The 50,874-nt window shown below is 42.9% G+C and overlaps 1 long non-coding RNA gene across 1 annotated transcript; it reads left to right on the top strand.

Moving 5' to 3' along the window:
- Nucleotides 1-11,385: 11,385 nt before the first annotated feature.
- LOC112934479 (uncharacterized) lies at nt 11,386-21,789 on the top strand. The gene is made up of 3 exons (XR_003237958.2): nt 11,386-12,511; nt 14,026-14,184; nt 19,803-21,789. It is a non-coding gene; the product is annotated as an uncharacterized lncRNA (long non-coding RNA).
- The last annotated feature ends 29,085 nt before the right edge of the window (nt 21,790-50,874 follow it).

Genomic DNA, 50,874 nt, shown 5'->3' with positions numbered 1-50,874 from the left:
TGTATTTTTTTTCCTCTGAAGGATTGTCCTTTCTTTCCTATTGATTGAAATAAGATCCTCTGAAATACTTCCTGAAACTGTGTATACAAAAGCTTTCCTATTAGGAAAACTTCTTCAAAAAGCAATAGTTATCATCTTTGGAATTACCAAGAAGCAGTTAATTCTTAGGTTACACCTTTTCAATGTGGAGCAGTGCCGCAGTCCGATCCAAAATAGTAGGTGGTTGCTGACAGCAGAGCAGTAGCAATAACGACTTACATTGAGCTTCTGAAATGTGCACAATTCTGCAGTTGGTGCTAATGCACAAAGAGGTGTGAAGCCTGGTTCCTATTGGGATAATCAGAAGAAGACACAAGGTGCCCTAATAACACACCCACTAAGTGTCGCGTGGGTGCTTATGCAGAAGCACACATCCCGAATGATTGACATGTCCTGACTCAGGTAAATAATTATCAGGAACAGGATGGAAACTCTAGAATGAGGCCCAAGCATTTTTCGTGATATCCTGCCGCCATCTGGGGCTGCTGCTGCTGAAGATTTTTCTGGTATGCCAAGGCCTTGAGTGACTCTGGAGGAGAGTTGGATGCAAACCACATGGATGCAAAGAATGAAGAGCATTCTAGGCGAGGACAAAACACATGCGAATAGCTTTGGGGGGTTATATACATGATGGATTCCCAAACAGATTTCTAGTTTGTCGGAAGACATTTTACAACATTTTTTTGAGCATGGACCCAGATTTGGGGATCCTACTGTGCGTTTGTGTTCACTGACTGTGGATTCTTTGATTACGGGGAGCGTCGTTCCAACTGTGCCCTGCCCGAAGGGAAGGTGCTACATGCACTGTGTGCTCGGTGAAGGACTTGGGGATGAGAGTAGCCTGTCATGACCCCATGCCAGCCGTCCCTCCTGGAATGCCACAGGGAGCCACCCCTGGAGAAGACCCCTAGTCCCATCAGAAATGCACGCAGTGTGCTCATCCTCAATTGTGAACCGTGTTAGAAACTGAGTAGCCCTTGTGCACTATGTCAGAAAATGACTACAACTGCCAGTTTCTCTCGCGATGCCTTTGCTCTCCCTGCCTGCCCTCGCTTTATGTATAAATGCACCTGATCAAACGGACCTGACCTATCCAGAGGGGTGAAGGGTCCTCTGCGACTGCTGTCGGTGTTCTCCATCTCTAACACGGGCCTCTGTGCTGTAAGATCTGCTTTTCTCTAAGCAGACGGTGGTCCACGTTAAATCATGAGGATATGGAGAGCATTTTATTCTGAAATCTCAAAGAAAGCTGAAGTGGAGAACTTGGCAGGGGTTTGCTAATTGTCCTGAGAACGGTGCTCCCGTGAAGCTGGGCTTTCAGCGGGCTGTGAGGGGAGGGCGCCCGGGGCCCGGGGCCTACTAGCAATCTGTGCAGCCAGCAAAGCTACCTCTCATCCGTCTCTCATCCAGGGTTGTCGGTTCAGATACCCGACTAAAGAAAGTGCTGAGTGAGATTGAATTTCTGAGAGAGGAAAACAATACAAAGATGGATCTTCATAGCCAGGACTGCTGTGTGGTAGAAATGAGATAGCACCACTCTGCATCTCTCCGGGGAGCTGACCCGGGAGCTGGGGAGGACCAAACCCTTTGTTTGCACGTAGGACGCTGCCTTGTTCTGTGGAAATGCAGAGGATCCAGCAATGGCTTTGACGCTCCGGGGACATTTGCGTTGGATCTTTGGATGAAGACATAGGAGATGTGGTCTCTCTCAGGCTGTTCTCGCCTTCGGTGTGGGTGGAAGGCCTGCTCTTCTGCGTTAACGTGTTAACCAGGGCAGCAGAGAGTGACCCTTCAGTCAGAATGCATGTCCTTAAATGACCTCATCACATCATTCAGTTGAAGCATTTCCCCCTTTGTGCAGACTCACCACTGGCACCTGGATGCCCCCCCGTCAATGGGCATTGGTAACGCTTCCCGAGCTCGTTAGGATGGTGGAGGCCAAGAACTAATGGGTAGTAACCTGGATGGGGTGCTACATCCACCTCTGGGAGTAGAAAGGGATTGTGTCATGAACAGGTCAGCTGTGTGTGGCAAGCTGTAGGATTCCCTAGGGCCTGGCCTGTTCTCAGGCACTCGAAGCACTTGAGCATTTGCCAATGCAGGACGGGTTCAGGTCCAGCTCTAGGGTGCTTGCAGAGCCCCAGACCCTGGCAAGGCCTGCGGAGTGCACACCGGGATCGTGCTGAAGCGTGTTCTGATAGGACGGCGTCCACAGGCCCTGAAGATGGGTATCATGTGGATCCCAATGCCGTAACCAGATGGCTCTCAAAGCCGCATCACCTTCGACAGTCAGGCCTTAAATTCGAGGTAGAAACTGGAATGTGTAGCTTGTGCCTCTGGCCTCATGCCAAAGGCGGGACAAAGTTCCACTTATCTCTTAAGGAATTTTTGTATCAGGCTACCCTACAGTTTGGAGAATTGATCGGAGCAAATTGTCACCAGAATCATTTTCAAGGATGCTTTTCTGCAGAAAGTCAGACTTTATCTCGGCCCTGATGGATGGATTCGCAGTTCCTCTCAGCTCTGTGAGGCTAACGCGGATCAGGGAGAGGAGCTCGATGCTGGGGGCGCTCAGGAAATTAACTGGATAACGGGATTCAAGGTGCACTCAGAAGTTGAGTTATAGGAACTACTACCGATGCCAGCCAGGCCCAGGTCCTCGATCTTGCAGCCCTGGCCAACAAGCCTTGGAGCCAGACCATAAGTAGAAACCCCCTAGTTTTAGCCAGGAGACACCCCCAGTTTCAACAGATGCTCTGGTGAGAGACAGTTCCACAAATCTGCCTCAAATTGCAGAAGTCTGTCCCCAGTCCTGATGAGTGTGACTATTCATGTCACTCTCTAGTACGAGACAGCGCATCCTAATTACTCTGGGCGGACGCAGGGGACAGAAGTGTATGTTCACGGATGCACACATGCATGGGCACACACGCATGCGCCCGTGAATGCATGCCTACACACTCGGGGTTACAAATGCCCAACTGCGTCTTTGCCAGCGGAAGGGCAAAATCTTTTGCCAGCTGCGTCTAAAGAGAGAATGCTCCTCTGAGCGTTTTCAGCAATTCGGGTGAGAAAAGACGGTGGGGTTAGGCTGATGGAATATTCCGGTAGCAGAGTGGGTGCTCTATCCTCCATCTGAGTAGAGACTCTGAAGGAGGGACCTTGGCTTTGACCCTGCTACCAGGTAGAGCTGGTGTCAGGGGAACGTAGTGGGGAAGAAGATGAAGGTGGACAGGCCTGGGCCCACCTGGACCATCGGTCTCCACCACCAGGCACGGAGATTTTGCAAAGTTACTTCATCTCGATGTAAATTCCTTCCACCCTAGATTGTTGATTCCCTTATCGTAACTAGGCCAATACCACCTGCCCTCTTCCCATGTAATTTTGAGAGCACAAGAAACACCATGTTGGAGGACACCGTGGAGATTTAGAAGGTCTGTAGCAACATGTGTTATTATCCTTGAGTTGGTCCAGTATCATTAACAGGAGATTTGGAAATTGTTCACAGGCATCTGTCCCTGCACACAAGGAGGTGTGAATTAGTCTAATGGACGTGACTATTATTGTGGCACTCAAGGGGACACTAGGGTGAAGCCTGTGTACAAATGGTGAAATGCTATGGACTCTTATTATTTTATTTTATTTTATTTTATTTTATTTTATTTTATTTTATTTTATTTTATTTTATTTTATTTATTTTATTTTATTTATTTTATTTTACTTATTTTATAATTTTATTTTATTTTATTATTTATTTTTATTTTTTTCTTTTTCTCTTTCTTTTTCTTTTATTTTTTTGACTGTCATTATTTCAAATGAGAAAAAATAATGCAACTAGAAGGGGGTCACTAGACTTCAAAGCGTACAATCCCTTCGCCGTACAGATGAGGAGACAACCAGGAGAGCCATTTCCCTGGGGTTTACCCAACAAACCTTGTGGGAGCTGTGCGGGTGCTGGGTATCCATCCAGGGCTGTGCACCTAACGGCCACTCACATTTGCATGGTCCCCTCTGCCCGGGTCGTGCTTCTGTGCACACGGCCTCACTCAGCCCTCACGATGGCCTTGGTCCCAGCTATGACAATCCTGACGGGTTGCAGCCCCTGGGGGTTAGTGGGCTGGGGAGTTTCCCAGGGTGCAGATTGCAAAGTGTGCGGGGTTCTAATGCTTTTAGTAGTATAAGCAAAAGACCAAGCAATTGCAATACAGCCTTGTGGACACCATTTTAAAATATCTTCCTTCAAAATATTGAAAATCCCTACTGTTTCGGAAAATCTTCCAGATGAGCAAGTTAAGTTGAGATTATAAATATTATAGAGAAAGAGATTTTTTTTTTTTTTTTGAGAAAGAGATTTTTAACCTGGCTCTATGCACCTGTTTTCAAGAGATTAGAGGATCTCTCAAATGATGTGTGTGTGTGTGCGTGCATGTGTGTGTGTGTTTGCAGAGAACGATCCGTGGCTGGTAAGATGTCAAACCATCCTGATACAAGGGATTTCTTAGGTTAGAAACAAAGCTAGTAGCGAAGATCGTCTAAGCTTCTTATAGAATGCCTAATTTTTGTTGCAAAAAAATAAAACCAGCAAAACCTTTGCAGAGGAGGTCCGCCTCTGTGAGGGAGGGAGCCGCCTGCGAGCCCCTCAGGACAACTGGTCTCCCCCTCCCGCCCCTGCAGGTGGTTGCATTCTGCCCTTTTCCTGCAGGGACAAGGTTTCCTTTATCACGGTTCTGGAGCCGGCGACCGGCGACAGTCTGGAGCTTGGAATGTCCAAGTGACTGAGCTTCATCACTTTCTTTAGCACTCGGTTCTCCTGCCTTGGGGTAGCACGCGGGGAGAGCGCTCGCCGGAGTCTGAGAGTTGCCTTCCTCAGGTTTAGCAACGGCTTGAAGAAGTCCCAGGGGGACTGTCACTCACCCCCCTTCCACAGTGGGTGGCTCTGAACCAGGATCACACGCGTGGGGACGTGTGTGGGTGCATGTGCTGAGGGACCCCGTGGCCACTACCAAGAAATAGCACCAGTGCCTAGTCAGTTTGCACTGCAGTAACAAAAACCCCAAACCCTGGGCAGCTTAGAAAACAACAGGAGTTTGCTTCCCGTGGTTCTGGCGCCTGCAAGTGTAGGTTCACGGTGCAGACAGACTCAGGGGCTGAGGAGACCCTTTCTCGCCAGGTCCTCACACGGCGGGAGGCAGAAGGGAGTCCCAGGGGTCTCTCTCTTATTTTTTTTAACATTTTATTGACTCATGAGAGACACAGAGAGAGAGAGAGAGAGAGAGGCAGAGACACAGGCAGAGAGAGACGCAGGGTCCACGCAGGGAGCCCGGCGTGGGACTCCATCCCGGGACCCCAGGGTCACGCCCCGGGCCTAAGGCAGGCACTTAACCACTGAGCCACCCAGGGATCCCCAGGGGTCTCTTTTATAAAAGCACCAACCTCGTTCATGAGGCCTTCACCCCTGTGACCTGTTCACTCCCCAAAGCCCCCACCTCCTGCTCCCATCCCCTTGGGAATCACCATTTCACCAGATGAACTTGGGCGAGGGAGTAGGGGGCACAACCATTCAGTCCGCAGCAGCCACCAGGAGAGCATCGAGGCCAAGGAAGAACAAGAGGCCAGCCGGGGGGAACACCAACCCCGGCTTCCCCCACCTCAAAGCCCACTTACAACATGGACACATACTTACAAGAGGGTCGGTTTTTATTTTTGGGTGTCTTCCCCTCTTCCTGTGATTCTTTCCCCTCTCTGTGCACAGCTTACCAGGCTCCGCTGTCCCCCCAAGCTCACTACGTCTCGGTCATTTTGCTGTAAGTCCCTTGCATCTGCTGGTCCCAGCGTCCCCGCAGCACCTGCAGGGTCTCCCCGCCACTCGGGGCACCTGCCACCCCTGGGGCCCTGGCCCATACGCCCCTCTGCACAGGCGCAGCCCGAGCCCACGATGTCGAGACCCTCGCAGGCCCTGAGGCCGGGATGCCCTTCCCGCGGCTCTGGCCTCTTGGGTACAGTCTCTGGTTATGGGTCTGGAGTCGGAAGGCGGAGTCCCAGCCAGTGGCTCCCAGGCTCTGTGAGGTTAGATCCCCCCTGAGAAGGACACTAAGCTGGTTCTCTTTGCAGTATTGCCGCTCTTCCCTGAGACCTGTTTTATTTTTGGAAATGTGAGCCTGCATCACCTGTTCTCCCCAGGACGTTACTCTAATCGCTTTCAGGTCGGTTCATTTTTAGATTTTTTTCTTTCCTCCCCTGTTAATAGTAAGTGCTCTTGTGACTATTGCAGGAGTTTCTGTCTGCGTCTGTGCTTCTCTGCCTTTTGCCCGAATGGGATTTTGCCAAAATTTCTCCAACATGCCGTTCACTCAACAGTTTATGAAAATTTTCACTAAGCAGATAATAATTATGCAAAATTGCAAAAAACGAAGTTTCTGGACAACTCCCTCAGCAGAATATTTCTAAAGCTAACTCCCATCCACAGATGTATTGATCATTTTTTTTCTTTTTTCTTTTTAAAGGTTTTATTTATTTATTCATAGAGAAACAGAGAGAGAGAGGCAGAGGTAGAAGCAGGCTCCATGCAGGGAGCCCAACATGGGACTCGATCCCGGGACCAGGTGCTAAACGGCTGCACCACCGGGGCTGCCCTGATCACTTTTTTCTTCCATGAGTCTTAGAATCCTGAAATGGTATTTAAACCACATTATTTAGACGAGTCATATAATTTTATAAAACTCACCAGCTTGGCCTTACAAACGTTTGTACTTAAAATTTTGCATGGAGTTATCTGCAGATTCAGGTGCCGCCGTAAGACATGGCCTAGAGACGGGCCCTCTGTACCTGCCTCAGCTTTTGGCATCAGTAACAATTTGCAAGCTGTGGTGCAACATCACAAAGTGGGTGTTGACGTGGGTGCCCTCCCTGACCTTGCAGGGACTTCTCAAGTTTTCTTTGCTCTCATCTGTGTGTGTTGATGAAGTTCCCTGTGAACGCACTGTGTGTCGCAGGTGAGAAACAGCGATTCCAACACCACAGACATCCCCGGCATTGCCCGTCGACGCCACACTCACCTACTGTTTTAAGAAGCACCGAGCCTTGTTTTCATCAGGTACGGTGAGGCTTACAGACATGGAAATGATGGTCGTGATGGAAGACGTGCATCCTCCCAGATGTCTGAAAACAGGAGGCCCACCGAGGGCCATGCTGGGTGGCCCCGGGCTCAGTCAGCAGGCAGAGGGAGCAGGAGTGTGAGCAAGGGCCTTTACTGCGGTTTCCACGGGAAGGAACAGGTGAGGAAGGGGAAGCAGGTATAGGACGGGCTAGTTAGAATAATGCCAGTGGGGATCCCTGGGTAGCGCAGCGGTTTAGTGCCTCTCTTTGGCCCAGGGCTCGATCTTGGAGACCCGGGATCGAATCCCACATCGGGCTCCCCATGCATGGAGCCTGCTTCTCCCTCTGCCTGTGTCTCTGCCTCTCTCTCTCTCTCTCTCTCTCTCTCTCTCTCTCTCTCTCTGTGACTATCATAAATAAATTAAAAAAAAAAAAAAAAGAATAATGCCAGTGGGCTCGAGGGGATGGCATGGCGATTGGAGCCGGTGGAGGGTGGCCCAGAGCTTGAGACCCCTATTAGGGAAGTAGCTGGGGCTGTGGGGCCCTGGATTGGTTGTCTTGCTTTCAAGCAAGATGTTTGGTAGCAATTTGCTTGTCCTGGGAGAGGCAATCTCTCCGGGGTCAGCAAGGCCTCCACATGTCAAAACATCAGAAAATATAGAAAATAAAGAGTCATAGTTAACAACCAGCTCCTTTCTTGTCTCTCTCCCCTTAAACTCTGGCAACCACTAAGCTATCATACTTTTCTGAAACTCGGCCTTTCAAAATGTTACATAAACGGTACCACACAGTATGGTACACACCAAAAGTATCCCAAAGGTATTGGGATTGGCTTTTCTGAGCATTTCTCCGGAGATGCATCCGAGTTGCTGTGGGTATCAACAGGGCATTTGTTTGTATCGCTAAGTCGTCGCCCAGGTTAGGGACGCATCACAGTGTACTTAGCCTGTTGAAGGACAGCGGGGTGGGTTCCAGTTTGGAGCTCTGACACATAAAGCTGCCGTAGACGTCCGTGCACAGGTTTTGCGCAGACCTATTTTTCATTCATCAAAATCCCAGCAAAGGCTTGTCATGACCATCAGATGGGACCTTGATTCCTGTTTCAGTGATCAAATCTTGCTTATAAGGGGAGCACACACCCACGTGTCCGCTGTGTCGTTCCTTCTTCCTTCTGGATGCTCCTCCTTCTTTTATTATTTCCTTTCTGTTTGAAGAACTTCCTTTGGCCAGTTTCTACTGAAAGGTTTGCTGGTGACACATTCTTCTACTTTTCCCTTATCCAGGAACATTTGCACTGCCCTTCCTCATTCCTGAGGGATAACTTCACCAGATATTGAGTTTGCAATGTGCATTTTTCTTTCTGGACGTGAAAAACAAGGTGCCACCTGCTTCTGACTTCCGTGGTTCTAGACAGGACATCTGTCCTTCCTACAGGAATGCATCCTTTCTCCTGCTGTCTTCAAGATTTTTTTTTTTTTGTCTTCGGTGTTTAAATGTTTTAATTAGGGTGTGTGTCCCTGCATTTGTGTGTGTGTGTGTATGTGGGTGTATATCCTATTTGAGGTTTACTCAGCTTCCTGAAGGAAACAAATGCTGGATATCCCCTTACTGTCCCACAGGCAGGAAGCTCTGTTCATTGTTTTTCCATCTTCTTCATCTCTGGGGTTCAGATCGGGTGAATCCTGTTCTTCTCAATTCACTGGCTTCCTCCTCCATCCTTCCTCTCCCATGAGATCCGTCTCTTGAGTTTGTTTTTACTGTCATCTTTTCCATATTCATCTGTCTGTTTTATGCCTTCCAGATCTTCGCCAAAATTTTCTATTTTCTCGCCATTTACTTCAAGAGTTGAAAATTGAGGTTAAATTGGTAAGAGTGGGAATTAATAAAGAGCTTACAGAGGCTCAGAAAGAAGCAGCGGCACAATGAACAGAAGATGCAAAAGAGAGAAGTGGACGAGGGGGAAATACCAGAGAGAAATAGCGTGGCGGAGAGGAGGACACAGGTGCCAAGGAAGATGGTGACAACAGGTGACAGCAGACCAACGGCCTTGACGGCATTCGGAGAATGCCTCCTCTTTTCTTTTACACACTTAGTATGCAACAAGTCATGAAAGGAACACCTTGAACATCTGCCCCTCCTGGGCCTCTGTGTGTCCCGATGTCTTCTGCGGGAGCACGGGGTTGGCCGGGGAAGGAAGGCTGCAGATCACCCAGCAGATCCGGGTTCCCTCCCAGTCTTAGTTTGCCCACCTATTTCTTCAGGGACCTGAGTTTTCTCCCTAGGATGAATAAGTCCTGGTCCATAGGATTTTAGGAAAACCAAGACATGATTAAGTGCAGCAAGTGGTAGTAAAGTATCAGGTGATTCTTAATGCTTCTGGTCCAAGTGAGACTTGCTGGAGAGCTTCTACCTCCTTAGGTTTGCTTTCCCCTTCCAGACAGAACTAGGGATTGGGGCATCCAGATCCAGGGCATTACCTGCCTCCACTGAGGCCCCACCCCATAGATTCCTGGTTTCTGCCTCCCTTGTTTCCTGATGGAGTCAACAGCTATTGGCCAAATAGAAACGTAATTTCTCCCTTTTGACCCACAACTAACGTTGCTACGGTTGTTTGAATCATGCTGCTCCTTAGGGTCGGTGGCGAGAGGAGTGGCTTTCCTGATGCTATTTAAGGGACTTATTTAGGTCATAGGGACTCACTTCATGAGTGCTTATACCAGGTGCCAGGAGCCATCTACATAGGGGCCTCTTCTAACCCTCACAGAAATCCTTTGGGGTAAATATTTTCATTTTTCCTACATGTCGTATATTTGCCTTACTCTTCACCTCCTATCAATCTGGGGACAGATGAAGCAGGTAGAGGTCTTACAAGCAGCAGGGGCGAAGCCAAGCTCCCAACACCATTGTTCTAGTTCCAGACCTTACACTGCCTCTCGCCCTCCTGCTGACAGCAACGTACTCAATCAGAGGAAGAATCGATGGGGAGAAATATAAAGAGAAAACGACTTCTTGAGGTTTCTAAAGATTTGAAATTATACATAAATGAAAATTTTCGCTGCCTGACAAAAAAAATGTAAATGATGGAACCGTTTTATCCTTTATGATGTTCCCATCAATTTAGAACTGAAGTTGAGGTTTTGTTTCAATGGAGAAATTGTCATTACTTGTTATCTCATGGGTTTAACTCTTTCTTGCGGGTGATAGGATTTAGAGTTTCCACTGAGGAAACTTCCTACATTCCCATTAATCTCTATACATTTTGGGGAGAAAATCCCAAAGTTCAATAGCCACCATGTGCGCTCAAGTTTTACTTTATTTCAAGTCCTTGATAGTTTAAAGGTTATTTTCAGACCTCAGTACTGTGATATCATGTTTAAAGCTCACACTTACTTGGATTGTTTCAAATGGACCTAAATCTCTTTTCCCTTCTTATCCTACTACTTATATGAAATCTTATTTTATTTTCAGCAACCCCTCTGCACAGAGTTAGTAACCACCTGTACAACAGGATTTAGTTTTCAGGGTTTTTTTTCGGTAATGAGCCGACATTTAACACCAATAATCCCACATGAAATTATTCGTATTATGTGTCCCAGCTATTAATTTGTTAATCTTTAATGCATAGAATATTTACATATGTATACATCCGCTGGGCTAAATATTTTGTGAGCTGTACATACGGAACGCAGACTGGGTCACCATCCGTGACCCCATGAGAACCCACTTGGACATACATATTAGAAGGGGGTGCTGTGGAAGGCGTAGCTAGAACATGCTCCAAGGAAGGAAGGAAGGATCCAAGGAAGGAAGATTATGTTAATATTCCTTTCTGTTCCAGTCCTGTTGCCGGTGATAGGCTATCAGTGGACTGAAATGGAAGAAAGTTTGAGAGGGATGGCAGTCCTAGCAGAGAACAAAGCGGAGGATGAACACGGCGTGTTCTGGAACAATCTACAGGAGACATGTCCTCAGCTCCCCTATGAACAGAGTTTGTCTTGAAAAAATAACAAAGAAATGGAATTTACAGGAAATGACACGGGGTCTTGAATCCTAACTTGAATCCTAACTTAAACTTAGGTCTAAGTTTTAGACCTAGATTCTAAAATGAGGACCCCATGCCATTTCAGATTCTTTTTTAGAAAAGAAAGCAGTACAGTCCTCTAGATGATGGATGGGGAAGTAGAAGGATTGAAAGGGCAGATGCCTGAGCTGACTTTTCAGAACTCAGGATGAAAGATGAGCGAGAGGACGGGGGAGGCACTTCCATGGGGAATTTCAGGCAGGGCAGGTGGAGAAGCTAGGTGAGAGGAAAGGGGTGGGAGTGTCAGCCTAAGGCTGTCTTCTGTGGTCCATGCTGAACGGAGCCGTGGCAGGTGGCACTGCCCTCTGCCTCAGTCCACGGGGGCTGCCATCGCAGAGGGCCACTGCCTGGGGGCTTGTCAACCACGCACACTGGTCTCTCACAGTTCTGGAGGCTAGACGTCCACGCTCAAGGCACCAGCCTAGTTGGATCCAGGCCAGAGCCCTCTTCTGGGTGTAGATGGTGGACTTGCGGGTCTTCTTGTGGTGGGAGGAGCAGGAACCTGTCTGGGGCCTGTGCCATGAGGGTACCGATTCCATTCACGAGGGCTCCACCCTCAGGATGTAGCACCTCCCTAAAGCCCCACCTCCCAATACTCATGTTGAGGGTCAGAATTTCAAGATGTGAATTGGGGGGCACCCACATTCAGCCCATAGCGCCTCCCCCTTCTGCCCCCTAGTTGATGCTGAGGTAACATCCCAAACAACACACAGGATCAACTCTCATGGCCACTCAGCCCTGGGGCCTCCTGTCCTTCAGGTCCTTCCTACTCCCCCCTCTATTCTCAGCAACCCTCAGGGGCTCTTTCACATATTGGCCTGGCTGGAATTAAAAGGGATTATGCTTATTCTGGAAACTCTTCCTTAGCAGTTCAAAAGGTTTAAGTATGTCTTGCCACTTGAATCATGTAAGAACTCCTTCATTTGGAATTCAACGTCTTTCTTCACAGTTGAGTGCCTGTCTTTGCTCTCATGAAGCCTCTGCTCCAATCACAAAGCAATCCTCGTCTCCTACCAAAGAGAGGAAGCTGCCCAGGGTGCAGTGGGCACAGAGCCGGGGTAGGAGGACCATCGCTCTTTCCAGGTGTAGATGGAACTTACAGGAAAGAATGGGTCGCGCCGGTGTGTACAGCCTGAGCAGGTACAAAATCTAAAGGAAGGTGGGGAAGAAGGAAGCAAGATCGTTCACATTTGAAGAAGCAGAGAGAGAGTCACTGACTAAAGAAGCACGATTGCAGGTGTGTGTGTGCGAATTTCTGGGACGATGGGCTTCATGAAGCCTGGCCCTCTTCATGAGGTAATCGGCGGTCTCTGTTCTTTATTTTTCTTTCGTATCATAACCCTATGTTGTTTCTCTGATTTAAATTCGTTCGTATACACAGGAAAAGAATATTAGCTTGTATAGACCCCATTGGTTCATATCCAGTTTCCCCTAGCAAGTTAATAACATGAAGGGATTATGGTCAGGTAACAGCAGGATTACAGATAAAGACATCAGCAATATAGAAAGACCATAAGGGAACAAAACAGCACTTCAGGGTAAGGAACCTGTGCCTTGGTCTCTGTTTTTCCATTATAAGATATCCCAGGAAACTCAAGGATGGACAGAGGAGCAGCCAGGCAATTTCTCCCCGTGTTCAAATACTGATGGAGAGGGCTGCCCCTGAGTGATAGTTTCCATGTTGATGGAATGGTCTCTATTAGAAGTAAATGTCTTCGAAGCCCTGCAAGTCTGAGGACCTGCGAAGACGCACAGGTGGTGGCTCTACGTGGTGATGCCCAAAGACGGGGCTAGACCTCACTTAGGATCATTGCTGCTTTAATCAGGGCTCTGGAGCTGAAGTTACCATCGGCTTAAAAGAGTTGGTGCTGACCTTCTTTTCCTCATAAGCCCTGTGTTTTCTCGTCCATGATTTTGCAGAATATGACATTTTTCAGAATGCATGTAGTTTTATAACAGGAGTACCTTACATTATTTTATGATGCTACAGGTAAACATTATTCCAACTCCCAGGGGTCTCTACTGACAGCCGTAACTTTAAATGGTTTTAATAATCTGAATTCTGAGTTAAAATTGTGGATCCCTCTGAGATGTTGTGAGGTTATATGGTGGGCATCCCTCGACTCACTTTTTTTGCCTGTAGGAAAAAGGTCAGGCCTGGGGTCAGTGAATGTGATCTCCCAGATTCACTGAGCAAAGCAGATGGGAAGGAGCCAGGAAGGGGTCAAAGTGAATGCCTGAGGTTTTGGAGTATCCAGCTGATTGCATAGACTTGGGCACATTAGAGCCTTCTCACAAAACACAGGAAAACATCTAGTCTCTTACCTTGACTCAAATGTTGCAGAGGAAGTTTTATATTTTTCTTTTATTAATAGCTTATTTTTAAAAATCGATAATCATCTCTAGTTCATTACTGCTTTGCTGAAGTTCAAAGTAACCTTGAATGATCTCTCAGGACACCAAACACCCAGCAATCCCAACAGGCCACTTGATCTCAGGATATACAAATCTATCACTCTATTACAGCTGGAGATGCAGATGCCAAAGCCATAGGAAGATGGAGATAACGAGGCCAGGAGTCACGGACTGAGTGATTATGACCCTCTCCCCAGTGCCTACGCTGGAGCTGCTACCGCCAGCACAGCTGCATTTGGCAATGGGGTCTCTAAGGAAGTAATCAGGGTTACTCAAGTTTAAATGAGGTTCTAAGGGTGGGCTGTGATCTCATAGGTTTAGTCTCCTTATAAAAAGGGACCAGAACCTGCTCCTTAGCTCTCTCTCTCTCTCTCTCTGTACGTCCTGCCGACAAGCTAAGAGTCCTCACCAACAACTGAAACCAGGCCTTGATCTGGGACTACCAGTCTCTAGGACTATGAGAAAACAATTTTATACTGTTTAAGCCAGAGAGTCTGCAGCCGAAGTAGATGAGCACCCATATGGGCCAGGGAGCAACTCAGCCTGTGACGCTGGTGAGTTGCCCAAACTATATCCCTGACTCTGGTGCTAATACCTACCTTCCTTGTAGATATTCTAATTGCAAGGCATTTGGATGATGAAATGCTACTTCAGATTCCGAAGTAGAAATGCATACTCACTAAAAATATAAATAGTGTGTTAGTTTATAATCCTGCATTGCAAAATTTCCAACCTAAGGGTTTCTTTTGAAAATTAGCCTTTTAATGGGTATAATTCAGGAGTCTGTCTTTGACCATCTACAAATCAAAGTGCGATGCCATTTCCAGATGAATATGCTGCCATGGAAACATATGTGAGGTCACCACAAGAGCTCCATTGCCATGCGATATAGGGGGTATGGGTTTACATTTCTTGAATGATAGGTAACAGCCGAACATGCTTTGAATGGAAAGAGATAATGTTGTATACATAAAATGTGAGTAGCAGGTATTCATTGTTAATTATCTCATTTTTATTTACTGATTCCTAACTTTCTGAATGGAGAAAATATCTGGACATATGGCTATTGAGCTAATGGCTTTAAAACACTAATGTAATATTGATTTAATGCAGGTTTCTCAGAGGTTAAATATCCTGTGGCTTCTGCATAAACAGCATGAAACAGAACAAAATGCAAAATGCCACTTGATAAGAATCTTAATGTCTAATTACTTAAATTCAGAGACTTTGGAAGAAGTATACACACATTTGTTAACCAGTTGTGGCAAAATGCCTTTAATACCAACTACACAAATGCAGCCGTTCTACATCCTTTATCGGCCGCCGTAGTCCCTGTATATCGGATTTCCATGCCTCAGTTGCAAACATGGCAGGTTTTTCCTCCTTTTGTTCCAATGAATTCAGAACTTTGATATTCCACATCTTGACATTTGGCCCACTGAGAAAATGTACAAAACCTCAAGACATCCACAGCCCTCACTTCAGGAGCTATTTGTATGGGCAGATGCCTAAAATGGTTGTACTAGTTGCTGTCTTAATTATCACATAGAAAAATCCTAAAACGCAAAGGAGACATTACATCGAGCTCCTGAGTGCCCCGGGGGGTGCGGTGAAGCCTGAATCACCTTAAAAGCTTAAGTCACAGTCTGCCTCTGGTGTCTGGGGCCATGAGCAAGGCCCTTTGCTCTAAAGGAATTTATTCCCTGGATGAGCGTTTAGACACAAGACAAGAACATCAGCACGATTGATCTCACCCAGGATCATTCAGGAATCAACAGAAATCTGAAGAACACTTATGTCATGTATATGCCCTTTCAAGTCACATTTTTGAAATATTCTCAAGACAATTTAATTTCCTTAAAAAGCAGTCCCTTGCTTCTTTCTATCTTTTATTTATGATTGTATCTGACAGACAGAAGCTCAGATATCAGATTATTATGTTGCAGCTTAGTTATTTGTCAAAATATATTCTTTCTTACCCTTCATATTACCTTCAAGCTGTCTTGCATGGGTTACAAGCAAAATTAAAATATGGTGGTTCAAGAAAAGTTATAAAGACAAACATTCTCCATGAAACAAAATAATTCAATAACACATTTGGATGTGTGTGTGTGTGTGTGTGTGTGTGTGTGTGTGTGTGTCTGTATACATCTATTTACTGACAGTATGTAGATCTATTTATGGACAGATCTACATGTCCTCAACTTGTAGAAAGCTGTGGCAGGAAGAGACAGAAATGGTGAGACCATTTTCTTTTTATTGCATGTTTAAAAAAAAAGGAATATTAATATAGATGTTACCTAGAACTTGTGGTGGTGATTTCAAAATATTACAAGTATAAAAATCATTATGTTGTACACCCAAAACTAATACAATGATATATTGTCAATTACATTTCAGAAAAAAAGCCAACAAAAAATGATTCAGATTATCTCCATACTGGAAACCATGTCAGATTGGTGAAAACAAGCCTAAGTGTATATTTTACTGCCAAATACCTGATGTATACTTCAAAAATACCAGCAATTTTCTAGGAAGATAGACGTTGCTTAACCATATGGTTTAATAAATATTCTGTTATTGTGAAGCAACGTTCTCCATGTTAGCTTTTGTTATTTGATCAGTCTGTTTATATACACAAAAAAGCATGGGAAAGTGGAGAAAAAAATCCAGGAAATTCATAGAAACTCAAAAAGAGGTGAAGTCAACAGAGTAACTTTGGCAAAACGGTAGACTGGGCAGCTCCAAACTCCCCTCCCCCACAGAGAAAAGGAGAAGCAAGCCGAAACCCAACCCACTGTGTCAGGGCTCTGGAAAACAGCCAACTGTTTACTGCAATCAGGCAAATGTTGAATCAAAGACGAGGCAACTTGAAAATGGTGGGAAGCTTTGTGCCATTTTCAGTTGCCCTAGGTGCACCTCCCTCCCTGGCTCGCAGGAAGTCTTGAGGTGCAGCGTGCATTCTTCACGTGGGATCCTGGTCTCTGGCGTCAGAGGGAGCAGAGCCTCTGCACAATGCATCATGCTTGTCTGTCCTAATCTGTCTGGGGTTACCTGAAGGATTGATGCAAGCCTTTCATTTCTGCTTCACCTAACACAGAACCCACTCGGGGCAGAAAAGTGACAGACGTTGCTCAGAAACACTGCATGGTAAAGCAAGACCTGGACCCACATGGGGGCAAAAGATAATGGTTGAGACATACAGTTGACCTCAGAGGCCTGGAGAGAGTTTCTTGGGGGGAAATTTGGCCATCCAAAAGCACCCATGTGTACTGGGGGAATTTAGAAAGCCACAGACAAATACCAGGGACAGGATGAGTGCTCACAAAAGAGCTGAGCAGATCCCCTGCTGATCTATAGGCTCAGCACCAGTGACAAAGTCAATCTACAAAAAGAGAGAGAATTCTTCTGTTTGTTTTGGTTTTGTTTTGCTTAGCTTTTTGCTCTTGGAATTGAAGGTAGTTTTTATCTTAACATTGCATTAGTTGAGCAAAGGGACAGCTTTCAACCGTCAGGAAGAGAAACAGCTAGGAAGAGAGTAAATTTGATTTACAGAGTCACCAGAGAATAATATTCTAGTGTCTAGTTTTCAACAACACAAAATTACAAAGCGTACGATGAAATAAGAAAATATGGCCCATGCCAAAGAGAAAGAAATGGGCAGAAACCATCCCTGAAAAAGCCTAGACATTGGAGTTACTGGGCTAAGACTTTAACTCAACTCTATTAAATATTTTCAAGAATTTAAAGAGAGCCATAGGCAAAGAAGTAAAGTAAACCAGTAAGAATGATGGATGAAAAATGGGAATATCAATAAAGAGGTAAAAATCATGAAGAGGAACCAGGTAAGAATTCAGGCACTGAAATGTACAATAATGAAAATGAACAATTTATAAGAAAATGTCAACAATTGATTTGATTAGGCTGAAGAAAGGATCAGTGAACTCAAACATTGGAAAATGGGAATTATCAAGCCCGAAAAGCAGAATGAAGAAAGAACGAAGAAAGCTGAATGAACCCCAAGGGTTTTGTGGGTCGCCATCCAGAAGCCCAACCTGTGGGGGTCCCGGGAGAAGGGACAGAGAAAGAAGTAGAGAAATCATTTGAAAAAAAAATAATGCAATTTTCCAAACTTGTTGAAGGAAATGAATCACACGTCCAAGGAGCTCAAATGAACTCCAAGCAGGATCTAAATCAAGACACCTACACCAAGACATGTTGTAGACGAACTGTTGAGAGACGATGACCAAGAAAGGGTCCTGATTGTATGTCGGAAACTATTTTATGCCGTATGTCAACTCACTGGAATGTAAAGATTTCATTTATTTATTCATGAGACACACACACACACAGAGACAGAGAGACAGAGAGACAGAGACACAGGCAGAGGGAGAAGCAGGCTCGATGCAGACAGCCTGATGTGGGATTTGATCCCGTGTCTCCAGGATCACATCCTGGGCCCAAAGGCCGGCGCTAAACCCTTGAGCCACCCAGGCGTCCCAACTACTTGGAATTTAAATAAACACTTACAAAGAGAAGGATCTTGAATCCCACAAGACCAAAGTGACTAGTCCCAATGATCCTCAATGATATTAATAGTTTATTTTTCATAACAAACCACGAGGCAATGGAAGTACTGACAGGGGAAAGATAAACCTGTCGACCAAGGATTGCAAATAAAAACTGCCTTTCAGAAATTAAAGAGAAATGATGACATTCTCAAATAAGCAAAAGCTGAGTGAGTCTTACCTTTAGAGCTACCCCACAAGCAATGCTAACAGGAGCCCCTCGAGCTGGAAGGAAAGAAGGCTGAACAGTAATTAAATATGAGCAGTAGGGCTAAATAAAGAATATTGGTGAAGGTCACCACCTAGGTAAATATAAAAAGTATAAAAAAGCTAATATTATGGCATTTTTGGTTTATAACTCCTCTTCTTCTCTGATTTAGAAGGCAAACACACGAACCAATATACTGTTTGTTTCGATGTTAGTGGGCGCCCAACGCAGAAAGATGTAACCAGTGAAAATACTAATTTAAAGGGGAAGGAACAGAGATGTTTGAAAGTGCAGTTATATAACTTTGACAAAAAGTTGGCATTATTCAAACTAGGCTGCTATAAGGGGATCGTATGAATTGCATCCTCAAGATAACCGCAGGAAAAAGGAAAAGGAAAAGAAGAGATTAAAATATACACCACACACACACACACACACACACACACACACAGGCATCAACTACATATGGAGAAAGGCAATAATAGAAGATAGAAAAAGAGGGAAAAGAAAAAATTAAGACACAGGAAAAAAATAGCTAAATGGTACAAGTGAATTTTTCTTACAAATTATTACTTTAAAAGTAAATAAACTAAACTCTCCAAATAAGGCAGAAGTTGGAAGAGTAAGTAAAAATATCAACATATCTCTTCTCTTATTCCTGAGGATATTTAGATGCAAAGGCACAATGAATCTGAAAATAAAAGGATGGAGAGAGACACGCTGTGCAGACAGTAACCCACCCCCACATGCACACACAGAGGGGTTATATTATCAGAAGGAACAGATTTCAAGTAAAATAAATCAATACAGACATACAGAATTACGTAAATAAGTAAAAGTGTACAAGTCACAAGTGTGTTATATATCGTTAAAGGTTTCAATCCATCAAGAATAGGTAACAGTGAATTACATGTGGCGAACAAGGGAGTCCCAAAAATCGCAAAGGAAAAAAAAATCCGACAGCGTTGAAGAGAGAAACAAAGAGTTTATAATAATGGTTGGATGCATCAATAGCCCATTTTCCATATGAGTAGAGCAACCAGAGAGGTCGGTGAGGGAAGAGGACGTGAACAGCCCCAGAGCACACATCTATTTTTATTTTAAAGACTTTATTTATTCATGAGAGACCGAGAGAGAGAGAGAGAGAGAGAGAGAGAGAGAGAGAGACACACAGGCAGAGAGAGACGAAGGCTCCATGCAGGGAGCCCGACGCAGGACTCGATCCCAGGTCTCCAGGATCAGGCCCTGGGCCCAAGGCAGCGCTAACCTGCCGGGCCACCCGGGGATCCCCGAGCGCACACCTTTCTAAATGCACAGGGAACGTTCACCAGAATAGACTGGTTATTTGTTAGGCTGCAGAACAAGTGCTAATCAATATTTTGTTTCTTTTTTTAAGAAATCCTACCAGATCATACCAAGTACTCTTTCCACCCCCCGTGCAAGAACACCAGAAAGGAGCAACAGAAGGAAAACTTCGTTAACTCGGTGGAAATTAAACGGCACAGGAACAACCAATCGGTGGGAGGAGAAATCACAAGGGAAATCAGAAAATACCTCGAGATGCATAGAAACAGAAAGGCAAACTTTGTGATTCAGCAAAAGCAGCGCTCAGATATGTAAATAGTTGGCAAGCCCAGGAGAGAGGCTGGGCGGTGGATCAGCAGGGAAGCGATTCTGTGGATCAAAGCCACAAGCACACATCTCCATCCCTATTCGGGTGGAAGCAACAGGAAAGGGGGGGGACGTGTTTGTGAGGAGCAGGAGAAAGAAGGTCCTCGTACCTTGTAAGATGTGTGGCAGCGGCGGAACATGTCTCGGAAAGTCGAGCAGAGTCACCGCACTCCAGAGGCTGGGGCAGGGGCTTCCCAGGCGGTGGGCACCCAAGGCCCAGCAGCATCGCCGCCCGGGCCACACGGAGGCCAGCCTGGGGCCACTGAGGGCCAGCCTGGGGCCACCGAGGGGCCAGTCCAGGGACACAGAGGGGCCACCCCGGGGACACTGAGGGACCAGCCCAGGACCACTGAGGGACTAGCCTGGGGCCACCGAGGGGCCAGCCTGGGGCCACCAAGGGACCAGCCCGGGGCCACCGAGCGACTAGCCCAGGGTCACTGAGGGACAGTGGGACAAGGCTCGAAGGGCCCGCGGGACAGCAGAAAATCCGCACGGACGCAAAAGGAAGCGATGGGGCCCAAGGCACCTGCCGACGCGGCCTCCACCTGGTAAACCCGCCGCCCTCCCACCCCAAGCAAACACGGCGGGTCCCTTGCGGTGTTTACACGGGGGGTCGTCAGTGGATTTCAAGAAGTGAACCGACCCTGCCCCCATTTCTTGGGCCTGTCACACACTTCCTCAAGGGCTGCTGCTGCAGGGTTGGGTTTGACTGTGGTCTGTAAATCCGAGGAAGGGTGTCTAACACATGCCCCTGCACCTGCGCCTGCACCCATGCCTGCACCTGCACACTTAGTTGCACCAAGGTTGTAACTTCTCGTGCATCACAACAGATCAATGTCAACTGTGAACAAATAGTGACCAACGGTGACTTCATCAACAGTGGGCTTCCCAGTGCTAGGACAGTATCCTAACCCCTCTGGACATAACCGCCCCCGAGACCCAAGAGTTCCCCAATCCGTTGATCGGTTGCCTGGTGAAAACAGCCCAGCTGTGGGAAGGGAGGCCCGGAGCATTGTGGGCTGGTGAGGGATGAGCGTGCACGCAGCTGGGGGGCTCCTGGGCATGAGGTCCCACCTCGGGCCCCACCCCGGTCCTTGGGTAACTGCCCCAAGGTGGTTCCCTCCCTCTGGGTTCAGGCTTTGTGAGAGCACCTGAAGGCTTCACTCCCTCTTCCACCTTGACTTCGATATCTGGCTCCTCAGCGCCCTGCAGTGTGGTTGGGGAGGAGGAGCAGGAGCCAGCGGCCTCGCACCGCTTCCTAAAACCTCCTGAAACGTCACCGCTCAGCAGCTTGACGGGACACCGCACAACCTCCAAAGTCCTCCCTCCACAATTGTGATCACTTCCCCAGCCCTAATAGCTGACCTTGAAGACACATGATTTTGAGCCACTCCCACTGATGTTTGAAGGTGTTGACAGTTTGGAGCACCTGAGCATGAGTGTATCCAACGTGAGGCCCACACAGCAGGTGGTTTGGATACCTGGCGATGATCAGGGTCTGGGGCAGCCAAGTGGCCGTGAATCCGCAGAGAAAATGGTGTAGCAAGTGTATTTAAAGGTTCTCTGGTAAGTGCGTGATTGCCACTTAAGCTCTGACTATATCACAAAGGGGGTATTTGTGCCTACAAACAAGGGAAGGAGGGATCTCTTAAATGTGTTCACCTGTTTGTCAAATTTATGAAACAGTCTTTTGATTCCAGGATAAAATGACTGTAAGGGATACCTATTTTTACATACTATATATATATATATATATATATATATATATATATGCTTATATTTATGTATTATAACCATTATGTCAATGCATTACATATACTTAAATATGATATAGAAAATTATATATATTATTATATAATATAATTTTATATAATATATCTAATTTTATATATTATATAATAATATAATTTTATATAATATATCTAATTTTATATATTATATAATAATATAATTTTATATAATGTATCTAATTTTATATATATTATATAATAATATGATTTTATATGTCTAATTTTATATATATTATTATATAATGATTATAATATATAATTATATATTTATAGATATATATTTTTATAAATTGTATGATTGACACTAATGATCATAATTAATATGTCATGTCTCCACGGTTTACAATACATGATGGGCTGGTCCACGTTTTAGACAGTTCTTCAGTAAAGAGAGCTGTTTAACTTCGTTTAAGCCAGCATTTACCAAATTCCCTAACCACACATCTCTTTTTCGAACTAGCAGTTACTATTACATTCTGTGCAATACTTTCAGAGAGGATGGAAGCATGTTTTTCATTTTACATATTGAGCAGAGGATAAGATGAAAATGGTATTAATTTGTTTATGAAAAAGAAGACCTTGGGTGTCAAGTTGGCAAAAACTGTAATATGTTAAGAAAGCATTTTGGGAACCTCTCATTTTCAATGGCCTTAACAATAATAAGGGCAGGAGTCTGATGATATTGAGGTCTGACTTGGCATCATGAGATGTCTGGGGATTCTAATTTCTATCATGATGACGACTCAGAAGTCAGGAGAACCAGAAGACAATGCTAGTTGATAAGATGTTAAAAAGGGAAAAGGAAACTCAGGCCCATGGCTGTGATTCTTTAAAAAATAAAAATTTATTCATGAGAGATACAGAGAGAGGGAGGCAGAGACACAGGTAGAGGGAGAAGCAGGCTCCATGCAGGGAGCCCGACGTGGGACTCGATCCCGGGACCCCGGGGTCACACCCTGACCCAAAGGCAGATGCTCAACCAGTGAGCCATTCGGATGCTTTGGTAACTGTCATCCTGTAAACATAACTGGAGAGAGAATATGGTTTAATTTTTTATTTAATTTCAGTGTCATATGGGCACCAGAATTCTTACAATATCTCCAGGTAATTCTAGGTTGAGTCAAATTTGAGAAGCGCTGCATCAGCATCTCACAGACTGGGGGACCCCTCGGAGGCCCAGCTCCTTTTCCCCACAGCTGAAGCACAGGAACCAGTACCTGGAGCCTCACTATAATATGCATCACCGAGTCTCACTATGTCCAGCGCCAATTCCGGGAGTTTGGGTGGAAAGCATGTCCCCTTCTCTCTGTCATGCCTCCTCACTACTACTGGTTCTCCCCAATGTCTTAAGCACCTGACACTGTGAACCAGCACTTCACCTTTTATTTTTAGACTATCACCCATCTTTTCTGGTTTGGTAGCAGCAGGAAAATCAAAATTAAATACTAGTCAGACTTAACCTTAAAAGGCAGTGTCTTGGACTTCTGGTCTCTGGTCTGAAATTCGAGAGGCTTACAAAAAAGCCAACTGTGCCACCCAGGCGCCCTTATTTACCTGATTCTTAATTGATACAACAGATCATTTGTTCAAAATAATAATAGCAACAATGTAATTAGTAATTATAGCTTATGGATAAGTGAAAAGAGTGGCAGCGACGTTATAAGGGACAGAGGCAGGAATTAGGAATACTTGGTACACCCACACTACCTATGGGGTGGCATAGTGTTTTTTGAAGTTAGACATGGAACACTGGTAAATATATATTGCAAACTCTAGGGGAAAAGCAGTGCCAAGAGGGAAATGTATAGTATTGAATGTGTGTATTAGAAAAGAATAAAGACCTAAAATCAATAATTTAAGCTTCCCCTTTAGAAACCTAGAAAATAAAGAGTGTACTAAATCCAAAATAAGCACAAGAAAAGAAAGGCAGAAAACAATAACAGAAATCAATAAAATTGAAGACAGGATATCAATTGAGAAGATCAACAAGACTAAAAGATCAATAGTATTGTTAAACATCTAGTTGGGCTAATGAAGAAACAAGACAGCAAAGACAAAAATTGATAATCTCCAAGGTGAAGAAGGTCTACCGCTACTGATCCCATGACTGTTAAAAGGAGAGTAAAGGAAAATATGAATAACTCTCTGTCCAGAAATTTGAGAGCTTAGGAACCATGGACCAATGCCTTGAAATAAAATGTACTGAAATTTACACAAGGAGCAACATTTTTTTTTGACTTTGTGTTTATCTAAGTCATTTCCATCCACAATGTGGGGCTCAAACTCATGACCTTGAGATCAAGAGCTGAACACTCCTCTGAGCCAGCCAAGCGTCCCATCCATAGACAATTTTAATAAGCATATTTCGATTACAGAAAGTGAAGCCATAGTGAATAACCTTCCAAAACAGAAAGCACAAGCCCAGATGGTTTCAATGGTGAATTGTATCGAGCATTTAGGGAAGAAATGATAACAATTCTCTACAATTTCTTCCAGAAAGTAGGAAGAAATACTTCTTAACTCATTCTGTAAAATCAGCATTACCATAATGCTAAAACTGGACAAACATATGAGAAGAAAGAAAAATTAGAAACCAAAACCTGTCCTGAGCAGAGATGCAAAAATTCTCAAAAAAATATAAGCAAAAAAAAAAAAAAAAAAATTAGCAAATCAAATCTGTGTATAAAAAGGAATCATGAATAACAGAGTGAGTTTACCCCTAGTGTGCAGGACTAGTTCAACATTCAGAAATTTTTTTTTTAATTTATTTTTTTTAATTAATTTTTATTGGTGTTCAATTTACCAACATACAGAAAAACACCCAGTGCTCATCCCGTCAAGTGTCCACCTCAGTGCCCGTCACCCATTCCCCTCCAACACCCGCCCTCCTCCCCCCTTCCACCACCCCTAGTTCGTTTCCCCGAGTTAGGAGTCTTTATGTTCTGTCTCCCTTCCTGTTATTTCCCAACATTTCTTCTCCCTTCCTTTATATTCCCTTTCACTATTATTTATATTCCCCAAATGAATGAGAACATACACTGCTTGTCCTTCTCCGATTGACTTATTTCACTCAGCATAATACCCTCCAGTTCCATCCACGTTGAAGCAAATGGTGGGTATTTGTCGTTTCTAATCGCTGAGTAATATTCCATTGTATACATAAACCACATCTTCTTTATCCATTCATCTTTCGATGGACACCGAGGCTCCTTCCACAGTTTGGCTATTGTGGCCATTGCTGATAGAAACATCGGGGTGCAGGTGTCCCGACGTTTCGTTGCATCTGAATCTTTGGGGTAAATCCCCAACAGTGCAATTGCTGGGTCGTAGGGCAGGTCTATTTTTAACTCTTTGAGGAACCTCCACACAGTTTTCCAGAGTGGCTGCACCAGTTCACATTCCCACCAACAGTGTAAGAGGGTTCCCTTTTCTCCGCATCCTCTCCAACATTTGTTGTTTCCTGCCTTGTTAATTTTCCCCATTCTCACTGGTGTGAGGTGGTATCTCATTGTGGTTTTGATTTGTATTTCCCTGATGGCAAGTGATGCAGAGCATTTTCTCATGTGCATGTTGGCCATGTCCATGTCTTCCTCTGTGAGATTTCTCTTCATGTCTTTTGCCCATTTCATGATTGGATTGTTTGTTTCTTTGGTGTTGAGTTTAATAAGTTCTTTATAGATTTTGGAAACTAGCCCTTTATCTGATATGTCGTTTGCAAATATCCTCTCCCATTCTGTAGGTTGTCTTTTAGTTTTTTTGACTGTATCCTTTGCTGTGCAAAAGCTTCTTATCTTGATGAAGTCCCAATAGTTCATTTTTGCTTTTGTTTCTTTTGCCTTTGTGGATGTATCTTGCAAGAAGTTACTGTGGCCGAGTTCAAAAAGGGTGTTGCCTGTGTTCTCCTCTAGGATTTTGATGGACTCTTGTCTCACATTTAGATCTCTCATCCATTTTGAGTTTATCTTTGTGTATGGTGAAAGAGAGTGGTCCAGTTTCATTCTTCTGCATGTGGATGTCCAATTTTCCCAACACCATTTATTGAAGAGACTGTCTTTCTTCCAATGGATAGTCTTTCCTCCTTTATCGAATATTAGATGACCATACATTTCAGGGTCCACTTCTGGGTTCTCTATTCTGTTCCATTGATCTATGTGTCTATTTTTGTGCCAGTACCACACTGTCTTGATGACCACAGCTTTGTAGTACAACCTGAAATCTGGCATTGTGATGCCCCCAGCTATGGTTTTCTTTTTTAAAATTCCCCTGGCTATTCGGGGTCTTTTCTGATTCCACACAAATCTTAAAATAATTTGTTCTAACTCTCTGAAGAAAGTCCATGGTATTTTGATAGGGATTGCATTAAACGTGTAAATTGCCCTGGGTAACATGGACATTTTCACAATATTAATTCTGCCAATCCATGAGCATGGAATATTTTTCCATCTCTTTGTGTCTTCCTCAATTTCTTTCAGAAGTGTTCTATAGTTTTTAGGGTATAGATCCTTCACCTCCTTGGTAAGGTTTATTCCTAGGTATCTTATGCTTTTGGGTGCAATTGTAAATGGGATTGACTCCTTAATTTCTCTTTCTTCAGTCTCATTGTTAGTGTATAGAAATGCCATTGATTTCTGGGCATTGATTTTGTATCCTGCCACGCTACCAAATTGCTGTATGAGTTCTAGCAATCTTGGGGTGGAGGCTTTTGGGTTTTCTATGTAGAGTATCATGTCATCGGCGAAGAGGGAGAGTTTGACTTCTTCTTTGCCAATTTGAATGCCTTTAATGTCTTTTTGTTGTCTGATTGCTGAGGCGAGGACTTCCAGAACTATGTTGAACAGCAGTGGTGAGAGTGGACATCCCTGTCTTGTTCCTGATCTTAGGGGAAAGGCTCCCAGTGCTTCCCCATTGAGAATGATATTTGCTGTGGGCTTTTCGTAAATGGCTTTTAAGATGTCAAGGAAAGTTCCCTCTATCCCAACACTCTGAAGTGTTTTGATCAGGAATGGATGCTGTATTTTGTCAAATGCTTTCTCTGCATCCAATGAGAGGATCATATGGTTCTTGGTTTTTCTCTTGCTGATATGATGAATCACATTGATGGTTTTACGAGTGTTGAACCAGCCTTGTGTCCCAGGGATAAATCCTACTTGGTCATGGTGAATAATTTTCTTAATGTGTTGTTGGATCCTATTGGCTAGTATCTTGTTGAGAATTTTTGCATCCATGTTCATCAGGGATATTGGTCTGTAATTCTCCTTTTTGGTGGGGTCTTTGTCTGGTTTCGGAATTAAGGTGATGCTGGCCTCATAGAACGAATTTGGAAGTACTCCATCTCTTTCTATCTTTCCAAACAGCTTTAGTAGAATAGGTATGATTTCTTCTTTAAACGTTTGATAGAATTCCCCTGGGAAGCCATCTGGCCCTGGAGTCTTGTTTCTCGGGAGGTTTTTGATGACTGCTTCAATTTCCTCCCTGGTTATTGGCCTGTTCAGGTTTTCTATTTCTTCCTGCTCCAGTTTTGGTAGTTTGTGGCTTTCCAGGAATGCATCCATTTCTTCTAGATTTCCTAATTTATTGGCATACAGCTGTTCATAATATGTTTTTAGAATCGTTTGTATTTCCTTGGTGTTGGTAGTGATCTCTCCTTTCTCATTCATGATTTTATTAATTTGAGTCTTCTCTCTCTTCTTTTTAATAAGGTTCGCTAATGGTTTATCTATCTTATTAATTCTTTCAAAGAACCAACTCCTGGTTCTGTTGATCTGTTCCACAGTTCTTTTGGTCTCGATATCATTTAGTTCTGCTCGAATTTTAATTAACTGTCTTCTTCTGCTGGGGGTGGGGTCCATTTGTTGCTTTTTCTCTAGTTCCTTTATGTGTAAGGTGAGCTTTTGAATTTGAGTTCTTTCCAGTTTTTGAATGGATGCTTGTATTGCGATGTATTTCCCCCTCAGGACTGCTTTTGCTGCGTCCCAAAGATTTTGAACGGTTGTATCTTCATTCTCATTAGTTTCCATGAATCTTCTCAATTCTTCCTTAATTTCCTGGTTGACCTTTTCATCTTTTAGCAGGATGGTCCTTAACCTCCATGTGTTTGTGGTCCTTCCAAACTTCTTGTTGTGATTAAGTTCTAATTTCAAGGCATTATGGTCTGAGAATATACAGGGGACTATCCCGATCTTTTGGTATCGGTTCAGACCCAATTTGTGACCCAGTATGTGGTCTATTCTGGAGAAAGTTCCATGTGCACTTGAGAAGAATGTGTATTCAGTTGAGTTTGGATGTAAAGTTCTGTAGATATCTGTGAAATCCATCTGGTCCAGTGTATCATTTAAAGCTCTCGTTTCTTTGGATATGTTGTGCTTAGAAGACCTATCTAGTATAGAAAGAGCTAGATTGAAATCACCAAGTATAAGTGTATTATTATCAAAGTATTTCTTCAGTTTGGTTATTAATTGGTTTAAATATTTGGCAGCTCCCACATTTGGGGCATATATATTGAGAATTGTTAAGTCTTCTTGTTGGATAGATCCTTTGAGTATGAGATAGTGTCCCTCTTCATCTCTCACTATAGTCTTCAGGGTAAATTTTAATTTATCTGATATAAGGATGGCTACCCCTGCTTTCTTTTGAGGACCATTTGAATGGTAAATGGTTCTCCAACCTTTTATTTTCAGGTTGTAGGTGTCCTTCTGTCTAAAATGAGTCTCTTGTAGACAGCAAATAGATGGGTCCTGCTTTTTAATCCAGTCTGAAACCCTGCGCCTTTTGATGGGGTCATTAAGCCCATTCACGTTCAGAGTTACTATTGATAGATATGAGTTTAGTGTCATCATATCTATTCAGTCCTTGTTTTTGTGGATTGTTCCACTGAACTTCTTCTTAAAGGGGAGTTTTAAGAGTCCCCCTTAAAATTTCTTGCAGAGCTGGTTTGGAGGTTACATATTCTTTCAGTTCCTGCCTGTCTTGGAAGCTCTTTATCTCTCCTTCCATTTTGAATGAAAGCCTTGCTGGATAGAGTATTCTTGGTTGCATGTTCTTCTCATTTAGGACCCTGAATATATCCTGCCAGCCCTTTCTGGCCTGCCAGGTCTCTGTGGAGAGGTCTGCTGTTACCTGTTAATATTCCTCCCCATAAAAGTCAGGGACTTTTTTTCTCTTGCTGCTTTAAGGATCTTCTCCTTATCTTTGGAATTTGCAAGCTTCACTATTAAATGTCGAGGTGTTGATCGGGTTTTGTTGATTTTAGAGGGGGATCTCTCTATTTCCTGGATCTGAATGCCTCTTTCCCTTCCCAGATTCGGAAAGTTTTCAGCTAGGATTTGTTCAAATACATATTCTGGCCCTCTGTCCCTTTCGGCGCCCTCGGGAACCCCAATTAAACGTAGGTTTTTCTTCCTCAGGCTGTCATTTATTTCCCTTAATCTATCCTCATGGTCTTTTAATTGCCTGTCTCTTTTTTCCTCAGTTTCCCTCTTTGCCATCAGCTTGTCTTCTATGTCACTCACTCGTTCTTCCACCTCGTCAAGCCTCGTCGTTAGGACTTCTAGCTTGGATTGTATCTCATTTAATTGATTTTTAATTTCTGCCTGATTGGATCTCAATTCTGCAGTCATGAAGTCTCTTGAGTCCTTTATGGTTTTTTCTAGAGCCACCAGTAGCTGTATAATAGTGCTTCTGAATTGGCTTTCTGACATTGAATTGTAATCCAGATTTTGTAACTCTGTGGGAGAGAGGGCTGTTTCTGATTCTTTTTTTTGAGGTGAGGTTTTCCTTCTAGTCATTTTGCTCAGTGCAGAGTGGCCAAAACCAAGTTGTATTGGGAAAAGGAGAAAAAGAGAGAGAAGGAAAGAAAAGAGAAAAAGAAAAAAGAGAAAGAAGAAAAAAAAGGGGGGGAAAAGAGAAGAAAAAGAAAGAAAGGAGAAAAAAGAAAAAAAAAGGGGGGGTGGGGGACGCAATCAGAAATCAAGAAGAAAGAGAGAAAAGAAAAAAAAAAAAACACAAAACAAAACAAAACAAAAAACAAAACAAAAAAAAAAAAACACGGGGGAGTGTCTTCCAATTCTGTGTTCTTTAAGTCCCTTGACTTCCCTTGGAACTTGTCCCTCTAGCTGGTCTTCTGGGGGAGGGGCCTGCTGTGCTGATTCTCAGGTGTTAGCACTTGGGGGAGCTGCTCTGCCCCTGCCTGGTGCAGGGCTCAGTGGGGGTTGTTCACCCCGTGAGGCCCCGGGAGGAAGCCACAGTGGCGGGGGCAGCTCTGGGACCCTGAAGTCAGCCCCCGCAGTAGCTCCGGGGCTCTCCGTCTGCAGGGCCTGGAGGCTCCCAGGCGGGGCCGCTGATCTGCTCAGTTCCAGGCAGGAGCGTCCTCGCTGTCCTGGGCCCTCCCGGCCTCTGCCTGTCCCGGGGGGAGGCCGGATCCTGGGCTGTGTCCCGGCGCCCTGTGCTCCGGGGCCTGCGCTGTTGGATTCGCGCTCCCGGCGGTGCAACCCCCTCCGCGGAGCCGCCACCCGAGCCCCTCCGAGCTGTTCCCGGAGTCGCGCCGCCCCCTCCGGGCTGAGCTTCTTCCTCCGCCCGAGCCGCCGCTGCCGAGCTGTTCCCGGAGCCGCGCCGCCCCCTCCGCGGAGCTTCTTCCTCCGCCCGAGCCGCCGCCGCTGAGCTGTTCCCGGAGCCGCGCAGCCCCCTCCGCGGAGCCGCCGCCCGAGCCCCTCCGAGCTGCTCCGGGCCCCGCCGAGCGCTGCAGCCCTTAGGGAGCTCGGTGCACTCTCCGGGGCGCAGTTCCTCTGTTACTGCCCCAGGGAGCCCGAGGGCATCCCCGCCTTTCTGGGGATCCTGCTCCAATTCCCCAGGAGGCCTTTCCGCGGGAAGGTCGGTGCAGCTCCTGCTCCTCCGGGACGGGGCTCTCCTGTCCTGGGGACACTCGCCCCGGCCTCAGCCCGGCTCCTCGCGGGGCCCCTCCCCCTTGGAGGCCTTTTGTGTCTTTATTTCTTTTTCCCCGTCTTCCTACCTTGATAGAAGCGCAAACTCTTCTCACTGTAGCGTTCCAGCTGGTCTCTCTTTAAATCTCAGGCTGAATTCGTAGATTTTCAGGATGATTTGAATGTTTTCTAGGTAATTTGTTGAGGACAAGTGACTTGGAGACCCTACTCTGCCGCCGTCTTGCCCCTCCCCCCAACATTCAGAAATTAAGGCATATCCCATCAGATGAAGGCTGAAGTCGAAAAATCATATCATTTTAACAGATGAAGAAATTTTTTTTTTACAAAACTCAATCATGATTTTAAAAAAACATTTCAGAAAATGAGGAGAGGGGAATGTCTTTTCAACTTGACAAAAAACATACGAAAAACCCGTAGTTCATATTTTCTTTAATGCTGAGAAGCTAGATGTTTTCCCCTTAAGATTGGAAACATCACATTGGAATTCCTGTATAATTTAATAACATAAGAAAAGGAAATAAAAGTTAAACAGAATAAGAAGAAAGAAAGAAATCCTCTTCTTCAAAGATAACATGGTGGTCTATGTGGAAAATCCCTCCCCAGCCCCCCCAAAACGGTAAATACAACCCTCTTGGAACAAATAAATGATTAATGCAAGGTTATAGGATAGTAGATTAGTATGAAAAAGTCAATTAATTTCTTCTTTTTTAAAAAATTTTTTCAATTTTTTTTCAATTAATTTCTTCTATACTAGTAATGACACATTGGAACTTGAAATTAAAAACATAATACTACTTACACAGCACAAAATAAATGAAGTAATTCTGTGTAAATCTAACAAAATTTTCCCAAGATTAACGTAGTAAAGATTATAAAACTGTGATGACAGACAACAAATATGTTAATAAGGGGGGAGATAGTCTACGATAATGTGTGGGAAGGGTCGATACTGTCACGATGTCAGTTTTTCCCAGATTGATCCATAGACGGAATGCAATCCCAAACAAAATCCTAGTAAGTTGTTCTGTGGATATCAGCAAACCGATTTGTACTCTTTTTTAATGGAAAGACAAAGACTTAATAGTCACCATAATAGAAAGGAAGAAGAACGAAGTCAGAGGCCTAGCAATATCCAATTTCAAGAGTTACGATAAAGCTAGAATAAGCAAGAAAGTGTGGTGTTGGTGTGATAATAGAAAAACAGATCAAGGGGACAGGATAGAGAGCCTCTTCAGGGTCCCTGGGTTAATAATCAAGACTAATCTTGCTTTGCTGACCCATCTTTAATCATTTCTAGGACTGCCTGATAGTTCTCCAATTCTATCAACAATTTTTTTTTGCTTCTGTAAAATTAAGTGAAAAAAAAAGGAAAAAGAAAAAAATCACCATAAAACTCACTACACAGAAGCAATCATCATTAAAATTTGTTTCACATCGCTTTACATAATTATCCATACATATGGATATGTAGACTAAGAAATAGACAAGAGATTTTGAAATATTAAAAATTTAAAAATTTTAATTTTGGGCAAAATACATAAAATTTCTATTAGGGATGTGTAAACATAGTAAACAAAATTTGACATAAGCCTGAAGACAATGTTAAATATCAGACAAAATTTGTTAAAATTATTAAAATATTAAAAAATATTATCAATATTAAGGTTGTGGTTATTATTGTTTTTGAAGTGAACATTTCATCATTAGACCGTATGTATTTTCTTCTTGCTGCAAACGGTGAGGAAATTAGTACTTAGGCTCTCCTCTCTTCCCTCACTCCTTACCGTGACTCTGTACCCAATTTCCCAAGGAAATTGAAGGCTTAGTGTTCTTTCCATTTGCAGATACAAACTATTTCAGGAGCTTTTTTTTTTTTTTTTTCCTGTTCTATTGTTCTATCCTGTTTTTGAGGAAATTAAGAATTAGATTTCTGGTCCTCTAAAGCAATCACTGTTTTAAAACCCATTATTACCTGCTACCCGTCACTTACGTCCCATGGAATTACTGCAGCTTTCTAGGGCGTATCTGCTTCATTTTTTTCTGTATTTCTACTGTGGCCTTCATTTCCATATTTGTAAGATTGGGCTTCACCTTGTGTACACAGTTCATAACTGTGATTGGGGATTTCATAAATAATTCCCCACAAAATATCTATAAGTCATTGACACGAAAGAATGTTCCCCTCAGTATTTGGGGTTCAGGGAACTGGTAAGGTTTATAAGAAAACCTCTGAGTGAAACACTGATACCTTCAATTTTTGTGTATCTCGCCCTCCACATTCCTGGGCCCACAGAAATTTCTCTGAGCTGGGAGACTGGGGTGTAAAGACTTAGAAGCGGTGCATTCAGCACCCCTAGCTCCCCAGAAGCCAATCCGTGGTGTCCCATGGAAACTCAAGAGGGTCAACACAGATTTCTCTCATGGTCCATCCATATCCTAAGGATCATTTATACTAAAGATCACCTGTAGGAGTTCGGTCCTCATTTTTAAGTAAATATATTTAATTCTGGCTGAGGTTTGAGGATGTAGCTATTAAATCTCAGGCACTGTCTTTTATTTCAGTTCCGCATTCCCAATATTAGATCTACAACATAGTCATCCGGGAGTCAGAGCTATTCCATTTTTTTCACAGCAGGCGATTTTTTTCCCCCTTCCTTATTTTGTTCTTTTCAGTTTGGAAAGTGGAGAATGAAGTCGAAACACAAATAAAACAAAATGAAAATGCTTGTCTTCCATTTAAAAAAAAAAATCCCATGACATGATGACTTCCACCATCACTATTTTGGTTGCCACCCATCCATAGGTGAGTTGCTGCAACAGCTCTCCTTCTGGACCCCCTGCTTATGTTCTCTCCTCCCTTCTGGTTTGTACTATCCACACTGCGGGTTTAATTTTTATTAATTTAACATAGTATAAAGGTCAGTGGGGGCTATAACATTTATTCATCCATTCAACAAATATTTATTGAGAAGCCATTGAAATTACTTTCAGAAATAGCTGAGAATAAAAATAAAAAAAAACCTCTTTATGTTTATGGAACAATATAAAAATAGAGACAGATCATAAAAAGTAAACAAATACACATATAAGTTACAGTAGCAATAAATGCTACCAATGGAAAAAAAATCAGCAAAGTGATAGGAGTGCTTTTTTAGATAGGATTTTTCAAAGATTTATCAAGCAGGATGGTATTTGAACAGGAACGAAAATATATCGAAGAACAGAGTAATATTAATATCCAAGGAGGGCATTTCAGGCAGAGGGTAGAGGCAGTGTGACAGGCAGGCGTAGCCGGGGGCAGCCGTGGAATGTGTGAGGAGCAGCAAGGAAGGCCTCCTGGCTGTATGGTAGGACCAGGCCGGGGTGGCAGGAGGTAGGATCAGAGAGGTAGTCGGGGGCAGGATCATGCAGGACCTTATAGGTTTTACTGAGGACAGGTGGTGCCTGCATTCATCAGACACATGCAAGAACAACCTCAGGACTCTGAGTTTAGCAAAAGGGCTTAGAAGTGCAGAGACAACCCTCCTACATCCATCTGTTGGGTAAACTGAAGCCCAGAGAGACTATCTCTTTCCCGGGGTCAAGTTGTCATTCTACAGCATCCCCAGTTCTATCTGAGGGGTTCCTCCTGAGGGGCAGGAGGCTTCATTACAAAGGATGAGGTTTAGAGAATTCTGTTTTGTGTGAAGAGGGTCAGGGAAGGGACAGACCTGGGGTTGGTGAGTCCACCTTTTGATCTGGCACTGTGTGTCCCTAACACAAAGTTGACACCCGTGGCCACTGTTCTTCCCCCAGAAAGCACCACAGGGCGATGGAGTGGAACGCACCCTGGGCTTCTAGGCAGTCAGATCTGGGGTCACAGCCTCCTTCTGCCCTTCCGCTAACGAGCTGCATGGCATCAGGCAAGCAAGTGAACTCCTTTGGGTCTCAGTTGTCTCATCTGCCGAATGGGAATGACCTCACTATCTCAGAGGGCTGTTGGGATGGTTAAGATAGCGATCGTGAAGGGAAGTGTTACATAAGAGGCGGACTACAGAGGCAGAGACTGGGCAGAGAGCAGTGGAGCTTGGGGCAGATGAGCTAGGGAGTTGCCAAAGCCCAGATTTGGTTCCTTCATTGGCTCTGGTTCAGTTAAAGGAGCCCCAGGGAGACCTAGAACCCCACTGATATTGCTGGTGGGGAGCTGGTTCACTGTGCCGAACCCACGTGAGCCTGTCAGACTTGCAAGTGGAGATGTCTGGTGGGCACTCGGAATTACCAGCGTGGGGTTTAGGAGGGATGGCGATTTGAAATGTACGATTCAGGAGTCAACGATTTAAAGATGGTATTTCAAGCCTGAGAACAGCGATGGGCTCACAAGGGACAGGAGTGTAGATCGAGAAGAAAGAGGGACACCAAGAAAAGAGCCCCAAGGCCCGTCAGTATTTAGAGAGTAGGAAGAGATGCAGGAGCTAATCAAGGATTTTAAGGAGTGGGCAGTGAGGTGGGAGGAAAACGAAGGACATGTATTGTCCCAGGAGCCAAGTCAAAAATGCATTTCAATATATATATATATATATATATATATATATATATATATATATATGGTTCCCTGTGTCTAATGGTAAAAGGCAGAGTAAGATGGAGACAGAAATGCCACTGGACTTGGCAACATGCCATTCACCAGTGGCCTTGGGAAGGCTGATTTCGGGGGAGAGGATAGGGAAAAGTGTGAGAGGCACTCTTACAATGTTTTTCTATTTCGTCAGTTAAATAAAAATCAAGGCCGTCGAATGAGGGGGAGTGGGAGGTGTTGGTAGTTACAGGAGAGGCACCATGTGAAATAGTTATTTCAAGGAACTCGACTAGAAAAACATAGTAGGACCGACAGACAACGAGGGGCCGTGAGAACTTTGTCGTCATGAGTATAACAAGGGGAGCAATCATCACAGTTGTGTATTTTTCTCTCAACAATTTCCAAGTATTTTGACGCCACCAGAATTGGCAGTTAGTTAGGTTAACTTAGGGATTATGGAATGAAGACCAAGGAATTGGATGTGTGTAAACAGGGAGGGACCAAACGAATGAGACACTAGGGTGTCAAAGCTGGGTCTGGGGTAGCGACTGCTGAGGGCCGTGGTGGGTACAGAGAGCCCGACTGTGGATGGAGGATGCTTCCATGACAGAGGTAGGAGGTTGTGGTCAGAGAAGGTCATCCTCTCAGTTGGGATCACGATGGCTGCAGACTTCCGACAGTGTCGCTCAGGGTACCAATGGGAAAGGGCCACCAGCGTCAGGAGACAATCCATTGGAGTGAGTCGGTCGGGGAACAGAAAGCCTGGTGTGAGTCAGACTGTCTGCATGGCTGCTGGCTCCACCAAGGGTGACACAACCCGATAAACAGGACAGGAAGCCAGATGCTTAATCGGTCAACAGTCAATGACCGATGGGGTGTGAAGCAGGTGGTGACTATGGAAAGCAGGAATATTTGTGCTTCACAGGAAAAGTGTTTGCAGGGAAGAGCGGGAATAGTATTCTGCAAGTGGGAGTGAGGATTAAGGAGGAAACCTAGTGGGTCTCTGAGATCAGGGGTGTGGGAGGGGGGAAAACCAGAGACCCGCTGGGGTGCAGTGTTCTTGGGGGAAGTGCATTTTAGAGCAACGGCATGGAAGGAGCCTGGGCGGTGTGGTGAGAATAAAGCTGGGCTCTCAGGGGGTGCCTTGAGCAGGTGCCCTTGGCTCAGAGCATGACCCCGGGGTCCTGGGATCGAGTCCCACATCAGGTTCCCCACAGGGAGCCTGCTTCTCCCTCTGCCTGGGTCTCTGTCTCTCTCTCTGTGTCTCTCATGAATAAATACATAAACTCTTTAAAAAAAAAAGGTAGGCTCTCAGGAGGGGGTGGATGATCCATAGCACAGGTGTCACAGAGGCTTAGATTCTGTCCTGACCCCCCTTTGGAGATAGGTGTGGACCACGGGCTGGTTGGGAACCCGGGGCGATGGGAGGGGGCAGGTGGGAACCCATGGCGATGGGCAATGGGCAGGGACAAACTGGAAACTGGTCTGTTGGTTAGGTCCAGAGAGCGGTGAGGCGAGTGCCGGGCCCACGGCTACAGAGGAAGGGTCAGGAGGGTAAAGGGAGGGAGTAGGAATTGCAGCAGAGAAGGGAAGAGGTGGGAGGTTGAGGGAGGGGGGAGGAGTGCAAATGGAAGGGCCTGGGTTGACCTTGGGTCCTGACACTGCAAGGCCAAAGGGAGCCTGGAAAGTCACCAGGAGGCGTTGGGGTTCAGAGCTCGGAGCTGGGAAGGGGGTGTCCGGATAAATTCATTACCTTCACAGGTGGATGTGCCACAGTAATGCTGCTCCCCCGCACGCCGGTGGCCCAGGGACACACAGGATGTGTCCTCAGACCTGCGGCACAATGGTCTGGGGCCCCATTTGCACATGTGCATGCCTCCCGAGACAGCCAGTTTTCAATTCCAACTTTTTAACCCAACTTTCTAGTCTCCCCCCAATTATTTCCGATGTGTAAGGGGCAGGGGAGGAGACACGAAATGGGAAGGGACAGGAGGAAGAACCGGCCGCAAATCATTTTCATTTCTTGAGATATGTGAGCAGAGGAGAAAATACACTCTTCATGCTCGGTCAGATGGCCTCCTCTGCAAATCAGCTGAACCAGGGAACTGCAAACCTCACATCAAGGACCTGAATCAGGAAGAAAAAAAAAAAAAAAAAAACTCAAGCTAAGTCAGAACAATTGGAACTAAAATGAGCCAAAATATTTACATTTAAAAATAAGGTTCCAAACTCCAAGTTGTAAGTACTATCGTTTAAATGCATTTTGCACATTTATGCAATGCTGAAAAGGGCAAAGTTAATGTAAGTTTAATCCAAACGATTTTTCATTGTAAATGCATAAGAAATGCTGTGCTCTCCAATAAACCCTACCCGACCTAAGGAAATATTTTGAGATCAGGCTCAGAAATGAAATAACAATTTGGTCCAGTGGAATTTATCTTACAAAAAGCATCTCATCTTGAAAATAGTACCAACGGACTATTAGTAGACGGGCTAGTGGTCGGTAAGGGCCTTCAAAATGATTCTTGGTAGCACATAGCCTTTATGGTTTTGGGTCGGTCGGTACCTCCTTTGGTTAAGTGACTCTTTGCGTGACTAAACTTAGAAACAACTTCACTGTCACCTGGTATCTCTTGAAATATCAATAACTGAGAATATTTGGAGCAGATTCTGTTTGCATTCTTTTCGATAAACCTTTGGCACCAAGCGCATTGCTGAGTATTCAGGAGACGTGGACAACGATTCCACCAAACACCCCCTGGGACAGGTTGATCAAGACATATGTGACGTATGGGGGCACCTGGGTGGCTCAGTTGGTTGGGCGTCTGCCTTTGGCCTAGGTCATGGTCCCAGGGTCCTGGGATGGAGCCCCGCCCCCCCGTAGGGCCCTCTGCTCAGCAGGGAGTCTGCTTCTCCCTCTGCCCCTCCCCAGATCATGCTCTTTCTCAATCTCTCTCTCTCTCTCTCAAATGAAAATTGAAACCTTAAAAAAAAAGATATATGACGTGGAAATTCTGGGAAATAATGGGAATTATGGTTTGCCTTGGATTGGGAAGGTGTCAGGGCAATGCTCAATGGGGCATCTGTGTCCCCTCTCCATGTCCAAGTCTTAAAACTGTAGTAGAGGAAGGCTCCAAGGTTGACCCCAAGTCAATGTAAAATAATTAGAGCCAGCTCAATCAGGAGTGAAGACCTGGATAGAGAGACAGTGGGAGTGACACTTAGGGCACAATAACACTCAGGGTGGATTTCTTCTGGGCCAGATTAAGCTGAAATCTCCTCCACCAGCTTGTAAAATTGTCTACACAGGTTCAGAACACCAGCTTCCTTTTTCACACAATAGTGGTGTGAATATAAAATGCCGTCTTATGTGCCAGTGTTCCTGGTAAACTATACGATATTCTGGTAATGCCAGGTTTCTTTTTTTCTTTTTTTTTCTTTTTACACTATTTATGTTAATATGCTGTCCCCAGCTGGGGTCCTTGTGTGTGTGCCTACCTGTAGGAGAGGTAAAATCAGGTTAAAACGGGTCTCCGAGATGCCATGTAAGCCTACACTTGGTAGATTTTGGTATTTCGGGCTTCTGAGAGTTCACATTCACATCATACAAACTTGTCTTTGTATGTTGTGGGAGAGGGTGGGGTTTGGAAATTAAAAAGAGGGGCTTAAAAAAAGAAGTAAAAAAAGGAGGCTTTCATTTCCAGCTGCGTTTTTGCTGTTCCCTGGGGCTAGCTCCTTAACTCAGCCACAGCTGGCCTCCTCCGGTGCAATAAGGCTAGTGACATCACAGTACCAAGGGTTGTGTGGGGATTGTTCTAGACGACATAATATAAATGAAATTGGACGGTGAATGGCACCTGCCATACGGTTAACCCCACAGAAAGGTTTACATGATGACCCTAGTGTTCTGGAGTCCCGTTCAATAGGCTTTTGTAAACTCATTAAAGATCTTTTAAGTCATTCCAGGGGACTCTTAGCTGTCAAAATTTAGTGAAATAAAAAACCTGAATTGCTTTTCTTTCATTTCATGTGTTTTATGTGACTATTGTGGGGGAAAAGAAAAACAGGCCTCAGATGCTGCAGGATCAAACAAGTGATCCCGCTCGTGTATGTCATCACATGCAAATCTGCCGCAGAGCCCACTCTTCCTACATTTCTAAGTCTTGCTTTAATTTAGTATCATTTACATCACTTTTTAGATGAGTGTCTCGTTGAGCTTTCATCCCGCAAGCTGGTGGGCTAATATATAAAGTAATCTGAATTAATGTAGAAAAACATTAACGATGTTCATTTTTCAGGTGTGAATGATTTCCCCAAGTATCGACATCTGCTGTGCTCCTTCTCCTCAGTAATTGTGCAAATTGGTAAAGCCATCATGTGCTTGGCACAATTCTGATATTGGATTTCCAGACACAGAGGACTGTGCTTTGTCTCCAGATGTTTGCAGATTTTCACTGATGCTCCTGCAGCTGTTGGCTTCACGGGGACTCACCGATGTTCCGGTCTGCGGGTGATACAGGACTGGTCTCCCATCGTTTCCTCTTCGAAGCCCATTTTCATGCAAAGGGTTACTTACAGCACATCCACCAGCAGCCAAGCAGGGATGGGGAGAGGCAAATCATTCCGTTAGCTGTTGGGTATTTTGAAAATATCTGAAATTTTGGCTAAAATGGGCTTGCGCGTTTTTTATTAGTTTCAAATATGAGTAGATTCCTTGAGCACAAATTTAAAAGGTAAGTCAGAGGAAGGTGGAAATATATGGACAAAAGTTATAATACCATTTAAATATTGTGCACGATGAATAGGAGATATCACTATTATCTGGTTTTTTCTTTTTAATCAGGATTCTAGAATTTTCCTAAAATAGGATTTCTGCTCTTTTCCCATCGCTCCCTTTGTGGATTTTGTTGTCTGCATCTCATAGAGCACAGACAAGCATGGATGCACAGTCACACGTACACACAATCATATTTTAAGTTCCAGGTTTGGTCCCTGAGTCTCTGAAACCAGAGGCGTAGCCGGGTCAGATAGGTGTGAGCTGGGGTGGGGGGGACGTGCCCCATCTAATGAACACAGTCATTTTTCAGAGGCAGTTCTGAGGTTTACATAGACCCCATGGGGATGAAGGGTTGCTCTCCCCAGAATATCTGAAGTTGCAGATTTCTATGTTAACCTAGTTTTCTGGGAATATATGTATTTTTTATATACCCATGATATGAGACACAGGAAGCAACCTGTGGACTCAAGGGATCACACCGTCTTTGTCTTAATGCCAGCGTGCTGCCCTGGGGCCCCCGCCGGTCTCCGTCATTAGGGCTCTCCTGCTACTGATGGATTATTCTGCATATATATTCTTCTCCTTCCATTTTTTAAAAACAGCATTTATTTTAATTTTTCCATGGAAAAATACACAGTTGAAAATAAGTTGAGTCACTTTATAGTCCAGATGACAACCCCTCTGCAAGCTGGAAAGCAAAGTGAGTGAAGGCACAGGGTTAAGAAATCCAAGCAATAAAATGTTCCTACTCATGGTGTTCCCCCGTGACCCCCAACACACACACACACACACACGCAACCATGAGAGAGCATCTCATGACAAGTACACCAGTCGTTGGCCTTGGCTTTATTTCCTACTCGTATAGTTTCAAATTCCTCACATTAAATTCTTGTTCTTTTGCAATTATGTGTGATATCCCCTATTAGGCTATCGTGGGGTGAGTCATTTCTTTGAACTCTGATTCATTCTTGATGGAAATGCGTGTTGCTCTTCTCTCTTCTTCCGAGCGGTGCTCTCCTGACACCCTTGTTTACATGTCTGGTGATTTTTAAAAACATATCTATAATTTAAATTCCTAATATCGGGTTTGCTCATCAAACTTTAACGTGCATCTTAAATGGAGATAGCTATTGGCACCTGTCCCCTGAAAGGTTGGTGCTGACTTACCGTCCTGCCTCCAGTGCGCAGGTGTGTTTGCGCCACAGTTCACAAGGACTGCCTGCCAGTTGGTAAGGGGTTAGTATTAACTTACTGTCTAGAGAGGCACAGTTGTCCAATGGTTAGCACCTCTCCATGTGTTTATTATTGGGTGCTTGTCTGTGAATGTTCAGTCCATACCAATTGCCCACTTTTCTGTTTGGGTGTTTCTTTTTCTTACAGATTTGCATGGATTTCCTGTCACTAACGGGGATTAACTGTCATGCATATCATTTAATTCATATAATTTATGACATTTACCCCCCAGCAGATGTTTTAGCAACATCATCAATCTGGAAAATATTGAGTTTAAAAAAATATTTAAGTCCTTGGAATGATTTGAATAATTCATGACTGGCGGTACAAAATGTGGGTTAAACATTATTATTAATGTTAAAAGAATGTTCATGCCAAGTATGTGTGTCTGTGGATTCCCCCTCTGCCCACATTTAAAAACATATTTCCTTCATCAAACATTTTCAACTTCCCTCAGTTTGAACAGGCCATCTTGCTCTGGCCAGGACCTGACGCGTGTGGTAATACCCTGTGTCTTTCAAACATCTTTTAAATTAAGCTGAGTCTTGGCTGATAATGGCAGTGCCAGTTCCCATTCACTACCGCGTTGCCTGTCCTTTTAATTATTGAAGTCACTCTAAGCTGTTTATATTTGGGATTTACATTTTAAGTCGCCTTTTCCTTTTAATATCAAAGTATCTCTCTATATATTCACGTAGTTATTTACATTTATCCTTCTTTGTAAAGGTGATGTGCTTGATTTTCATTTTGCTGCTTTGTATGATTTTAATGTTCCTTTATTTTGCCACTTTTCCTATAAAGATGATAATTTCTGCTCTTTGTTTTAATGCATGTGTTGAGGGACACATATTTTCTTACTGGCAATTTGGAAAGTTTATAGTCTAATTTTAACAAGAATGAGCCAACATGTGTACATTTCACCAATATCTTAGCACTTTAGAAAATAGGTATGATTTCACAGTGTCAAAGAGGAGAGCATTTGTTATTAACACTTCCTTGCAAGGCTTCTTCTCTTCCATCTCTGATTTGTTTATAGATTACACTTATTTTTAGTTATTCCGGAGGTTGCTTTTATTATTTAGAATGCTATATGTAGTCGTTCTTTCCTTGATATTCAAACTGGGGCAATATCATTTCATTCCAAGAAATATTAAGAATTAATACAATCACGTTTTTGCTGATCTTTTCTGCCCACCCAAGCATTTTGATAAGACTTTGTTCACATTTTCTTGTATTTTTTCTTCCTATGTACTGTTTCATTGCCTTCTACCATTAATTATTACTGACCTGTAATATGATTCTCACCTGAATTTTCTTTCAAAAATTTTTGAATTGTTTTTCTTGCCCAATGCCTAGAAGATACTTCTTATTCTGAAGACACATCTTAATAGAGTTATGAGCTAATTTTAAACTTGTTGTTTTGCTCTTCTCTCCAGTCCTTGCTTTTGCCCCCTCCTTCCCTCATCAATCACCAAATCACATAAATTTTATCTTACTGTGAAATTGCATGGCTTGGGATGTCTAGGTGGCTCAGTGGTTGAGAGTCAGGTCATGGCCCCAGGGTCCTGGGATTGAGTCCTGCGTTGGGTTCCCCCCAGAGAGCCTGCTTCTCCTTCTGTCTATGTCTCTGCCTCTCTCTCATGTCTGTCATGATTTAAAAAAAATATTTAAAAAAATAGGGAAAGAAATCATATGCCTTGACCCCCTAACATAAACAACAACCAATTTCCTACAGTATCAATGGCATTGTGTAACTTACTGATGTTTTAAACATTCTGTGTTTATTTTCCTGGTCTTGTCCCAAATATCTTCACACTTCCATAAGCATTTTGAGAAGCTCCCGGGCCATCAGGGACTGTAGCCATTTGTCCTTATTGCAGATTACTGCTCTGTAATTATAAGTATGGATATTAAGGTTTAAGAGGAATCTGGGCTCCCGTGGGGTAACTGCTTCAGTTTATTTCCTTAAATTTTTCTCCTTTTCTCCCTTAGAACTATTTGGATACCAAACAGTTCTCAGAGGATAAGAGAATTAAAATATTCTCATTTTCTTATAAACCTATGTTTATAATTATTTAGGCCTAAGACTATATCATATCCCTTTGTCTACTTAAGTCTTTTAAGCCACATAAGCTTTTTATTGTTAGTCCCAGTCTTTTGTTCCTTCCATGGGAGGAAATTCCCTAGATTGTTCTCTACTCCTTCCAGAGGCAAAAACATTTTCTCAGATGTTACAAAACTTTGCTCTCTTCAATTGAAACTATTCTTCTCACTCCTAGTTGCACATTAAATTCACCTGAAAAGTTTTCTTTACAGTCTAAGGATCACTCTAAGGCAATTAAATGTGGCCAGAGTATCAGTATTTTTTTAGGACTTCCAGGTGATTCCAATTTATAGTCAGCACATAGGCAACAGGTGACTACTTTTCCCAGGTTATGGCCTCATTTTCACCTGTTCCAGTTTGAACAACATTAAAGCTATAAATAAAATGTAATAGGGAGCCTTCTGCAATGGCATTATAAGGATCTCTGAAACTTCACTCCTTTAAAAAAGCAATGACAACACAGGCTGAATGGCCAAATACAACTTTTCAAAATTCTGTAAGTCAGCCAAAGGCTTGCAACAATCTGAAGATCACATATTAAAGAAAAATGTCTATATATTGGTAAGAAACAATGAGCTTTGTGTCATTTTAATTTTCCCTATTTATATATCCCTCTCACTAGTTCTCAAGTAGTTGTGAAAAACAAGATTATATAAGTCAGGGGGAAGTAAAATGGGCTTGGAGCTCACGTAAATGCCTCATATCTAGATTTTTTTTCACTATTTGACTTTCCTTATAGTTCCCAGGAATATTTCATTCACAGGGCTTGTATTTATTTGACTTGACTAAGTCTTTGATCACTGAGAAACTCTATGTCCAGGGTAATTATTGAACAAAAAAAATCAATGGTGATTGCTTAATAGTAAAGTTGCATGAGATGGCAAACATAATGTCTGCAATAAATTCAAAAGAAAAATTTTGGAAATTGGATGACCATAGAGGATTTTTGAAAAGTTATGATATAGTCCTGGGAATCTACAAGGTGATGTGCATCGACAGGGCTATGTGTATGCCCAGGAAAGACCTAAAAACTTTTAATCTCATGTCTGGCTTACCTTGATTTTCTGTACAAGCTGAAAATGAAAGCTAAAACAGAGTTGTAAAATTCCAGAGCATTAAAGCTATTCACAAAAACATATACAAAGCTTCATGACAAAGAGTACAACACTCATTGGTGAAACTGCTATCCTGTCATCTACTTCCCATTAAACTAATAAAGCAGACACTTCAGGAACATCACATGAAAAAATGAAACTTTATAGGATGAGCCCAAGAAAGTCATTAAACAGTCAAAGAACAGAGACATTAACTTAAATACAAGGAAATCTAGAGCCTGCTGTTGCCAAATTAAATTATTCAAAATGTCTATTTTTCAACAACAAAAAATATGACACCTAACTATTTTGTAGGAATAGGCGAACAAAATACATAAGACACATAGGAAGTAAAGAGAACAGAAAGTTTAAAACCTTCTTTATCAGTAAATACATTAAGCATAAATTAATTAAATGCACTAATCAAAAGATAAAAACTGATACAATGGATAAAAAACATATAACTATATACTAGCTAAAAGAAATACACTTTATATTCCAGAATATATTCCATATTCTATGAATGTGAATATATTCTACATTCATTCTAAAATGAAACTATAGAAAAAATGTACTATGCAAATAGTAATCAAAGGGGTAAGTATACTAATAAAATAAAAAATAGATAATAAAATAAAAATAATTGATAAAATAAGGATATTTAATAATCATAAAATTTTCAATTCACCAGAGAGATGTAACATTGATAAATATATACATACCTAACAACAGAGTTTAAAAATACTTAAAGTAAATACATAACTTAAAAGAGAAAGGGACAACTTTGCAGTAATATTTAGACTTCAGTATTACAATTTCAATAATAGATTAAAAGACTGGGTGGAAAATCCACTTGGAAACAGAAAACTTGAATAACATTTTAAATCAATTGGATTTAACCAACAGATATAGAAGTCTACATAATTCTGGAACATTCTCCAGTATAGGCCATATGTTAGGCAAAACCAAACAAACAAAACCTTACTAATTTTAAAATTATTAAAATCATAAAATGGACATTCCCTGACTAAAACGGAAGGAAAGTAGAAATTAATAACAAAAGGAAATTTGCAGCAATTTAAAAGCTACAAAATACATTCTTTATATAGTCAAATATTGTTAAAGACAAAATCATAAAAGATATTAGAAAAAAATTGAGGTAAATTAAAACTAAATTTATGGGATGCAGTGAAAACCATGCTTAGAAGGAAATTTATAACAAAAACATTTTCATTAAAAACAGAAAGCTCTAAAATAAATCAGCTAAACATACTTTAAGAAACTAGAAGAAAAGAAAATTAAACCAAAAGCAAGAACAAAGGAAATAATAAAGATTAGAGTTAAAATTAATGAAATAGGGAATAGAATAAGAATGGAGAAAATTAAAAAAAAAATCAAAAGATGGATTTCTGAAATGATTAACAAAATCAACAAATCTTTCCCTATCCTGACTGAGAAAATTAAGAAAAAAAGACTCATTTTACAAAAGCCAGGAGTGAAAGTGGGAAAATAATTACTAGCCTTCCAGAAATAAAAAGAAAAAACAACTCTATGCTAACGTATGTGATCCTCCAGATTCAATGATAAGATACTTAAAAAGACACACACTACTTGATTGAATGTTTGTATACTCCCAAAATTCATATGTTGAAATTTTAATCCCCAGTGTAATAGTATTAAAAGGAAGGAAGGGCCGTTGGAAGAAATTAGGTCATGAATATTGAACCCTCACAAATGGGATTAGTATCCTTATAAAAGATTTAAAAAAGAGCTTGCCTCCTCTCCCTCTCTAGTCTCTGTCAGAGGAGGATACAATGAGAAGACAGCCACCCGCAAACCAGAAAGCAAGTCCACACCAGACACCGGCTCTGCTGCTGACTTGATCTTGGACTTCCCAACCTCCAAAAATATAAGAAGTAAATGTTTCTTATTTAAGCCCTCTAGCCTACGGTAATTTGTTATTGAATCCTGAGCAGACTAAGATATTTACATAACTAAAACAAAACAAAACAAATAATAAAAAAAAGAAAATCTGAATGGACCTTCAACAAATAATACAACTCAATTATTTACCGAGAAATTTAGCACAAAGGAAAGCTCAGGCCCAGACAGATTTGCTAGTAAATTCCACCAATTGTTTAAAGAAGAATCCACGTAAATTCTTCAGAGACTTCTCCATAAAATAGAAGAGGATGAGAAACTCCCCAATTTATTCTATGACAGATTTACCCTGATAAAACAAAACAAAACAAAACAAACAAACAAACAAACAAACAAAAAAAACAAGTAAAGGCATGACAAGAAAACTTACAGAGTAATATTTCTTATAAATATAGATTCAAAAGTACTCAACAAAATGCTAGCAAACTGAGTCCAACAGAATATATCAAAGTTAATACACCACAACCAGTGAGTTTTATGCAAGAATGCAATGTTGGTTAACATGAAAATTAATTCAACCCATTAGAATCATCTCACTAAACCTCAAAAAAAGAATTTGACAAAATCCAACACCCTTCCATGATAAAATCACTCAACATAGTAGGATTCGAAGGAAACTTCCTCAACTTGATAAAGGGCATTTATGAAATACTCATAGGTAAATGGAGAAAGACTGAATGCTTTTCCCCTAAGATCAGAAAAAAAAAAAAAAGGACCTCTATTCTTCTATTCTTGTCATTTCTGTTCAACATTTTACCTGAGTTTTTAGTCAGAGCAATGAGGCCTGAAAAAAAATAAAAATAAAAGGCATCCACACTGGAAAGAAAGGAGTTATACTATATCGGGAACTAATAATCTTGAATAAAGCCTTATTAGATGTAATAAACAACTTTAGGAAAGTTGCAAGACAGAAGATCTATAAAGAAATTAGTTATGTTTCCATATGTTACCAATGATCAACCCAAAAATGAAATTAAGAAGAAAATTCCATTTATAAAACACTGAAAAGATTACAATGCTCAGCAATAAATTTAACAAGAAAGGTCAAGACTTTTATATTGAAAACTATAAAATATTGCTGAAGTTATATTAAGAAGACCTAAATAAATGGAATGATACAATGGCCATGGCTCAGAAGACTTAAGGTTATTAAAATGGTGATATTCCCCACAATTATTTGAAGGTTTAATACAGACTATAAAAACCCTAGCTTCAATTTTTGCAGAAGTTGACAAGCCGATCCTAAAGTTCACATGAAGATGCAAGGGGACCCAGAAGAGCCAGTCTTGTAAACAAAGAACAAAATTGGCATAAAACGACTTCCTTGTTATAAAAATTACTGCAAAAACAATAGCAAACAAAATAGTATGGCACTGGCATAAGCACAGACATGTAGGTCAAAGGAATATAAAAAAGAATTCAGAAATAAGATAGCTATAGTCATTTTTTTTTGATAAGGTCACCAAGACAATTCACTAGGAAAAGAATAGTTTTGTGTTGTTTTTTCCATGCATGATGCTGGGACTATTGCTATACAAATGCAAGAAAAAAATGAAGATGGGCCTATACCTTACCTTACCACACACAAAAATAGCTCAGGATAAATAAAATATCTAAATGCAAGAGATATATTTTTTTTTAAATCTTAGGACAGAGAACACAGGAAGCAATTTTCCTAACATTATGTTGAAAATTTTTCTGTTTTAAAGACACTATCAAGAATGTGAAAACACAATAACAAATTGGGAGAATATATTTGCAATCATATATCTGATGAGGTACTCATATTGGAACATATTAGGATAGCTTACAACTCAACAATAAAAAGACAACCAAACTGAAGGAGTAGCAATGTGACTATTTCTCCAAATAAGATATACAAATGGCCAATGATCACGTGAACACATGCTCAACATCATGTCAATAGTGAAAAACAAATAAAACCCCAGAAGAGATACCATATCTTACTCACTAGGATGACTTTCATAGTAAGCAAGTAAGTAAGTAAGTACAAACCCTTGGCGAAGACGTGGAGAAATAAAAATCTGCATACAGAGCAGGTGGTTCCTGGCACAGAGCTTGGAAAACCTGTGGAATTTCCTGAGTAATAGGAGTGAGAGGAGCCTCTTTTGTTATTCATATGGTCCTTTCAGTCATACCTGAGTTTATGCTGAAGAGGTGACCCTTGAAGGACAGACCCCTGTAGACCTTCAGAATAGGAGCTGGTGTCCAGGGGAACCACCCGTGTGATTAGAGGGTTGGAACCTTCAGGTGCACCATCCAATCTCTGGGATGAGGAGAGGGCCTGGAGTCTGAATTAATCACCAAAGGCCAACAATTTGATCAATTGTGCCTACGTAACGGAACTCCCATAAAAACTCTAAACAATGAAGTCAGAGAGCTTTCGGGTTGGGGGACACGTTCAGGTGCCAGGGGGTGTGGGTGGCACAGCCCAGTTCCACAGGGACAGAAGCGCTGGAAACCCTTCTGGACCTCATCCTATGTGGTTCTTCATTTGGCTGCTTAATTATATCTTTTATAAATAAACCAGTAAATGTGAATCGTGTGTCACTGAATTCTGTGAGCCATTTTTTTTTTTTGCAAAATATCAACCCAAGGAGGGGGGCATGGAACCCCTGACTTATAGCTGGTCAGTCAGCTGGTGGCCCAGATGTGTGGCTGGCATCTGAAGTGGGGGCAATCTGTGGGACTGGGCCTTTGGAGGATCATGCTCACTCCAGGGAGGTAGTGTCTGAATTAAAGTAAATTATAGGGCAGCCCCGGTGGTGTAGCGGTTTAGCACCGCTTGCAGCCCAGGGTGTGATCCTGGAGACCCAGGATCAAGTCCCACGTCGGGCTCTCGGCATGGAGCCTGCTTCTCCCTCTGCCTGTGTCTCTGCCTCTCAGTCTCTCTCTCTTTCTGAATTAAAAAAAAAAAAAATCTTGAAAAAAAATAAATTATAGTGCATCCTGCTGGTGTCTGGAGATTTGGAGAACTGTTCCCTGGTGTACAGAAAAACAAAACAAAACAAAAAAAAACCCCACATGTTTGATGTCAGAAGTACGTTGAGTAAAAACAAAACAAAACAAACAAAAACATGAATGTTCTGTGAGTAGAAACACATCATAGCAGTAGAGAGTCAAGGGTCCTAAGCTCCTACATAAAGGATTTTTGTTTTGTGTAGAGACATGTTGTGATTTAGATTTAGCCTGGGAGGAAATTACTTCAGATTGTCACTAATTATCCTCAAGGAATGTTCTTGGAGGTCTTTGCTTGGAGATATCTGTGGAAGCGTGGATTCAATGAACCCAAAAGTTCCACAATCTTAAATCCTATTACTTTTTATTTTTAATCTATACATATGGCTAACTGCTAATTTACCAGATAGAATTGTCGGTCGGTTCTTCTCCTCAGCTGTTCACACTGTTGCTACATGCGGACGGACCCACTCCATTGTTCCTGATGGGGGTGCCCTCGCTCGGGAAGAGAAGTCCTTATGTCGAGGTGATGTTCCCACACACCACACACACGCCTCCAAAGTTTCTGAATACATATTCACAGCCAAAAGAAATTTCCTATTTCTTAAAGAATTTATAAAATGCTAACAAATTCCAAAACCTGACATTTTCAAGCCTGCAACCTGGTTTCGCTTTTTGGTTTTGTGTTTGTTTTTAGCAGTTTTCGATAGAATAGATTTATCTTGGGGTTAATTAAAATGCCATCTTCCTTACCAAACCCAGACGATGTGTTCACTGGGTCTTCTGTGGGGTGTGACAAGAAATATTTGGGCTTTTATTTTTTTTTTCTTTTCTCCCCATGAACCCATCCTTAACTAAAATAAATCTAGAAATATATTTATTCTGTTTATGGGCTTCGAAGGTAACCCTGACAAGCCATCTTCTGGCCCCAGGGAAATAATGCTGGCTTGACCCAGCTTCTCCTTTGGATTGGCTAATTTTGCTGCTTGATACCAGTGGTTCATTTTGCTATTCCTGGTCAAATTCAGCCCAATCTCTTTGCGCTCGTCTCATTATGTAAATATCGAAATCTGCAGAAATGACCTTCTGTGCCCTTTCGTGAATACGCTGCCAAAGAGCAACGTAGATTTGTTTTAGCCAAGTGATCCTGAAACACATCACTTCCAGGAAGAGAAAAAGGTGCATCAAGCAACCCCGTTACCTGTGGACCAGGGAGCACCAGGGTGCAGCACGCTCCCAGTCCTAGCCAGTGCCTCACACAGTAGGCCCGCTCGTGGTCCAGGCGGTGGGGAGCCTCCGCCTTGGAAAGTCAGCTCACCTAACGTCCTTGCTTCACTCCCCCGTAGTAGGCTCCCTGTCTGGACTTTATCCTGGGGCTCATCTATGGT

The sequence above is a fragment of the Vulpes vulpes genome, chromosome 7, assembly GCF_048418805.1.
Source record: "Vulpes vulpes isolate BD-2025 chromosome 7, VulVul3, whole genome shotgun sequence".
Taxonomy (NCBI): domain Eukaryota; kingdom Metazoa; phylum Chordata; class Mammalia; order Carnivora; family Canidae; genus Vulpes; species Vulpes vulpes.
Note: the sequence above shows the minus strand (reverse complement) of the source record. Positions and strands in the feature narration are given on the sequence as shown.